The 72089-nt window shown below is 36.9% G+C and overlaps 3 protein-coding genes and 1 pseudogene across 3 annotated transcripts; 2 read left to right on the top strand and 2 right to left on the bottom strand.

Moving 5' to 3' along the window:
• Positions 14430–15416, top strand: LOC102189404 (olfactory receptor 4F3/4F16/4F29-like). The gene has a single exon (XM_005685591.3). The coding sequence runs from the start codon at positions 14430–14432 to the stop codon at positions 15414–15416; it is 987 nt and encodes a 328-aa protein (XP_005685648.3).
• On the top strand, positions 24850–25788 carry LOC102189761 (olfactory receptor 4F15-like). Its single transcript, XM_005685445.2, is given in 1 exon segment — positions 24850–25788. A coding segment is annotated over 1 exon segment (939 nt).
• On the bottom strand, positions 35182–36111 carry LOC102189129 (olfactory receptor 4F3/4F16/4F29-like). Its single transcript, XM_013967042.2, has one exon. It carries the CDS (start codon positions 36109–36111, stop codon positions 35182–35184), a length of 930 nt encoding a protein of 309 aa, XP_013822496.2.
• Positions 50358–51324, bottom strand: LOC102188863 (annotated as a pseudogene).

Below are 72089 nucleotides of genomic sequence, written 5' to 3' on the forward strand. Positions count from 1 at the left end.
GGCATTGCCTTTCTTTGGGATTGGAATGAAAACTGACCTTTTCTAGTCTTGTGGCCACTGCTGAGTTTTCCAAATTTGCTGGCATATTGAGTACGGCACTTTCACAGCATCATCTTTCAGAATTTGAAATAGCTCAACTGGAATTCCATCACCTCCACTAGCTTTGTTCATAGTGATGCTTTCTAAGGCCCACTTGACTTCATTCCAGGATGTCTGGCTCTAGGTAAGTGATCACATCATCGTGATTATCTGGGCGGTGAAGCTCTTGTTTGTACAGTTCTTCTGCGTATTCTTGCTACCTTCTGCTATATAATATATATATTATATATAATATATAATATTTATATAATATATAATATCTTCTGCTTCTGTTAGGTCCATACCATTTCTGTCCTTTATCGAGCCCTTCTTTGCATGAAATGGTCCCTTGGTATCTCTAATTTTCTTGAAGAAATCTCTAGTCTTTCCCATTCGGTTGTTTTCCTCTATTTCTTTGCATTGATCACTGAGGAAGGCTTTCTTCTCTCTCCTTGCTGTTCTTTGGAACTCTGCATTCAGATGCTTATATCTTTCCTTTTCTCCTTTGCTTTTCACTTCTCTTCTTTTCACAGCTTTTTGTAAGGCCTCCTCAGACAGCCAGTTTGCTTTTTTGCATTTCTTTTCCATGGGGATGGTCTTGATCCCTGATTCCTGTACAATGTCATGAACCCCTGTCCATAGTTCATCAGGCACTCTGTCTATCAGATCTAGTCCCTTAAATCTCTTTCTCACTTCCACTGTATAATCATAAGGAATTTGATTTAGGTCATACCTGAATGGTTTAGTGGTTTTCCCCACTTTCTATAACTTAAGTCTGAATTTGGCAATAAGGAGTTCATGATCTGAGCCACAGTCAGCTCCTGGTCTTGTTTTTGCTGACTGTATAGAGCTTCTCCATCTTGGGCTGCAAAGAATATAATCAATCTGATTTCGGTGTTGACCATCTGGTGATGTCCATGTGTAGAGTCTTCTCTTGTGTTGTTGGAAGAGGGTGTTTGCTATGGCCAGTGTGTTCCCTTGGCAAAACTCTATTAGCCTTTGCCCTGCTTCATTGCGTACCCCAAGGCCAAATTTGCCTGTTACTCCAGGTGTTTCTTGACTTCCTACTTTTGCATTCCAGTCCCCTATAATAAAAAGGACATCTTTTGTGGGTGTTCATTCTGAAAGGTCTTGAAGATCTTCATAAAACCATTCAACTTCAGCCTCTTCAGTGTTACTGGTTGGGGCATAGACTTGGATTACCGTGATACTGAATGATTTGCCTTGGAAATGGACAGAGATCATTCTGTCATTTTTGAGATTGCCTCCAAGTACTGCATTTTTGACTCTTTTGTTGACCATGATGGCTACTCCATTTCTTCTAAGGGATTCCTGCCTGCAGTAGTAGATATATAATGGTCATCTGAGTCAAATTCACCCATTCCAGTCCATTTTAGTTCGCTGATTCCTAGAATGTCGACGTTCACTCTTGCCATCTCCTGTTTGACCACTTCCAGTTTGCCTTGATTCATTGGGCTTCCCTGGTGGCTCAGAGATTAAAGCATCTGCCTGCAATGCAGGAGACCTGGTTTGATCCCTGGGTTGCGAAGATCCCCTGGAGAAGGAAATGGCAACCTACTCCAGTATTCTTGCCTGGAGAATCCCAAGGGCAGAGGAGCCTGGTGGGCTACAGTCCACGGGGTCGCAAAGAGTCGGACATGACTGAGTGACTTCACTTTCACTTTTCATGGACCTGACATTCCAGTTTCCTATACAATATTGCTCTTTACAGCATTGGACCTCGCTTCTATCACCAGTCACATCCACAACTGGGTATTGTTTTTGCTTTGGCTCCATCCCTTCATTCTTTCTGGAGTTATTTCTCCACTGATCTCCAGTAGCATATTGGGTACCTACTGACCCGCGGAGTTCCTCTTTCAGTATCCTATCATTTTGCCTTTTCTTACTATTCATGGGGTTCTCAAGGCAAGAATACTGAAGTGGTTTGCCATTCCCTTCTCCAGGGGACCACATTCTGTCAGACCTCTCCACCATGACCCTCCCATCTTGGGTGGCCCCACAGAGCATGGCTTAGTTTCACTGAGTTAGACAAGGCTGTGCTCCATGTGATCAGATTGGCTAGTTTTCTGTGATTATGGTTTCATTTTGTCTGCCCTCTGATGCCCTCTTGTAACACCTACTGTCTTACTTGGGTTTCTCATACCTTGGACGTGGGGTATCTTTTCACGGCTGCTCCAGCAAATTCTGCAAGCAGGCTTCAGCAGTACGTGAACCATGAACTTCCAGATGTTCAAGCTGGTTTTAGAAAAGGCAGAGGAACCAGAGATCAAATTGCCACATCCGCTGGATTATCGAAAAAGCAAGAGAGTTCCAGAAAAATATCTATTTCTGCTTTATTGACTATGCCAAAGCCTTTGACTGTGTGGATCACAATAAACTGTGGAAAATTCTGAAAGAGATGGAAATACCAGACCACCTGACCTGCCTCCTGAGAAAGCTATATGCAGGTCAGGAAGCAACGGTTAGAACTGGACATGGAACAACAGACTGGTTCCAAATAGGAAAAGGAGTACGTCAAGGGTGTATACTGTCACCCTGCATATTTAACTTCTATGCAGAGTACATCATGAGAAACGCTGGGCTGGGAGAAGCACAAGCTGGAATCAAGATTGCTAGGAGAAATACCAATAACCTCAGATATGCAGATGACACCACCCTTATGGCAGAAAGTGAAGAGGAACTAAAAAGCCTCTTGATGAAAGTGAAAGAGGAGAGTGACAAAGTTGGCTTAAAGCTCAACGTGTAGAAAACGAAGATCATGGCATCTGGTCCCATCACTTAATTGCAAATAGATGGGGAAACAATGGAAACAGTTACAGACTTTATTTTGGGGGGCTCCAAAATCACTTCAGATGGTGACTGCATCCATGAAATTGAAAGACATTTGCTCCTTGGAAGAAAATTTATGACCAACCTAGACAGCATATTAAAAAGCCTAGACATTCCTTTTCTGACTAAGGTCTGTCTAGTCAAAGCTATGGTTTTTCCAGGAGTCATGTATGGATGTGAGAGTTGGACTATGAAGAAGGTTAAAGCGTCTGCCTGCAATGCAGGAGACCTGGGTTCAATCCCTGGGTTGGGAAGATTCCCTGGAGAAGGCAATGGCAACCCACTCCAGTATTCTTGCCTGGAGAATCCCATGGATGGAGGAGCCTGGTAGGCTGCAGTCCATGGGGTCACAGAGTCGGACAAGACTGAGAGACTTCACTTCATATATACACAAAAGGTACCTTTTCTTTATTCGTTCATTTGTTGATGGACACAGAATAATAGTTCAACTCCATAGCATTGCCTTTTTTTGTTGTTGATTTGATTTATAGTTGGTGTGTAAGGTATGTATTGATATTTTCTATTGTGTTTGTAAGAATGTTGTATTTAATCAATTTTTGCTTGATATATTTTGAGACTATGATATTAGTTTTATACAAATTTATAATATTCTTGGTGAATTGCAGTTTTATGCAGTCGCCTTCTCTGCTCCTAATAAAGCCTTTTGAATTAACATATATTGTCTGATATTGATATAACCGTGCTAGTAGGGTTTTGTGATATTTAATTATTTCCTATTAAATTTATCTATCTGCATGTTAGATCTGCGTATTATAAATATCTCATAGAAGCATTTTTAAGATCTGTTTTGATATTCTCTAAAAATACATAAAGCTTACAGTATCTTTAGTTCACTGAATTCTTACAACAGCTGGTCATAGTAACGGTTATGTTTATGAGGCATGAACCATTTGGGTATATTGATTATTTATAAAAATTATTTTAAGTACATCAGAAAAACTAGTCAAGCATATTTTTAAAATGAATATTTGTTAAATATTGACTATATGTTTTGCATTGCATACTGCTGCTTGCCAGCATTTACTGATCAGGTGATGGGTATGGTGGAAGTATGGCAGTAATTGATTATAATTCTTTCTGAGAGTTAATATGGAGCAATAGTATCTAGGGGCTTCCTAGGTAGTGCTAGTGGTAAGAAACCCTCCTGCCAGTGCAGGTAGATTTAAGAGATACGGATTTGATCCCTGGATTAGGAAGATCCCCTGGAGGAGGGCATGGTAACCCACTCCAGTATTCCTGCCTGGAGAATCCTATGGACAAAGGATTAAAGTCCACGGGGTCACAAAGAGTCGGACATGACTAAAGAGACTTAGCATACACAATATTACCTGAAGAGGGATGGTGGGAATTGAAACAAAGGAAAATATTATAGAATAATAAGATAAAACTATATAAGAACCTCTTTTATAAGATGTGGTCAAGGAAGGGTACCTATTTGGAAAGGGTGTATCTATTTTCAAAACTTTCTGCATAACAATTCCTCTTATTCTTTAGTTATTAACAGTTTAGAACTTGACAACACTCTCATGAAAAAATGTATGTAGCCCAGGATCCTAGATTTTTAGTCTCATAGGACTGAAAGACATGTAGAGAGCCAAAATTGCTGAAGTAAGGTTATGTTCTCTGATTCCTCATTTGCTGTTACCTCCTAGTTTTCATTGAAGAGTGTTTTTGCCATAAAACATCTAGTTAGTACTAGAGTAGAGTAATACTCTTTCCATTTCCTGCTGAATCTCAAGCATTCTAAAGTGTTGGGTTTCTTTATACTTATTGTATTGTCTCCTTTTAAAGCAAAAATGTTTCTGCACATCGATCTAAGCCATCATTAAATTGGGTACTAAGAACCTACTTTCTTTTCTCTGTTCTTTTGTTCTTTTTATTCCCCAGGTGAAAATCAGGATGGACTCTGAGGCATAATTCCCAGGAAAATCCAATCAATGAAAGACTGGCTATTCCCAAGATTCCCACCAACACTTGGCCACCACATGCTAATTAGAATTTTTTTTTTTACTTGAGAAAAACAATATTAAGTTCTTTGTTTCGGAAAGTTTTACAGTCTCAGTCAGAGTAAAACTATCCTTTTCTGAACTTAGAAAAATGCTCCTATTTCAAGCACTATCATGCAAAGTATATGTAAAACAAATGTTTTACTATTTAGCAAGTCCAAAATTAATCCGACTTATCTTTGAATCTCTCTCCAGTGGTTTCTCTGTAATCTCCCTACTTCTTTTAACTTAATCTATGGTTTTATTGTTATTTGACATATTTGTTACATATGTATTCTGGGCAATGCATGAAAAGGAGCATCAAGATGAATAAAACTATGACTCTTGTTAAGGGTATTGGGGACGATTTTGGGGCATGGAAAAGAGTTTCAAAATGAATAACTCTTTGACTTTTGCTAAGGTCATGGGGGAGATGACACTAAACTGGGTGGTGAATGAAGGGTGGGATTTTGACTAGAAGAGGGTGTTCTTGGCAGGAGGAAAAGCATGATGCTTTTATCTTTTCTATGTCTTATTCCTTTTTATTCCCCAATTCTGTATTTCCTTGTAGTTTTTCATGGTAAATTCCTAAGTGATGTTTTCAGTTTCTGCGTTTTATAAAGTCTCAATTTCTGTCATTTGGTACCCAGAATCCATCACACTAATTCTTACTTTTCTCTCTTAGAAATTATGGCTAATATATAATGGAACTTTCTATCTTCTCACACAATTTGGAGGGACTTGATCTACCATTTGAGGAAAATCGGTTCTTTGGTCTAACTCAGGTAAGAGAGAGTTCTGGTTCTTTGCAAATAGGATTAGTTACATTTTCATCACCAGATATGAGTAATTTCCAGAATTCAGAGAAAATTCATTTGTGTTGTTCTTGATGTCTTAAACTAAAATTCTCATGTGAAAACCTCTCCATGGGAAACTAAGATTAGGTATAGACAATTTAGCATAAGTTGGGTGTCGTTAATGTCTCTTTCTGATGTGTAAGCAGGGCAAGTTAAAAGTGGGAGAGTTGTGGGATTTCTCCTATGGTCCAGTGTTTAAGACTCTGTGCCTCCACTGCAAGTGACTTGGGTTCGATTCCTGGTCAAGGAGCTAAGATCCCACATGCTGTGTAGTCCCTTGCCCCCTGAAAGTGGTAGAATTGTAGCAGCTTGGAATACTCAGGAAGCATGTCACGATTAGGGATGTACCTAACCGAAATAAAAATTTTATGAGAGTAATTAGAGTTGGGTTTTATATAAAACTAGGTGACTACATTGAAATGACTCAACATGTAAATGGTTTAATTGAAAAAGCTCTGGAAGGGATGCTTTGGAGGCCAGGAACTTGGGAGAGACTAGCTCTTGGTGAGGTTGTCATAGGTGGAGGTCTTGGACAGTCAGGGACTGCCTGAGAGAAGTGGATAATGAGCAGGAGCGGAAGGCAGTATGGCAGGAGATGGTAGAGGAGCTGAAGATGAGGTGGCAGACACCAAAGACCCGCTGCCTGTCAAGTCTTTGCAGGCAGCCCATTTGCCTGTCAAGTACCTTGGAAGTAAAAGCTACTTCCTCACACCCTCAAAGTTACTTTGTCTTTAGGTTGTCAGTGACTTATGGAATAGTATAATGAAAAACCCTGGGCTCTGGAGTCAACTTTGTTTTTTAAATAAATAATTTTCCTTTAAAGAGAAAAACGTGCAAAATAGAAAATTTATCACCCATAGTCCCTTCCGAGAAAACAGCTGTTAAAATTTTGACATTTCTTCAAGTTCTTTTTAATCCACTTGCATTTGTAAAACAATGGCAAGAGTTGGGTTTGAATTGGACACTTTGCTGTGCAAAATTAGGCCATTAATTTAATCTCTTTCAGTCCTTATTTTCTTATCTGTAAAACATGGGTCATATTCCTCCTTTCTATGCTCTATCCTGCTATTGTGCAACAGAAGATACGAAAGATTTTTTAGAGGTTGTAAACTTTTAGAAAGAGGAAATTAATGTCATAAATTTTGGTATTTGCCTTCTGTTGGAAATTATTAATAAAACATGATTAAAACACAACATTTATGGTAGGTCACAACTTGAGGAAATTTTCCTAGTTGAAAAGTAGGAACATTCTTAATTCCTAAGAGTTTATAACTTATATGGTTAACCATGAGGAATAATGATATTCTTACAATTGTATTTTAGTTTTAGAGTGTATAGCACAGCTATAAAGTATAATATACACAATATTAACGTTTTCTAAAGTCAATATGAGATCAGAATAAATAGAAGTATGTCATGCAAGTTTCAGGAAATAATTGTATTATTTATGATTAGATACACTCTTATTAACATTTTAAACCAAGATTCATTAGCATGTTAAGGAAATAAAAATGATGTCTAGATAGTTAAGAAGACCAGAGAACTATCAACGTGTTTAAAAGAGTTAAGAAAGGAGATGTCATTAGTAATAAAAAGTGTTTATTCTGGATATCATATGACCAAGGAGAGTCATAAGATTAAGGAGAAGTTAAAAAAATTATGTAGTCGAGTCACTGACCAAAGATTTAGTAGATGACTCCTTCAGCATTTTTCACATAGATCATTGTCTTGTTAGTCATAATAATTCTATCACTCCTGAGAAGTCAGCAGAAGTGAACAATCTTAAATAATCATCCGAAGTAAATTATGTCTGAAGGTTTGGAGAGGATTGAGAAAGCCATTCATGAAGCCCTCAAAAGGATGCCCCAAACAGGTTTTAGAATTTACACATTTGTATAAAATTACAGTTCTGTAATGCATTGTGCATGTAGCCTTGATCTTCCCTTCGGCCTCTAGGTTACAATGATTTAAATCCTCCCTGATGTTAATAACTCTAGTTGTAATTTTTTCAGGTATGCCCACATAAGAATGTTTGGGAATGGGGAAATTAGATAAGATGGTATTGCTAAGCTAATATCTGGAAGCGGATCAGAATAAAGTTATATTAGCATCAGAGACTAATGTCAAAGCCTTTGGATGACTTACTTTTCATTTATGAATATTTTCGTGTGTTCCATGAATGGAAATGTCCCTGGCTCATCTTATGGGAATAACCTTTGATGCTTTTCTTCAAATATAGACCAGGCAGACAAAAAAATTAGTTCATTTCTCCCCTCATGGAGTAAGAATTCAAACCTCCAATAATGTCTATACTACTCCTTCTTCACTACCTTCAGTTGTTTGTTCTTCCTCCAAATATTCCTACTTTGTCTAATATTTTTAACTTAAAAAAACCTGTAGTACAATCGAAATATCATATTATATTAGTTTCAGGTTCACAACACAATGGAACCTAAATCTGTAAGGATTAATTCCTTCCCTATGTTAATGACTCTAGTTAGAATTCTCATTTGAGAAGCTATAGCCTTCAGGTTCAGCCTGTAGCATAGACATTATCAATAGGGAGAGAGATGACAAAGTCTTTGCACAATCCACTAGTGACAATATTTTTCAAAAAGTAGGAGATGGTGAACAGTATAAGATGATGCATAGACATCTGAAGATTCAGCTATTCTGAGATATTTGGTGATCTTCATGAGACCAGTTTGAAGAAGGTGGTGGGGATAGTTGTCAGACTGCAAAGAGTTAAGGAGAAGGTAATTGATGGGCTTCCCTGGTGGTTCAGATGGTAAAGAGTCTGCCTGCAATGCTGGAGACCTGGGTTCAATCCTTGGGTCAGGAAGATCCCCTGGAAAAGGAAATTGCAACCCACTCCTGTATTCTTGCCTGGAAAATTCCATGGATGGAGGCTCCTGGTGGGCTACAGTGCATGGGGTCGCAAAGATTCAGACATGACTGAGCAACTAACTGTACTTTAGAACAAGAAGTATTAAAGAGGAATAAATATTTCTTGAAAGTAAGAGCAGAGAGGGAGATCATCCTGGAAAGATGGCATGGAGCCAAATCATAGGAGCACATTCTATGTTAGGAGTTTGTACTTCTAAAGGCAATGAGAATCACTGGACACTTTCTGGTGGTAGTAGTTATATCATCAAAGTGCTATTTAGGAAGAGTTAGCTGATGGCCATATGCAAGTTAGATGTGCAGACACTGGTTGTCCTGTATTGTAGAATTTCAGTAATAATTAGTGAAAAGCAATGAAGATTTGAGAAGAGTAGGATGGATGAGATGCCTGCAGTATTATAATAGATCTCGAGGAAAAACTGCATTGGGAAGTAGAGAGATGATTATTAATTATAAATTTATTAATACAATTAATAAAATTAACAAAATTATTATTTTTTTGTAGTCACGTGCAATTTCACTAATATATAAATGTGTAGGCGATAGTGTTTGTTAGAGTATGGAAAATACGACTATGCAGTTTAGAATAGAATTAGGAGATGAATGACTGACTCCTAGGATTCAACTAGCATTTACATGCTGGGGAAATACTAAACCTTTTCATATATATTGTCTTTCACACAGTGGTCAGGCTTTTGGGGAAGGTATAATTAGAATACATGAAAGCCCATTAGGTGAAGAGAAAAACAACAAAATCTTAAAAATGTTATTATTTATATAGCAAATAAGTGATGAAAAACTAGGGAAAGACAAAAGAAGGATTTTGAGAAATAGGACTACCAGGAGACTTTAGTGTCACTGAGGATATTTATAATAATATCATATGGCTAACAATTATTGGGTTCTTGGTATGAGTCAAATACTGTTCTAAATTCTTCTCCTATAACGATTTTTGAGGCCAACTATTTTCATTCCAATTTAATGATTAATAAATGTAGATATAATAAGATTAAATCATTTGTTCAAGGTCAGTGTAAGAGGTACAGCAGGTGGTCAAGTCAAGTTTAAATCCAGCAGTCTGGTATGTGATTTTTCATTTTTAACAAATATTTTACATCTTTCTCTCCAGAACATTAAAAATAAGAAGGAAAATGAATAACTAAATAAACTACACAATACTCAAATTTGTATATTTGGAGAGATTAACAGGGTTGGATTATCTTTTAAATTCTAGTTCATTGCTATTTTCTATAGAAAATTTTACTTATCTTTAAAATCAATTTTCATTGTGGAAGAAAATGTTTGAGATGAGATTACTTCTAAGTTTGGAGTCCTAAAAAGTCAAACTCTCAAAGCAATAAATCACAAAGCAATAAATAAGAATATAGCTATTGAGAGTTATAGTTTATTTCAAACTTTAACATCATGTTATTTATCTATTTCATAGATTTTTAAGCACTTTTCTATTGTCAAGTTATTATTCCAAAAACACTTAACAAGGACGTTACCTGTGCCTTAGGTGGCATTTACATCTCTGACTGACTGGAAGACACTGAATCTTGGAAATGAATGGTATCGATGATTTCTGAAGGTTCAATTCAAATATTATAATCTATGTGTATAAAGCCCATTTTAAATACATGTGATGTTAGGCTGTGTTGAGTATAGAGCTTCTGGAAGATTCAGATGCTGATTTCAATACAAAATAATAACATCAGGTAAAAGGATTCATGAAAGCGAAGTCACTGAGTCGTGTCTGACTCTTTGTGACCCCATGGACTGTAGCCTACCAGGCTCCTCTGTCCATGGGATTTTTCAGGCAATAGTACTGGAGTGGATTGCCATTTCCTTCTCCAGTGGATCTTCCCGACCCAGGGATTGAACCTGGGTCTCCCACATTGTAGACAGACGCTTAACCGTCTGGGCCACCAGGGAAGTCCTAGAGGACCCATAAGTAATATAAATAAGACCCTTGGAGTTGTCCAGTTCAGTTGGACTTAAACAGAGGGTGATTATTCTTGAAATCCAGATTTGAGGCTGGACGGTTAAAGGAATGGATATCTTAAAAAATGTTTATATATTTATTTACTTTTGGCTGTGCTGGGTTTTCTTTGCTGCACGGGCTGTTGTCTACTCGGCAGCGACTGGAAGCTTCTCTCCAGTTGTGGTGCATGAACTTCTCATTGCGGTGCCTTCTCTTGTTGCTGAGCACAGGCTCTAGGGCATGTGAGCTTCCAGGCTCCAGAGCACAGGCTCAGTAGTTGTGGCCCACAGGCTTAGCTGCCCCTGGCAATGTGGAATCTTCCTGGATCAGGTATCTAACCTGTGTCTCCTGCATTGGCAGGCTGATTCTTTACCACTGAGCCACCAAGAAAGCCCAGGAGCGGATATTTTAAAGTGCATAAGATAAATATAATGAAATGGAAATGATGATGGGAAATGAAACAGGGAGGATAGATTTAGGAGGCATAATATGTAAAACAAATAGAAGTTCCAGAGGATAAAAAGAAACTGATTGAATTTAAATGGGGAGAGGAATGAGAAGATGGGTGTGAAAAGTATTTAAAAGGTCTCAGCTTATTTGGTGTTGGGAAAAAGTAGAAGGAAAATATATTAGTTTTTAAAAGTTAATTTCTTTTTAAAAAAATGTCTGATGCAGGATACAGCATGCTTGGAGCTGGTGCATGGGGATGACCCAGAGAGATGTTATGGGGAGGGAGGAGGGAGGGGGGTTCATGTTTGGAAACGCATGTAAGAATTAAAGATTTTAAAATTTAAAAAAATAAATAAATAAAAAATAAAACATTAAAAAAATAAAAAAATTAATAGGAAAATTAATTTCCTAGTGGGAAATTAATTAAAAATAATTGGCATATCATTTTAAAACAAGAGTGCAGAAATGTATTGCTGGAAGAGACAATAAACATGAAAAGAACAGACAAGTATATAGGGCTTCTATATTAATAAGTGATAAAATGAATATACCATCTTAACCAAATCAACACAAATTAAATATGAAAAAGTTCTCTATTTGCTGAAGATATTATTGTAAAACAAGAAAATCCAAGACACTGCAGTAAAACACTATTACACAGACACCATAACACTATTATGTAGCTGCCTTACCACTGTTACACGTGGTAAGGTAGCTACATATAACAGAATGAAAGTTTCTTCATTCCAGCAAGAGGAATCTAGAAATGGATATGAGAAAAAATATTCTGTGCATAATGCCAAGAAAAAAGTTAAAAATACAAGGAATAAGTCTTACAAAGAAGGTATAGAATACATATGGAGGAAAAGGCAAAATCTTATTAAAGGACAAGGTTTGAACAGATGGGTAGATGCATAATGTTTTTTTTTTTTCTTATTTTTAAATCTTTTTTTTCTTTTTAAAATTAATTTATTTTGTATTGAAGGATAATTCCTTTATAGAATTTTGCTGTTTTCTGTCAAACTTCAACATGAATCAGCCGTAGGTATACATATTTCCCCTCCTTTTTTTTCCTTTAGATACATACTTTCTTTTTTTTTAATTTTTAAAAAAAAATTTTATTTTTACTTTATTTTACTTTACAATACTGTATTGGTTTTGCCATACCCGTGGTGGATACATAATGTTTTTAAATAGGAAGATACCATCATAATAACAATGCTACTTCATTCCAAGTTAATATATAAATTTAATGCTGTTAAAATCAAGAAGTGCAATGGAATTTTTTTTGAGGGGTTGGGTAAAATGATCTTAAAGTTTATATAGAATAATGTATATACTGAAGAATAACTGTACTTCCCTGGAAGTCCAGTGGTTAAGAATCTGCCTGTCAGTGCAGGAGACACAAATTTGATCCCTAGCTCTGGAAGACCCCATATGTCACAGGGCAACGAAGCCCCTGTGCCACAACTACTGAGCCTGAGATCCAGAACTATTAAGGCCATGTGCTGCAACTACTGGGCCTGCATGCCTAGAGCTGGCTCTCCACAAGAAAAGAAGCCACCACAGTGAGAAGCACGCACCCTGCAACTAGAGGAAGCTTGGCAACAGCAAACGAAAACGCAGCACAGCCAAAAATAATTAATTAATTAATTAAAACAAAGAATAGCCAACTAAGCATGAAAAATAATTACAGGAAAGGAGGGGCTTGCTCTATCAAGTGACATAAGAAAAAGCCACAGTTTTGAAATACTCTGATATTTCTACAGATGTAGGTAAATATATCAGTGGAAACAGAACAAAGAATTTAGAAACAGATTCCAAATTATCTGAAAATTTAGCAAAATGCAAAAATGGTATTTAAATTCATTGGGGAAAGAATGGGCCACTTAACACATAGTGCCATTACAATTCTATTATACCTGGAAGAAATTAAAAGTGGACTTATATTTTAAAACATATATAAAAGTAATAGAGCACAGTACTAAATAGAAAACAAAAAACAATGAAATGTAGAAAGAAAACCTAAGGGTGTAGTTGTATGATCCAGGAGTGAGGAAGATCTTAACAAGACTAAATTCAGTAGCTATAAGTCAAGTAACAGCTGTATTTAATCATATAACAACTAAAAACTTGGGAATAGACAAAGAAATTATAAACAAAATAATAGATAATTGATTTTAAAATATAATAAATGACAAAAACTTAACATCTACAATATAAAAAGAGCTCTTACGAATGACAAGAAAAAGCACAATGAGAAATAGGAAAATACATGGAATAGTAATTCACAAAAGACCAGATCTAAATTGCAAGAAAACATGTTCAAATTTATTGATTGTCAGGGAATGAATATTTAGGGTAACAAAGAGCTATCACTTTATACCCAGTATACTGGCAACAATTTAAAAAGTGTTAACATTTATTTTTGTGAAAATATGTCTTATTAGAGCCTTTTGGGAAGGCAATCAGGCAAACCTACACAAATTAAAAATATAAGTACTCAGGATGTGTCAGTAATCACATCCTGAGAATTCATGCCATGAAAGGAAAACAGCACAAAAGGATGACATGCATAAAGATACAGAGGATGCAAAGACATAAAGGACACAAACATGAAGATATTTGCAGCATTGTTTGTTGGGCCCCCAAAACGGCAAACTGGGTAAATGCTTATTAATAGGGAAATTAGTAAATAAATTGTGGTCTATCCACACTGAATCAGGCAGCATTGTAAAGAATAAATTAGAGCACCTCTCCAGACAATTTTCTGTACCTTCTTGTACATGTTTTCATTCTGTGGCATATTTCAGTAGAGAAACTCGGAAGTACAAATCTCCATTTCCTGAGTCAACTTTATCTAAAAATTATTATTATTATTTTGGCTGCACCGTGCAGCTTGCAGGATCTTCGTTTCCTGACTAAGGATTGAACCTGTACTCCCTGCAGTAGAAGCACAAGGTCTTAACCACTGGACCACCAGAGAAGTCCCATGACTCACTTCTTTTTAAATTCTTAGGTGCCTTTGTCTACACTCCCCCTTCTTGATTAGACTCTAAAGCCCAAACTAGATTTGAGATACATGATTAAACTACACTGAAGATTTATGCGGGGGACATTTCTGATTCTGGCTCTTTGTTATACTTGTACTGTGTAAGCTCTAAGTAACTCTGTGCAACGGCAAGGTGATCTTTAGTTTCTGACATTTTTGCAAGGACTTTCTTTCCATCTTACTAATTATGTCTGTCTCCCTCTTCTGCTCTTCAGTTAACCTCAGGGTCAGCCTTGTGCATGAAGCTGATGGATGGAGGAAATCACTCCGTGGTGTCTGAATTTTTGCTGCAGGGACTCACCAGTTCTTGGGAGATCCAGATTCTTCTTTTTCTATTTTTCACAGTATTTTATATAGCGAGTATGTTGGGAAACCTTCTCATTGTGCTCACTATTCTCTCAGACCACCATTTACATTCGCCCATGTACTTTTTGTTGGCCAATCTCTCCTTCATTGACACAGGTGTTTCCAGCATTGCAACCCCAAAGATGATTTCTGACCTTTTCAGAAGACACAAAGTCATCTCCTTGAGAGGCTGCGTCACTCAGATGTTCTTTATTCACACTGTCGGGGGTGCAGAGATGGTGCTGCTCATAGTCATGGCCTATGACCGGTACGCTGCTATCTGTAAGCCGCTCCACTACCTGACCATCATGAGCCTTAGAATGTGCTCTTCTCTTCTGGCTGTTGCTTGGACCATTGGACTCATCCACTCTGTGGCCCAGCTGGCTTTTGTTGTCAACTTACCCTTTTGTGGCCCCAATGAAATGGATAGCTTTTACTGTGATTTTCCTCGGTTCATCAAACTTGCGCGTACAGACGCGTATAGACTGGAGTTTCTGGTCACTGCCAACAGTGGCTTCATCTCCATGGGCACCTTCTGTATCCTGATGGTGTCTTACATCTTCATCCTGGTCACGGTTCGCAAACACTCTTCAGGTGGTTCATCCAAGGCCCTTTCTACCCTCTCAGCTCACATCACTGTGGTAGTTTTTTTCTTTGGCCCTTGCATTATCGTCTATGTGTGGCCATTCCCTACCTTACCCATAGATAAATTTTTAGCCATCTTTGATGTTCTAATTACTCCTTTTATGAATCCTATTATCTATACATTTAGAAACAAGGAGATGAAGATGGCAATGAGGAGACTGTTTGGTAAGGTTTTAAGTTTCAGGAAGAGTTCTCATGCACAATCCAAGAAATTCAGATTGATCTTGACTATTTTTGGAAATTAACCTATCTAATTACCCTTTACATATATATTTTCAGTGTACTTAATGATTTTCGATATTCACTGTGAAATCTCTCCTCAAGAATTCTGTTCCTAGCTGGTCATTTTTTCCATAGGGACCCTTGCTCTAAGGAAACTGAAAATACTAGGCAGGAGTGAATTCAGCACTGGAATATAATGTTATTAAAAACTTACAGATGTTGGTAAAGGCTGAAATCTCACATACTGGGCATGTTTCTCGTTAAAACAAAATGTTGGATACTCCTCTCTGATAGAAATTCTCAAAGATGTATCTCTTTTAATATACATATGTACCAATATTCAAGCCCTTTGTGTTTCTCAGTATCTATATACCTGAAGGAAAAAAAAATGAAACAAAGACTATTCGCCAGGTAGCTTTGAGATTTTGGGGCTTCTAATGTCTGAATTTAGCCATCCACACTCAAGATTTAATTAATTACAAGGTTTTTAAATTTAGTTACGATTGGAAGGTGATATTTGGCTAACTTAAAGAGTGACAACTCAGGATATATTAATATTTTTGATATTAATATTTTTAATTAATCAAATGTTTTGAGACCAGGTGTTGTAATGTCCTATATGCCTCAATGTGTATGATTGTTTCCTGTTATTTCCTAAACTTAGTCACTATTTTTATATGGCAAAGATAATTATGTGAAACTAAATGGTTTTAAATGAGTTGACTATTTTGTAGATAAAAGAGGTAATACAGAATGAAAATGCAAAAGATTTATGTATTATGAGAACCAGGGTACTAACTAAATAAAACAAAGTATCAGTTCAGTTCAGTTCAGTTGCTCAGTCATGTCTAACTCTTTGCGACCCCATGGACTGCAGCACACCAGGCTCCCCTGTCCATCACCAACTTCTGGAGCTTACTCTCATGTCCATTGAGTCAGTGATGCCATCCAACTATCTCATTCTCTGTTGTCCCGTTTTCCTCCCACCTTCAATCTTTCCCAGCATCAGGTTCTTTTCAAATGAGTCAGTTCTTTGCATCAGGTGGACAAGGTACTGAAGTTTCAGCTTCAGCATCAGTCTCCCAATGAATATACAGGACTGATTTCCTTTAGGATTGACTGGTTGGATCTCCTTGCAGTCCAAGGCACTCTCAAGAGTCTATTCCAACACCACAGTTCAAAAGCATCAATTCTTTGGCACTCAGCTTTCTTTATAGTTTTTATTATTTATTTATTTAATTGGAGTATAGTTGATTTATGATGTTGTATTAAGGTGTATAGCATAGTTATTTCTTTCAGGTTATATTCAGTATAAATTATTATAAGACATTAGGTATAATTCCCTGTGCTATACAGTAAATCCTTATTGCTTATCTATTTTGTGTATAGTAGTTTTTGTATCTCTTAATCCCATAATCTTAATTTGGTCTTCCCCTCCCCCTTGGTAACCATAAATCTGTTTTCCACATCTATGAGTCTGTTTCTGTTTACAGATTCATTTGTATTATTTTTGTATTACATGTATGATGTCATGTTGTATTCATCTTTCTCTGACATTTCAAAAGCATATATTCTCTAAGTCTATCCATGTTGCTTCAAATGGCAAGATTTCATTCTTTGTTATGGCTGAGTAATATTCCATGGCATATAAATATATCACATTTTCCTAAGTCAGTCGTCTGTTCTTGGGCATTTTGGGCTGCTTTCATGATTGCCTTTTGTAAATAAGGCTGCTATGAACATTGGGATATGTGTATCTTTAAAAAAAAACAGTTCCATTTATAATTATTTTTTAAGTAGATTAATTAAGATTTTAGTTGGAGTTCCAATAACAAACTCTCAAAAATTAATAGAATGAATATAGAGAGAAGTAGAAGGATATAGTAGACATGAAAACATCATGAACCAATTCAACAGAATTAAGATTTATACAATTTTCACACAACAGTAGGATACAAATTCTATTCAAGTTCCCATAGACTATAAACTAGGAGACTCTGAAACACATAAGGGACATAAACAAGGTGCAAAAATTTCATAGTCTAAAGGTATTGAAATCATACAAAGTCTGTTCTATGATTACTGTGGAATTATGTTAGAAATATCAAAAGATATTTGAAAATAACCCATATATTTTCAAATGCAATGTGACATTTACCAAGAGATCTTTGACTTAGCCATTGAAAGCCTCAGTAAAGTCAGAAGACTGAAAAAACAGAGTGTTTTCAGAGAGGAAAGCATTTAAATGAGAAATTAATATCAAAATGAGAAATTATTATCAAAGATGCTTTAACAAATCTCATGTATTTGGAAATTAAATGTCCTCTTTAAATGATGGGTGTATCTAAGAAAGCCATAACAAGGAAAATTAGAAAATATTTATAATAGAATAAAAATGAAAAGAGAATTTACCAGAATATGTTGCAAGCACCTGAAGCTGCACAATGCAATTAAGCACAATGTGGAGTCTTGAATAAAGTATGAAAACAAATATTGAACACTAGCATAAAATTTTGTTAAATTTAAATAAAATCTATACTTTAGTTAACAATTCTGCTTCCCTTGTGGTTTAGCTGGTAAAGAATCTGTCTGTAATGTGGGAGACCTGGGTTCGATCCCTGGGTTAGGAAGATCCGCTGGAGAAGGGAAAGGCTACCCTTCTGGCCTGGTGAACTCCATGGACTATACAGTCCATTGGGTCTCAGAGCTGGACACGACTGAGCAACTTTCGCTTCACTTCACTTCACTTCGTGGGATGCATGTATCTTTTTGAATTAAGAGTTTTCATTTTTTCTAGATATATACTCAGGAGTGGAATTGCTGGATCATCCAGGAGTTCCATTTTTTGTTTTTAAGGAACCTACAGACTCTTCTTGTGTCTATAGCAATTTACATTCCCACCAACAGTGTAGAAGCTTTCCCTTTTCTCCATACCCTCTCTATCATTTATTGTTTATAGATATTTTGATATGAGCCACTCTAACTGGTGTGAGATGATACCTCATTGTAGTTTTGATTTGCAATTCTCTAATAATCATTGACATAGAGTATATTTTCATATGCTTTTTAGCCACCTGCATGTCTTCTTGGGAGAAAAGTCTATTTAGATCTTCTGTCCATTATTTGATTGGGTTGTTTGCTTTTTGATACTGAGCTGCATGAGTTGTTTGTATATTTCAGAGGTTAATCCCTTGCTGCTTCTTTTGTAAATATTTTCTCCCATTCTGAAGGTGTCTTCTTTCATTTGGTTGTCTTTGTTTCCTTTGCTGTGTAAAAGCTTTTAAGTTTAATTAGGTCCTGTTTATTTTTGCTTTTATTTTCATTACCCAAGGAGATGCATCAAAAAACATCTTGCTGTGGTTTATGTAAAAGAGTGTTCTGCGTATGTTTTCCTCTAAGAGTTTTATACTATTTGTCATTATACTTAGGTCTTTAATCCATTTTGAGTTTATTTTTGTGTAGGGTGTTAGGGAGTGTTTTAATTTCATTTATTTACATGTAGCTGTCCAGTTTTCCTAGCACCACTTATTGAAGAGACTGTTTTTTCTCCATTCTATATTCTTGCCTTTGTTGTCATAGATTAGATGACCATAGGTACATGGGTTTATTTCTAGCCTTTCTATTCTACTCCATTGATCTATATTTCTGTTTCTATGCCAGTCAGTACTATACTGTTTTGATTACTATAACTTTATAGTATAATCTAAAGTCAGGGAGCCTGATTCCTTCAGCTCTATTTTTCTTTCTCAAAATTGCTTCAGCCCTAAATGGTTTTTTGTGTTTCCATACAAATTGTACAATTTTTTTGTTCTAATTCGGTGAACAATGCCATTAGTAATTTGATAGAGATTTTATTGAATAGTCATTTTCACATTATTGATTCTTCCAATCCAAGAACATGGTATATTTCTCCCTCTGTTTGTGCCATCTTTGATTTCTTTTATCAGTATCGTACAGTTTTCTGAGTATAGGTTTTTGCCTCCTTAGGTGGGCTTATTCCCAAGTATTTTATTCTTTTTGATGCAATGGTAAATGAGATTATTTCCTTGATTTCTTTTTCTGATATTTTGTTTTCAGTGCCTAGGAATGGAAAGGATTTCTGTGTATTAATTTTGTGTCCTATAACTTTACCAAATTCATTGATGAGTTCTAGCAGTTTTCTGGTAGTATCTTCAAGATTTTCTATGTATAGTATCATGTCATTTGCAAACAGTGACAGTTTTACTTCTTTTCTAGTTTGGATTCCTTTTATTTTCTTTTATTCTGTGATTGCTGGGCTAGAACTTTCAAAACTAAGTTGAATAATAATGGCAAGAGTGACATCTTTTTCTTATTTCTTGTATTGGAAGAAATGCTTTCAGTTTTTCACCATTGAGAATGATGTTTGCTGTGTATTTGTTATATGTGGCCTTTATTATGTTGAAGTGGTCCCCTCCATGCCTACCTTCTGGAGAGTGTTTTTAAATCATAAATGGGTGTTGAATATTGTCGAAAGCTTTTTCTGCTTCTCTTGAGATAATCATGCATTGATATTTTTCAATGTGTTGATGTGGTATAAGGATCAACAGGGAAGAAAAAGAAAATATGAACAGAACAATCACAGGTATGGAAATTGAAACTGTGATTAAAAATCTTCCAACAATCAAAGGTCCAGGATTAGACTGCTTCACAGGCAAATTCTATACAAATTTTAGAGTGTTAACATGCATGCTTCTGAAAGTTTTCCAAAACATTGCAGAGGAAGGGACACTCCCAAGTGCATTTTATGAGGCCGCCGTTACCCTGATACCAAAGCCAGACAAAGATAACACAAAGAAAGAAAATTACTGGCCAATATCACTGATGAACATAGATGTGACAATTTTGTCAAATCATTTTGAGCTTTTAAATCTCTATGTTCTCTGTGTGTGTGTGTGTGTGTGTGTGTGTGTAAAGATCAATCCTGTAAGTTTAAAAAATTCATGGTGAGATATTTGGTCCCAATTTTCATCTGCTCTGTGGAAATATTTTTTCTGTACTCTTTTTCCTGCCATTTGCTTCCATGTTTATTTTGTTCTTTCTAATTGTGTAGATTTTGTGTTTGCTCTTTTTATCTTTAAGGTTCTGAATTTAAATCAAACCTTTTTTCTTTTTCAAATTTCTTCACATTTATTTAGCATTTTACACTTTAGAAAGCATAGTTCCTTGTGTAATCTTATACTCTTTCTTATTACAAAATTATATTTTGCTCCAGTATCTTGCTTTATGTATCCTTTTACCCCCTCTCTCTCTCCTAATCCCCCCTTTCTCTTTTCTCTTTCTTAGGCATTTCTTTGGGATAAAAATTTAGTGTGAGAGTTCCAAATGAGTCATTTTTCTTGTTTCCCTAGCTTTGGGTTTGCTCTTCATTTTGGGTCCATCATTGTGGTTGACAGTTCTGTCTCTGAACCTGGGATGGAGATAGGTAAGGAGAAGACAGAATGATGTTCCATACACAGACGAATATTGCCCTGGCCACTACAGACTGACCCTCTCTCCATGCTCTTTCCCTCACGTTCCTAGCCTCCATGGGCAATATAGTGTTTCTCTGTTCTCCCCTCCTCTGTCCTTTCCTCTTCTCCCCTCTGCTTCCCTCCCTTCTCCTCTCCTCTCCTCCTTCCCTCCTCTCCTCCTTTGTTTCTCCCTCTCTACTTCCTTTCTTACCTCCTTCCTTTCTTTTTCTTTCTCTGTTTCCCTCTCTTTCTTTCTTCTGTGATGAGTACTTTAAAAATCTATTCTCATAGCTGCTGGCTCTTTAAAAAATGTGGTATACCTTTTCCTGCACCAACTCTTTGTAGCAACTTCATGTCAATAAATGAATGAAGTTGTGTTCTAGCTTAGCAGAATTTTTTTTTAAATCAGCTAATTTCTTTCTTTGTAAACTTTTCCACCTTTTACTTCTGTGAGCCATCAGAGTTGGTCAGGCCACTATAGGGCTGTACATAATGCAAAAAGGTTTTCTTTCCTCTCTACTCTTCACACTAAACAGATATACTATTACTTACAATTTCTATTTACTACAGTGATAATTAGTAAAAAAAATTGTCAAGATTGAATTTCATTTATCTGCTGAATTTTCTGTTTCTTATGTTTGCTAAGCCATATATTCAATAATTGGTCTTACATCTTATTCCTTTCCTCTCCCCATGAATCAATGAGAATATATAACTGGTCATAACATAGGAAGCTTAGGACTCGAAGATGCTGTAGAAATTATTTTCTATAACCTGCTCATTTTACAGATGAGGAAATATTACTATAGAGATATGAAGTGAAACATCTGAAGTTACAGAGTGAGTTACTGACCAAACATGAATAGAATTTAAGTTTTCTGATTCACAATCTACAATGAAGTCCAACATAGTAGTTATTTCTGAGTTAAAAGTATTCTTTTTGATGTGAAATTATAGGCCATATAATTGAATTAATAGTAAACAGTGTTCCACATAGATTATAAATATACCATTTTTGAATGCAAAACAGAATAATAGCCTTATAGATAATTCACACAAACACACACAATAGGGATTTCTATGAAGTTCCCTGTTTTCTGGTAAGTTTCTCGGGTGAAGTTGATTTGATATGACTATAACAAAAGTATATTTATGTGTTTCTTGGAGATTCTTTAACCTTACTCAGGAAATAAATATTTCAAATTAAGTAAACAAAGTGGTGCTTAAAATGTTTTCTGATCTCTTTTTTCTTCCTGTTTGTGGCTAAGCCATAACTTCCTCTGTTGGTGAGGCAGCATTCTGGGTGACAATTCCCTTGGATAAATGAAATCATATTGGCAATCCTAAGTCTCTGCAGTATCATTTGGTCAGTACTCTCCTGTGTACCAATTAGCCAGATCTTTCCCAAGAATAGCATTTTTACAGCTATTTGTATATGAAGCAATGATAGTTTAACCAAAAAAAGTTGAATATGGTTAACTCTTTGGTAACAGTCACATGTCAGGTCTTTATATGAGTAGGTTGGTGACAAATTCAGAAATAGCTTGAGGATATTGGTGTACAATGTTGAAGTCCCTAACGACCTAGACTCAATAGGCATTTCTGGTGACAGGGTCATTTTGTAAAGAAATCAGTTAATTGTTACCTTGTACAATAGAAGCAGCTTCAGCTGAGCTTAATAAGCAAGAATTAACACAAATGAGAAAGAGCCACATATAGTCAGAAACTGAAATTATTATTATTTCCCCCTGTTTATCCACTGTTCTCTAAGATTGAGATCCAAGACAGGGAATTACAAAAGGCAGAAGACAGTTTTGTAAGTGGGAACAGAATTTGAATTAGTGTAGCGCTGGGCTTCATTTTATTTCTTGATGTGGAGACCGAGCACTTTTGCTTCCTCTGTTAATGAGACAGCACCAGGAGCAGAGCCTCTTCTACGGGAAGCTAAAGGCCTTCATGTGGGTTAAAGCAACGGCAGTCTGGGAACTCAACCAAGAGCTCTGAGATGCAGGTATTACACAGATTTGCCCTTACTTCAGTAGCCAGGAAGAATTACGGCTGTGTTATGTTAAATAATCAGAAAGTCATGAGAAAAGTCTTCTCTATATACTGGTTAACAGGCAGATCGGGGAATCAGTATCAGTTTTACCACTTACTGTTCTAATCTATGGCTTTCCTTCTCATGGGCTTGATTTCCTCCACTGTGAAAAGGAGCTGATAACTTTTATGGTTTTTGTAAGTATCAAACAAGATAGTGTCGGTAAAGGTGTTATCGTAGTGTCTTGCCCATGGTGGTCACTGTTTTTGTTTTACTTTGGCTTGTTCTCATTATTTTCACTGATAGCTTATAAAACACTGCTTCAGACTGGAGCTATTCCCTCATTATGTGCCAACAACTCTTTCAGAGTCAGATATGAAGCTGTATATCCAAATAACATATACATATCTTAAACTGCATCATAGGTTTTGATTTCTTTCTGAAGACAGTCCTGATCACTCTGGCTCATGTGTGTCTTTTCTGCTTCAAAAATTCTATGCTCATACTACTTATTTGACATTCTCTATGTAAGAATTTTTTTTATTGTTTATACTTTAGTATGTGCTAAAATGTAAATGTCTTAATGGCAGTGAATGTTTTAATACTTCAGGAAGTCCATAATGTCCTGGAACAATGCATTGGGCTTAGTAAGTATCTAGAAAATGTTTGCTGATTGATTACAGACTGTTATGATAAAGGGAAAAATAAATGGTATAGAAAATTTACAATAATGTGCTAATAAATGTAAGTGGAACAAAAACAATTAGAGAAGAGGGAGACTAATAAAAGGAGAGGGACTTTTTGGGAAATGGGACTTATAATCAACTGCAGATGAGGGAAAAGGTAGTGAATACGGTAGCACTCCAATGCAGGGAATACCATCATTACAGTGAGGCTCATTACCTACTGGGCTGGCATTGTGTTATAAAGTCATAGAAATGTTAGATTTGAAAGGACTACTTAGCATCACCTACTCAGTCCCCTTTATCTTCCAGATGATGAAACTGAGTTCAAGAAGTGAGTTGAGTGTGGAAGGGATGGGAGAAAGAACTTACTCAAACTTCCCATGAACATAGGGTTTGTGCTTGATCACAACTTTCCCAATCACAAGTGCAGTGTTCTTTTTAATCTTCCCAACATTCCATGAACCATGACAAGTGAACATGGCATGGACAATGATTTCCTAATAGAACAGAATTTTGTTTGCTACATTGCATTAGCTCATCCATGTTTAGAGTCTGCAGCAGAGATTTCTTTTCTGGCTTGTCCTAACTCCATCATATGCTCTCACAGCTCAAGCTTTGTGATCACTCCCATTCCTTGAGCTGAGCTACAGAAGCTGGATACATTTTTAAGGTTTCTACATTATCGTCTCTCTTTATGGGGAAAAGATGACTATGATTTGATAAAACTGCAATATGTTTAGCTTTAAACATAAGAGAGTATCAATGAAATTGATAGCATTTCATATCGGAGGTAGTCAGAGGGTAAAGAAAATGAAGGTCATCAGAATTGTCTGAAGTTTGGGGAAATCCATGCATGGGAGTAACAAACTGTGAGAAAAATCAATAAGTTCATTTCTATTTCCTCTTTTCTCCCTTATAGTATTCCAGGGCACTCCTATCTGCTTCGCATAACCCTTTTGATTCAGCAGAATATTTCTTTCTTTTATCAAAACTTAGAGAATTCTAGAGAGACTGGGGAGTTGGAAGCAGTGCTTTGTGGCAAATAGTTACTGCGTATCTTCTGCAACTGTATTTTTTTTTTAAAAACTATTTTTAACTGAAGGATAATTGCTTTACAATATTCAGTTCAGTTCAGTTCAGTTGTGTTTTGGCTATATGGATTGTGGCAGTATTTTTATGTGGTCACTAACTCCTCACAAGGTTGATTTCATTTTTATTCTCTTTTTAAGGTAAAATTGAGTCACCTCTGTTTGCAGAGGAAATGGGTGGAGCCAACCACTCCGTGGTGTCTGAGTTTGTGTTCCTGGGACTCTCCAGTTCCTGGGAGATCCAGCTTCTTCTTTTCCTTTTTTTCTCTGTGTTCTACATGGCAAGCCTGATGGGAAACCTCCTCATTGTGTTCTCTGTGAGTGCTGACGCTAGCTTGCACTCCCCCATGTATTTCCTGCTGGCCAACCTCTCCTTTCTTGATGTGGGGGTTTGCTCTATTGCTGCTCCCAAAATGATTTATGACCTTTTCAGAAAATGCAAAGCCATCTCTTTTGGGGGTTGCCTAACTCAGATCTTCTTTATTCATGCCATTGGGGGCACAGAAATGGTGCTGCTCATTGCCATGGCCTTTGACAGATATGTGGCCATATGCAAGCCTCTCCACTACCTGACCATTATGAACCCATGAATGTGCGTTTTGATTTTGGCTGCTGCCTGGGTCCTTGGCCTCATTCACTCAGTGGCCCAACTGGCTTTTGTCATAGACTTGCCCTTCTGTGGTCCTAATGTACTGGATAGCTTTTATTGTGACCTCCCCCGACTCATTAAGCTTGCTTGCACAGAGACCCATAGACTAGAGTTCATGGTCACCGCCAACAGTGGACTCATCTCTGTGGGCTCCTTCTTCATATTGATTATTTCCTACATCTTCATTCTGGTCACTGTTTGGAAACACTCCTCAGGTAGTGTATCCAAGGCCCTCTCCACCTTGTCAGCTCACGTCACTGTGGTGGTCTTATTCTTTGGGCCATTAATCTTCTTCTACTCCTGGCCCTTCCCTTCATCACACTTGGACAAGTTCCTTGCTATCTTTGATGCAGTTCTCACTCCTTTTCTGAATCCAGTCATCTATACATTCAGGAACAAGGAGATGAAAGCAGCGATGAAGAAACTCTGCCATCAGCTTGTGAGCTACAGCAAGATGTCCTAAATACTCTAAGGATAAAAGATATTTAGCTCTATCCTTAATGACAACAGAAAAAATATCATTTCAGGCCTCTATTAATTTTATGTACCAGGTTACATTTAGGGATTTTCATGTTGCTGTCCACTTAATAAGGATAAAGAGAGCTTACATTATAGTTTTCTATGTTTTCAGCTTTTGCTGGATGTTTTATATGAATTATTTTATTTACTATTCATGATAACTCTGGGTGGTGAGTATTTCATCTTCTCTTTTTATTATTTAAGAAATGCTTAGCTCATTCTTTGTATAATTACTATGTAAAATACCTCAAATGAAAGCTGATTATTATCTTAATCCACCATGTCCAATTGTCTTATCTCTCAAAAGGTGCCAAACAGAGAAGGTATTCAATAATTCGGTGTTGGAAATTAGAATATTATTCATTTTCACTGTCATTCTTTCCCTGTTTGGAATTGGTTAATGTTCCTTCCTCAAACTATCTACCAAACTGCCATAATACTTGATTGGTTTTTTCCAATAGATAACTGTTTTTCCTGTAGATAACTGTTTTTTCCAATAGATAACCTAGATAACTGTTGACTTTATAATAGGACTGTTGAATATTATAACTGAAATTTGAAAGGTCATGTGTTCTAACCCCTTTATTTTATCAGTGGTAATACTCAGGCAGAGGTATGTGAAGTGAGAAATCTAGGATAACAATCAGATCTCAGCTCTCCATTCCTGCCCCAATTTACTGGGGGAAAATTGACAAATATAATTATATATGTTTAAAGTGTACAATGTGATGATTTGATATACATATACATTGTGGAGTGATTGCCAATATCTAGATAATTAATACATCCATCACCTGACACAGTTAATTCCTTTCTTCTCACTTTAGATTAAAAAATTGGAAAAAAATCTAAGCCAACTTGTTAGTTTGTATTCTAACTAACAAAGTATTCACTGGCTTTCTATCTCTGACCCCAGTGATAGCAGAACTGACACTGTAAGTTCATTACTCTTTTCACTGGTATCAATTTCACATGATTATTTTCTGTTTCGAAGTTCTTTTTTTGTAGCTCAAAAAGAAATTTCTTCAACAGGGTCCTGGGTATTTTATAACTGGATGATAATGTTATCACTCACACACGGCTTTTATTTATGTCACTTATTAGAAGCATACTATTAAATAGTATTATTCTATGTTGATTTTTTCCTTTAATCAATACTTTAAAGGGTATTCACCATAACTTTTCTTATTGCTACCAAGATTTCACAGTTATTTTAAATGAGCTTCAAGAATTTCATATATGAATATTACAGCATTTCTTGATCTGTTTTTATTAGTGGGTCACAGTTTTCATAACTAAACAGCCATGGCAATTTCAAGCTCTGGGGACCCAAAGATAGTATAGGCCAGAGACAAAAATCTTTCTAATCTATATAAATAAACTAAGCGATTGATATACAAAGTAATGATTATGATAAAATCATTCTAATGGCTACTTATTTTAAAGATTCTTAAAAAATGTAGGTTAGCAATTTTTGGTAGAATTTTGTAATGAATTCCTTTTCTTAAACTGCTGATGGGTGTCAGACATCTTTTAGGAAGTTGTTTTACTGTTTTACACTCATTTTTCTTATTTTGTTTTTGACTTTAAAATCATTAATTCATCAGACTTTAAGCAGCCTGTCTACTGATGGGTGGGTCTGTATTAATTAACACTCTGGCATAAATCACAAAAGATCCTTTTTGACCTACATCTTAGAATGATGAAAATAAAAACAAAAGCAAACAAATGAGACCTAATTAAAACTTGAGAGCTTTTACACAGCAAAGGAAACCCTAAGTAAAACAAAAAGACAACCTTTATAATGGTAGAAAATATTTGCAAATGAAGCAACTGACAAAGGATTAATCTCCAAAATATACAAGCAGCTAAAAAACAAAAAAACAAAAAAACCCCATCTGATCAAAAATGGGCAGAAGGCCTAAACAGATAATTCTCCAAAGAAGACATACAGAAAGTCAACAAACAAGAAAAGATGCTCGACATCTCTCATAATTAGAGAAATGCATGTCAAAACCATAATGAGATATCACCTCAGATGAGTCAGAATGGCCATTATTAAAAAAAATCTACAAACAGTAAGTGCTGGTGAGGGTGTGGAGAAAAGGGAATCTTCACGCACTGTTGGTGGGAATGTAAATTGATACAACCGCTATGGAAAACAGTGTAAGTGAAGTCGCTCAGTCTTGTCTGACTCTTTGCGAGCCCATGGAGGGTAGCCTACCAGGCTCTGGGTCCATGGGGTTTTCCAGGCAAGAATACTGGATTGGGCTGCCATTTCTTTCTCCAGGGGATCTTCCCAACCCAGGGATTGAACCCGGGTCTCCTGCATTTCAGACAGACGCTTTACCATCTGAGATGGAGGGTCCTTAGAAAACTAAAAATAGAACTACTATACGACCCAGCAATCCCACTATTGGGCATATACCCTGAGAAAACTGTAATTCAAAAAGATACATGGACCTCCAGTGTTCACTGCGGCAATATTATCAGTAGCTAGGACACAGAAGCAACCTAAATGTCCATCAGTAGATGAATGGGTAAAGAAGATGCGGTATACAATGCAATACTATGGAACACAATGGAATATCACTCATCCACAAAATGAATGGAATAATGCCATTTGCAGAAACATGGATGAACCTAGAAATTATATTAAGTTGAAATAAATTAAAGAAAGAGAAATATCATATGATATCACTTATATGTGGAATCTGAAATAATGATACAAATGAACTTATTTACAAAACAGAAACAGACTCACAGACATAGAAAACACACTTACAGTTACCAAAGGGGATAGCAGGGGGTGGGGAGGAGAAATAAACTAGGAGTTTGGGATTAACAAAGACATACTACTGTATATAAAATAGATAACAAAAACTTACCATATAGCACAGGGAGCTATACTTAACATATTGTAAAATGAAGAGAGATGTTATGGGGAGGGAGGTGGGAAGGGGGTTCATAAAAAAATTAATTAATTAATTAAAAAAAGAATATATATATAAAACTGAATCACTTTGCTGTGTACTTGAAACTAACACCTTTTAAACTAACTATATGTAACTCTATTAACTATATTTCGGTAAAAATACATATTTATGAACATTGATTAAGTATGAACATTGATTAGGTATGAACATTGATTAGCTGGAAAGGAAAAGAACTCAAGAGTAAAATTATTAAGGTGCAATTCAATAGCTCCGTGGAGCTGGTGTACAAAAAGTACTTTAAAGTTGTAGAATATGATAAGTAAAATTAAAAAGGAAACGAGAATTTGAGATGGACATTTTGAACATAAATATAATAGCTAATATCTTTAACATATATGTGACAAATCATATAAAAAATAAATCAATACAAAAAAAATATTCCACCTATGAGGAAGCAGGGAGAATACTACAATAAATAAGAGAGTGGAAAAGCTGGTTTAAAACTCAACATTTATTTATTTATTTATTTTTTTAAAAAAAATGAGATCAGAAACACTCTGGAGGCAACAAATAGTAGAATAACAGAGGCAGAAGATAGGATTAGTGAAATAGAAGATAGAATGGTAGAAATAAATGAATCAGAGAGGAAACAAGAAAAACGAATTAAAAGAAACGAGGACAATCTCAGAGATCTCCAGGACAATATGAAACGCTCCAACATTTGAATTATAGGAGTCCCAGAAGAAGAAGACAGAAAGAAAGATCATGAGAAAATCCTTGAGGAGATAATAGTTGAAAACTTCCCTAAAATGGGAAAGGAAATAATCACCCAAGTCCAAGAAACACAGAGAGTTCCAAATAGGATAAACCCAAGGCGAAACACCCCAAGACACATATTAATCAAATTAACAAAGATCAAACACAAAGAACAAATATTAAAAGCAGCAAGGGAAAAACAACAAATAACACACAAGGGGATTCCCATAAGGATAACAGCTGATCTTTCAATAGAAACTCTTCAGGCCAGGAGGGAATGGCAAGACATACTTAAAGTGATGAAAGACAATAACCTACAGCCCAGATTACTGTACCCAGTAAGGATCTCATTCAAATATGAAGGAGAAATCAAAAGCTTTACAGACAAGCAAAAGCTGAGAGAATTCAGCACCACCAAACCAGCTCTCCAACAAATTCTAAAGGATATTCTCTAGACAGGAAACACGAAAAGGGTGTATAAACCCGAACCCAAAACAATAAAGTAAATGGTAACGGGATCATACTTATCAATAATTACCTTAAACGTAAATGGGTTGAATGCCCCAACCAAAAGACAAAGACTGGCCGAATGGATACAAAAACAAGACCCCTCTATATGCTGCTTACAAGAGACCCACCTCAAAACAAGGGACACATACAGACTGAAAGTGAAGGGCTGGAAAAAGATATACCATGCAAATAGAGACCAAAAGAAAGCAGGAGTGGCAATACTCATATCCGATAAAATAGACTTTAAAACAAAGGCTGTGAAAAGAGACAAAGAAGGCCACTACATAATGATCAAAGGAACAATCCAAGAAGAAGATATAACAATTATAAATATATATGCACCCAATATAGGAGCACCGCAATATGTAAGACAAATGCTAACAAGTATGAAAGGGGAAATCAACAATAACACAATAATAGTGGGAGAATTTAATACCCCACTCACACCTATGGACAGATCAACTAAACAGAAAATTAACAAAGAAACGCAAACTTTAAATGATACATTAGATCAGTTAGACCTAATTGATATCTATAGGACATTTCACCCCAAAACAATGAATTTCACCTTTTTTTCAAGTGCTCATGGAACCTTCTCCAGGATAGATCACATCCTGGGCCATAAATCTAAACTTGATAAATTCAAAAAAATCGAAATCATTCCAGGCATCTTTTCTGACCATAATGCATTAAGATTAGATCTCAATTACAGGAGAAAAACTATTAAAAATTCCAACATATGGAGGTTGAACAACACACTTCTGAATAACCAGCAAATCACAGAAGAAATCAAAAAAGAAATCAAAATATGCATAGAAACTAATGAAAATGAAAACACAACAACCCAAAACCTGTGGGACACTATAAAAGCAGTGCTAAGAGGAAAGTTCATAGCAATACAGGCACACCTCAAGAAACAAGAAAAAAGTCAAATAAATAACCTAACTCTACAACTAAAGCAACTAGAAAAGGAAGAATTGGAGAACCCCAGAGTTAGTAGAAGGAAAGAAATCTTAAAAATTAGGGCAGAAATAAATGCAAAAGAAACAAAAGAGACCATAGCAAAAATCAACAAAGCCAAAAGCTGGTTCTTTGAAAGGATAAATAAAATAATCAACATTTAAAAAATGAAGATCATGGTATCTGGTCCCATTGCTTCATGGCAAATAGAAGGGTAAAAGTGGAAACAGTGACAGAATTTATTTTCCTGGGCTACAATATCGCTGTGGATAGTGACTGCTGCCATGAAATTAAAAGATGTATGCTCCTTGGAAGAAAAACTATGACAAACCTAGACAGCATATTAAAAAGCAGAGACATCACTTTGATGACAAAGGTCATATAGTCAGATCTGTGGTTTTGCCAGTAGTCATGTATAGATATAAGAGTTGAACCATAAAGAAGGATGAACACCCAAGAATTGGTGTTTTTGAATTGTGGTGCTGGAGAAGACTCTTGAGTCTCTTGGACAGCAAGGAGATCAAACCAGTCAATCCTAAAGGAAATCAACCCTGAATATTCATTGGAAGGACTGATGCTTAGGGCAAAGCTCCAATATTTTGGTCACTTGATGTGAAGAGCAGACTCACTGGAAAAGAACATTAGAAAGAGATATACTAAGATATTACTATTAATTATCTCCATATGGTGATTTTAAATTTTTAATCTCTAATTTCCAAATAAATCTTACATGATAAACATATTTTCTTTTTTATAAGAAGAAAAATAATATTTTCTTAAGGAAATAAAACTATGAAGGATTTCACATCAGGATTAACTGAATATACAGGGTTCTTAGAATCAGAGCTGTAATTGTCAATATCCCCTTTTAAAAAATAAAAACACTTTTGACTCTGTGGGGTTTTCATTGCAATGCATAGGGTTTCGCTACTTGCAGTGAGTGGGAACTACTGCCTAATTGTGGTGCACAGGCTTCTCATTGTGGTGGCTTCACTTGTTGAGGAACATGGGCTCTAGAGGATGTGGGCTTCAGCCGTTGTGGCCCACAAGCTTAGCTACTCTGTGGCATGTGGGATCTTATCGGACCAAGGATCAATCCCTGCATTGGCAGGTGGATTCTTAACCACTGGACCACCAGGGACATCGCTATCAATATCCTTTTACATGATAGAACCACAAATTAAACAAATATAGGGAAGGGGACAGATATATTGGGCATTTATTGGCTCAGCTAGTGATCAAGATGAATGCAGGCTGAGAATGAAGCTAAATGCCTTAGACACATGAAACCAAGAATTTGAATACTGGTAAACTCCTGTCTTTAAATCTTACATCTTCTTCTCTCAGATATCTTTAAAAAAGTATCCACGATTCAATTTCTGACAGCAGGAAATATGACTGACAGCAGCTTATGCACAACATACTCCAAAAGGTACTGGGGCTTGCGTTCTCTCTGTTCTTGTCTAACATCTCAAGGAAAAGCTCAGATTTGGCCCATCGTGGTCAGAGACCCATACCTGCACCATTCAACTGTGAATTGGAGATATGTCATTATGACTTAGGTCAGAAAGCTCAACCTTTGACCAGACAGTGGTGGTCAGAGAGGTGGGATCTACATGTTATCTTCTAATCATATCACACGGTTACTCCAAGAGAAAGATACGTTTACCAAAAGAAGGAGGTTGCTGATCTGGGCAAACAGCAGAGTGGACATCCACTAAAAGACAAGAAAGTGAAAGAGAAGAGTGAAAAAGTTGGCTTAAGTCTCAACATTCAGAAAACGAAGATCATGGAATCTGGTCCCATCACTTCATGGGAAATAGATGGGGGAACAGTGGAAACAGTGTCAGACTTTATTTTTTTGGGCTCCAAAATCACTGCAGATGGTGACTGCAGCCATGAAATTAAAAGATGCTTACTCCTTGGAAGGAAAGCTATGACCAACCTAGATAGCATATTCAAAAGCAGAGACATTACTTTGCCAACAAAGGTCCATCTAGTCGAGGCTATGGTTTTTCTAGTAGTCATGTATGGACGTGAGAGATGGACTGTGAAGAAAGCTGAGTGCTGAAGAATTGATGCTTTTGAACTGTGGTGTTGGAGAAGACTCTTGAGAGTCCCTTGGACTGCAAGGAGATCCAACCAGTCCATTCTACAGGATATCAGTCCTAGGTGTTCTTTGGAAGGACTGATGCTGAAGCTGAAACTCCAGTACTTTGGCCACCTGATGTGAAGAGTTGACTCATTGGAAAAAACTTTGATGCTGGGGGGATTGGGGGCATGAGGAGAAGGGGATGACAGAGGATGAGATGGCTGGATGGCATCACTGACTCGATGGACATGAGTTTGAGTGAACTCTGGGAGTTGGTGATGGACAAGGAGGCCTGGGTGTGCTGCGATTCATGGGGTTGCAAAGAGTTGGCCACGACTGAGAGACTGAACTGAACTGAACTGAAAAGACATACTTTCTTTAGAATAAAAAAAATGATATTAACAAAGTTTTACGTTAGATGATACAGAAACTATTCATTATGTAGGTGGGGAATCTATCTTTTCATAGATACACACCTGACACAAGGCCTAAAGAGATAGGATTGGCAGAAGCAGGCTTGTTTGTATACAACACACATAAGCAGTGAGGAATATGGGAATCCTTGCTGGATCTACTGAACATTATTTAATCAATGGAAGAGAAAACTTAGTGAAACTTCCATTTCTAAAATACCAATTCAAAACATTATAGGGAGACTGAAATTAGTGCTGGCTAGTAAACTGATAATAGGTATTGGTTTCCCAAGGGTCTAAAAATGAACTAAAAAATGAATAAATGATATAAAGGCAATGGACATAAAAAGAAAAGGCAAACAAATTATCAAGTAGGATAAGTTATGAATTAAATAAAGATTGGGCTTCCCAGGTGGCGCAGTGGTAAAGAATCTGCCTGACAGTGCAGGAGATGTCAGAGATGCGGCTTCAATCCCTGGGATAGAAAGATACCCTGGAGTAAGACATGGTAACCCACTATCATATTTTTGCCTGGAAAATTCCATGGACAGAGGAGCCTGGTGGGCTACATGGATTGGAAAGGGTCAGATACAACTGAGTGAGCAAATACATACAAATCAGGACCACATGTAAGATCAAAGAAGTACTGATAAATTGGTTAAGATGTATTGAGTAAGTATAAGAATGTATAAAAATCAGAGTTATTTCCAATACCTTCTTTTAAAAATTAGCTTTTGTTCTTTGTGAAAATGTGTATGAATAGAAAATTCTAAATCTGTTGATGGAAATCCTTCATTTCTATAGAAGAAAATATAGTCATATATAAAACACTTCCCAAACTAAAATTTAGCTTGCAACGAATGACTCAAGTCATTCAAATGCAAAAGAATTGTCATGCCAACAGAAAGGAAAGGAAGAACCTTGCTAATTACATATGGAAAGAACACTGCATCTGTAAATATATAGAGGCTAAACAGCCCGAAACAGTGTATGAACAAGAGTCAAAGATAAGTCTCATGATGACTAGCCAGCATCCAGAAAAAAAGCCTGGTGTAAGGATTCTGTTTTCCCAAATGTGATGATAGGCATATTTTAGCATGGAGATATAGGCATTATGTATCAAAATAATCAGTCAACAGTTGTTACTCTGATTCCCTGTTTATTAATGTTCCTATCAACATTCGACTTCCCCAAAATTTTCCTACCGTGTAAAAATGTGGAAACACCTAAGTGGAAATTCAGGCCATTTGACTAATTTTTTTTTTTTTTTTTTTTTTTTTTTTTGCGGCAAACTAATAAATGGGCATCTAGAGGTATATAGTTTCATTTTCTAAGTTTTACTTAGAGTCAGTCAGCATTCCCTTATGTAACCCACTCTGATACTGAAGAGACTCAATTTTGAAGTCTAAACCATAGTAAATTCATCGAGGTAATGTCTCCTCAGAGACAAGCATTTGGCCTTCTCCAGGAAACACTATTTACCATACCACATGTTTCCTCCAACCAGAGACAGCAACACAATTTCTCAGTTAACATTTTTAAAAGAATAATGCCATTTTAATCTGGGACACTTAAATATAAATAAAAAACTTGGAAACATCTGATATTAAAATGATAGAAATTTAATTTTACTTCAAGTCAGTAAAGAGACTTCATAATACTTTTGGCATTTAAGAAATTCTTCTGTAAATAATAAAGTGACTGCATAGTTTCCTCATTGCCACTTTCATTTCTTTGTTCCTGAATGTATAGATGATTGAATTGAAAAAAGGAGTGAGAACTGCATCAAAAACAGCAAGGAATTTGTCTAGGTGTGACGTGGGGTGAGGCCAGATGTAAACAAAGATGCAAGGACCGAAGAACAAAATCACCACCATGACATGAGTTGACAAAGTGGAGAGGGCCTTAGATGAGCTACCTGAAGAGTGTTTCCGAACAGTGATGAGGATAAAAACGTAGGAGACGATCAGTATGAAGAATGATCCCAGGGATATGAATCCACTGTTGGCTGCAACCATGAACTCCAGCCTGTAGGTATCTGTGCAGGCAAGTTTGATAAATCGAGGAAAGTCACAGTAAAAGCTGCCTATTATATTAGGACCACAGAATGGCAATTTTGCAACAAAAACCAGTTGAATGATAGAGTGAATCAAGCCGATTATCCATGCAGCAACCACGAGCAAAATACACTTTTTTCGACTCATAATAGTGAAATAGTGGAGAGGCTTACATATGGCAATATATCTGTCAAAGGCCATGGCTATGAGCAGCACCATCTCCACCCCACCAATGATATGGATGAAGAAGATCTGAGTGATGCAGCCACCAAAGGAGATGACTTTACGTTTTCTGAAAAGGTCATAAATCATCTTTGGAGAGATGACAGAAGAAACTCCCAGGTCAATGAAGGAGAGGTTGGCCAATAGAAAGTACATAGGGGAGTGTAAGTGAGGGTTCATTGTAACAGTGAGCAAAATGAGGGAGTTTCCCGACATGCTTGCCACATAAAAAACAGAAGAGAGCACAAAGAGGAGAAGTTGGATCTCCCAGGAGTTGGTGAGTCCCAGGAACACAAACTCTGACACCACAGAGTGATTCATTCCGTCAGCTCATTGACCAGCTGTAATGTTTCCAGACAAAGCAAAAGGAAACTAACATAAGAATATTAATAATTCTGCATATTATAATGATTAATTATTCAAGGATAGTCAAACTGTAAAGACTTTAGATCTTCTCATTTTCTTCTCAGGACCATATTATCATTAAATAAGTCCTTCCAAAGAACACCGAGGACTGATCTCCTTTAGAGTGGACTCGTTGGATCTCCTTGCAGTCCAAGTATTTTACCTGTGGCCACCTAAAGCAGTTGAGTCACTTCCACATGCAATATCCCTTTTACCATAGCCCCCAGGACTATTCATCTACAAACAAGAGAATGAAACAAACATGGTAACATAGTAGATGTGCACAGCAAAGATCGAGAGGGGAGGGGAAGGTGGTATAATGCACAACAAAGACAAAAAGAAAGAAGAGGGGGGGATGGATTTGCCAGAACACACTGGTTCTATTTTTACTGTTTATAACACAATTCTTCAGCTTTTCAAGTTGTGTCATTTCTTAACCTCACTTCATCTTAGGCACATAATATGTGTCTTGAATCATTTTATATTACTATCTACAATCATATTTGCAATTCACACAAAGCCCATGGAGTAGAGGTGAGCATGAGAGAAGCAGGCATGGGGCATAGGGCTGACTCTAGAGTATGATAGGTCCAAGGAAAGGGTAGAATGGATATTCATAGCACAGGGTATCTGCATGGGCACTTAGAAAAACAGGTGAAATACAAAGTAGTGTGGTTAGCAGCCAGGACATGGCCAAGATGTGCAAGGTGGGATTGGTGTGTGTGGTGGGGAGGTTTTGATAAGGGAAGTCAAGGAACTTAACGAAGTCAATTTGATTTACTGCTCCAGACTCTTCTCAATTTCTGAGCTTCATGATATAGCTTGGTTATAGCTATTGGAATCCTACTTTTAGAATCTGCTGGGGATGAAGAAATATACAGCCATGTTATAGTTGTCCTAGAATAACTAACCCTCTCCTGTCCCTGCCTCTCCTGTAGCCCCTTTTATAGTTCTCATCTCTTTGCTTCAAACCTCCTATGTCTGTGGCCTGGTGCTACAGCTAACTCTTTCCTGACAATAATGTGGGATATTACATAACCTCTCTGGCTTTCCTGGTGGCTCAGACAGTAAAGAATCTGCCTGCAATGTGGGAGAACTGGGTTCAACCCCTGGGTTGGGAAGATCCCCTGGAGAAGGACATGGCAACCCACTCTGGTATTCTTGCCTGAGAATCCCCATGGACAGAGAAGCCTGGTGGGCTATAGTCCCTGGGGTCACCGAGTCAGAATGAGCAACTAAGCACAGCACATAACCTCCCCAGGTCTTACCCATTTTTGCAGGGAATACACTGTTACCACATGGAACATATATTCTTCTTGACTGTGCATCTCTGTGTCAAGCTCTCCTGTTCCCATAATATGTACACATGCAGCTAAAATCTGGAGTGAGTTGAAAAGGGGGGAGGCAGGAGCATAAAATTGTAAAGGACTTGTAAAATAAAGGTGCATGAATGCACAAAAAGTCTCAGACCTGGAACTGAAGTGGCAATAGAAATCCAACAATAGAAAAAATGGATCTCAATGTTTTGCTTTTAATGTGGGCATTTATATATACACACACCTCTGTGTTCATAATTAGTGAAACTGTTCATAAAACTATTATCTCAAAGCATCAGTACTGATTTTTTAGCCCAAAGTATTGGTGTTGGAGAAGACTCTTGAGAGTCCCTTGGACTGCAAGGAGGTCCAACCAGTCCATCCTAAAGGAGATCAGTCCTGGGTGTTCATTGGAAGGACTGATGCTGAAGCTGACTCCAATACTCTGGCCACCTCATGCGAAGAGTTGACTCATTGGAAAATACCCTGATGCTGGGAGGGATTGGGGGCAGGAGGAGAAGGAGACGACAGAGGATGAGATGGCTGGATGGCGTCAGCGACTCGATGGACATAAGTTTGAGTGAACTCCGGGAGTTGGTGATGGACAGGGAGGCCTGGTGTGCTGTGATTCATGGAGTCGCAAAGAGTCGGACACGACTGAGCGACTGAACTGAACGGAATCGTTTACAATATCACTCAGTACCACAGTAATCCAAATCTATGCTCTGACCAGTAATGCTGAAGAAGCTGAAGTTGAATGGTTCTATGAAGACCCACAAGACCTTCTAGAACTAACACCAAAAAAGATGTCCTTTTCATCATAGGAGACTGGAGTGCAGAAGTAGGAAATAAAGAGACATTTGGAGTAACAGGCAAGTTTGGCCTTGGAGCACAAAATGAAGCACAGCAAAGGCTAACAGAGTTTTGCCAAGAGATTGCACTGGTCAGAGCAAACACCCTCTTCCAACAACACAAGAGATGACTCTACACGTGAACATCACCGGATGGTCAAGTCGAAATCAGATTGATTATATTCTTTGTAGGCAAAGATGGAAAAGTTCTATACAGTCAGCAAAAACAAGACTGGGAGCTGACTGTGGCTCAGATCATGAACTCCTTATTGAAAAATTCAGACTTAAGTTGAAGAAAGTAAGGAAAACCACTAAACCATTCAGTTCAGTTCAGTTCAGTTCAGTCGCTCAGTCATGTCCGACTCAGGTATGACCTAAATCAAATCCGATTATACAGTGGAAGTGATGAGTAGATTCAAGGGATTAGATCTGATAGACAAAGCACCTGAAGAACTATGGACGGAAGTTCATGACGCTGTACAGGAGGTGGTGATCAAAGGCATCCCCAAGAAGAAGAAATGTAAAAAGACAGAATGGTTGTCTGAGGAGGCCTTAAAAATAGCTGAGAATAGAAGAGAAGCTAAAGACAAAGGAGAAAAGGAAAGATGTATCCATATGAATACAGAGTTTCAAAGAATAGCAAGGAAAGACAAGAAAGCCTTCCTAAGTGAACAATGCAAAGATATAGAGGAAAACAACAGAATGGGAAAGCCTAGATATCCATTCAAGAAAATAAGAGATATCAAGTGAATATTTCATGCAAAGATGGACACAATAAAGGACAGAAATGGTATGGACCTAAGAGAAGCAGAGAAGATTAAGAAGAGGTGGCGAGAATGTACAGAAGAACTATACAAAAAAAGATCTTAATGACCTGTATTACCACGCTGGTGTGATCACTCACCTAGAGCCAGACATCTTGGAGTCCAAAGCCAAGTGGGCCTTAGGAAGAAGCATCACTCAGCCAAAGCTAGTGGAGGTGATGGAATTCCAGTTGAGCTATTTCAAATAAATGATGATATTGTGAAAGTGCTGCACTCAATATGCCAGCAAATTTGGAAAACACAGCAGTGGCCACAGGACTGGAAAAGGTCAATTTTCATTCCAATCCCAAAGAAAGGTAATGCCAAAGAATGTTCAAACTACTGCACGATTGCACTCATCTCACACGCTAGGAAAGCAATGCTCACAATTCTCCAAGCTAGGGTTCAACAGTATATGAACGGTGAACTTCCAAATGTTCAAGCTGTATCGAGAAAAGATACAGAGATCAAATTGTCAACATCCAGGGCTTCCCTGGTGGCTCAGAGGTTAAAGCGTCTGCCTGCAATGTGGGAGACCTGGGTTCGATCCTTGGGTTGGGAAGTTCCCCTGGAGAAGGAAATGGCAACCCACTCCAGTATTCTTGCCTGGAAAATCCCAAGGACGAAGGAGCCTGGTGGGCTACAGTTCACGGGGTCACAAAGAGTCGGACACGACTGAGCGACTTTACTTTCTTTCTTTCTTTCTTTCTATTGGATCATAGAAAAAGCAAGAAAATTTCAGAAAAACATCTACTTCTGCTTCATTGACTACACTAAAGCCTTTGACTGTGTGGATCACAACAAACTGTGGAAAATTCTGAAAGAGATGGGAACACCAGACCACCTTACCTGCTTCCTGAGAAATCTGTATGCAGGTCAGAAAGCAACAGTTAGAACTGGACATGGAACAACAGACTGGTTCCAAATTGGGAAAGGAGTACATCAAGGCTGTATATTGTCACCCTGCTTATTTAACTTATATGCAGAGTACATCATGTGAAATGCTAGGCTGGATGAAGCACAAGCTGGAATCAAGAGTGCCAGGAGAAGCATCAATAATCTCAGATATGCAGATGACACCACCCTTATGGCAGAAAGCGAAGAAGAACTAAAGAGCTTCTTGATGAAAGTGAAAGAGAAGAGTGAGAAAGCTGGCTTAAAACTCAGCATTGAAAACACGAAGATCATGGCATCTGGTCCCATCACTTCCTGGCAAATAGATGGGAAACAATGGAAATAGTGACAGATTTTATTTTCTTTGGCTCCCAGATCACTGGAGATGGTGACTGTGGCCGTGAAATTAAAAGAAGCTTGCTCCTTGGAAGAAAAGGTACGACCAACCTAGACAGCATATTAAAAAGCAGAGACATTACCCACAAAGGTCTGGAAAATCCAAATATCTGGCAAAACCCTAGTCAAAGCTTGGTTTTTCCATTAGTCATGTATGGATGTGAGAGCTGGACCATAAAGAAAGCTGAGCACTGAAGAATTGATGCTTTTGAACTGTGATGTTGGAGAAAATTCTTGAGAGTCCCTTCGACTGCAAGGAGATCCAACCAATCAATCCTAAAGGAAATCAGTCCTGAATATTCATTGGAAGAACTGATGCTGAAGCTCCAATACTTTGGCCACCTGATGTGAAGAACTGACTTACTGGAAAAGACCCTGATGCTGGGAAAGATTGAAGGCAGAAGGAGAAGGGGACGACAGAGGATGAGATGGTTGGATGGCATCACCGGCTCGATGGACATGAGTTTGAGCAAGCTCTGGGTGTCAGAGATGTTAGTGAAGGACAGGGAGGCCTGGTGTGCTGCAGTTGTGGGGCTCCAAAGAGTTAGACACAACTGAGCTACTGAACTGAACGGAATTGAATAGTTCCCCACACAAAAAATAAAGTGCAGTATATGGCATCATAGTAGAAGCGTCCAGGTGCTTGTTGGTAGCCTGGAAGGGCACAGAAGAGTCCATTGGGAAATTAACAAAGAGCTTTACAAAAGAGAAAAGACTTGGGAGTTTTGAAGAATCAGTAGGAGTTTAATAAGCTGGGAGGAGAGGGGAATATATTCTGAGAAAAGATAATATAATTACTTATTTAGAGCAAATCCTTGGCTATTTATCTTAGTTTTTCAGTGATGTTAATTTTTAATCTGTAGAGTCTCTCTCCTCAAATATATTGTAAGTTTGAGGAGGATAAAGATAATTTCTTCTGGCTCTTTTATTTTTTAAAATAACAAATGTAATAAGTGGAAAATATTTCTTGATTATTTAGTCAATAACAATTCTCTGAAAAGTAAAGCCATTTTTTTTTTCGGGTCCATAGTGTTCCATATTTCCTATTTTTCTGGTCCAACATCTTTACTCATTAACTCCAGCGGTTATAAAGGAAGTTTCCAAAATTAAAACTGAGCATTAACACATTTCCCAACCACTCCCAAGATAATGCCTGATATTCTTGCTAAAAATTTCCAACTGTCTAGTAGGGAAGCTTTATCTCAGGCTGATAGTGGTTCATGGCTAAACTTCTGAAGTTTCAGAAATCAGTAAGAAGCAAGTAAACAAAAAAGAGAGAGGCAGGAGGTAGGGGGAAAGAGAGGAATTGAAAGAGAAACAATAGTTCTAACAGCAGCCAGTACAACAGGGAACATATACAGTGTCTATCCAGGTTTTATGGTATAATTAGTAGTCATCCTCCATGCTATTCTTAGTCATAGAGTAAAACTGAGATAAATTGAATCCATATTTTAAAGTTTCTGAAATAGTTAATGCTGGAATTTTAGAGCTAGAAAAGCATACATTATCTGTGTGGCACATATTTACTAAGTATTTTCACATATTTGAGGCTTTTGATTACCTTTCGGGTGGCTATTTCCATAATAGAATTATTTTCATTTATAGACAAGATAGCTCAAGTTCAGAGAAGTTAGAAGTTGTCCAAAAACAAAGATTTACTGAGTTTGAAACCAAAAATAAAGTCATCTGATTTCAAGTCTATTGCTTTTTGAGTACATTATGCAAATATGTCTGTTTGTTCAGGATCTAAAACAGTTATTTTATTATGAATTTTAAACAAGAATTAAAAAATGTATACCTGAAACTTACACAGTGCTATATGTCAATTATATCTCCATAAAACTGGAAAAGAAGAATTCAATTTAACCCAGAAGAACATTCCATCCTACATATGTAAACATTTAACACATACATACTTAACTCCCAAGATTTCACAACTACTAGTGGCAGAGATGAGAGTTAAATTCACACATTATTGTTATAACTTAAGGGACATGGAGAAAGGTGTTTGCTGGTTTGGCTGGGAAAATAGTAAACTACACTAAGGTTTTCGTCCCAGTAAAAGATTCATCAAAGTCAGGGGGCAACTTATTAATAAAAAAACCATAATAACTTACAGGTCAGAAAGATCCCAGCTAGAGACAAAAATGTGGAAGTTATCTAAAATATGAAATCAAGAGAAAAAGGATTTGTTTGAAGGATAACATATAAAGAGATAAAAGAAAATTAATGGAGAAAATATACATGGCCCCAAATGGACACATACTTTGTGTTTGTCATGATCCTTATTATAATACTATCACTATTATTTTTATATAGTATCTGCCTTTATTATTTATTTTATTTTTGTACTGTGTGGCATATATAAGATCTTAGTTCCTCAACCAGGGATCAAGAGTCTAAGCCACGGGACCATCAGGGAAGTCCCAGTATCTGCCTTTAAAAAACCCTATTTCTGTGCACAACAACAAAACCAAGGCAGAAAGGAGTGTCAAAGAGATAAGTAATGGTTGTCATGTTCCCATGTTACAAAGAGATCAAAAAGACTAAGCAAGCATGGAATTAGGGCTGAGATTTCTTTGGTGCCATAAAAGAGATCAGATGAAATCAAACAGGAAAGTGAGAATTTAGATTGTAGGGAGGTAACAAATGGTGACAAAGTAGAGAAAGCAAAATCAGAAATGATGAATAGTTTTGAGAATATAGGACAAAAGGTTTTCTTGGAAATGTGGAAAATCAGGCCATATGCTATGTGCACAAAATTTGTAGAAGGCAGAAATCTATAAACAGTTAAAGATAAACAAATTTCCAAGCCGCTGTGACAATCTTGTTGAAGATGGGAATCATGAACTTGGACAACAAATATTACAGAAATATTTTTGTAACACCATTCAGAAACACTCAGGAACTCAATAATTAGCATTTTTGAGTAGCACATTTGTTGAGCATAACAAGCAGAATGGAGTATCAAAAGAGACAGAGATCTTTGGGAGCTAGAGGTCACGTTGAAATTATCTGACCAAATTATATTCTGGACGATACAGCAAGTGATGCCAAAGATGACCCGATATATGGAGAAAACAGAATCAGACAATTTAAAAGCAGGGGCAGCAGTTGTAAGCTTATGGTAACTTCTCTTTCTCTCCTATCTTGATTCTCAAGTCTGCATTCTCATTAAAAATTAACCACACTATAGTCATGTCTAACCCTGAGATTCCATGGACTGTAGCCCTCCAGTCTCCTCTGTCCATGGAATTCTCCAGGCAAGAATACTGGAGTGGGCAGCCATTTGGAGTATAACCTTTAAAAACTGTGAATCACTTTATTGTACACCTGTAACATGTAATATTACTGTACATCAACTATACTTTAATTAAAAAATAAACTAATAAAAAAATTAACAACACTACAATATGATGATTGTAGTTAACATTCCTACATGATATCTAGGAAAGCTGTTAAGGGAATAGATTCTAAGAGTTCTCATCAAAAATATATTTTTTTCTCTTTTCCTTTTTTTGTATCTATATGAAATGATGGATATAACCTATTGTGGTAATCATTTCACAATATATGTAAATAAAACCATCATGTTGCACACCTTAAACTTATATAGTGGTATATGTCAATTATTTCTCAATAAAACTAAGAAAAAGAAAACAACCTCATTTTCACTCCTGTGTCTTTCTCTATACAATTTCACTGGCTCTTTCTTCCTGTACAATTTCTGCTCCCGCTCATTCTGTTACAGCCTTCCTGTCTGGAAGCCTCAGAACCTGAGAAGGAGATTCTTCTTGTGGTGGACTACAGTCCACCAACCCCTCTATCCCACCTACCTAATCTATTAAAAGTTCTCAGATGGCAGCATGGTCACGGAGTTGGAGAAGCTGGAGAAACTAAATTATCTCTTGTGCATGAGCATACCCACATCCTTCCACCCACCCACCCCAGGATAAGAAGAGATGCTATTTTAAGGGTGGTGACCAAGTGATGCAGTAGAGTTTTGGGATGCCCAGACTGAGGTCATCAAGCCAAGAGCATTGTCCCATAGGATTGTGAGGGAGGGGTAATGGGGTGCATAATTTTCTTAAGTGGAAAATATTTATCATTTTGGTTTTTATACATTTTTAATCTTCATTTTATTATATGACTCCAGGGATCCTTAATGAAAGGGATATATTATTTTCTAATTTTTAAATGGAAAAAAATCCACCAGTTTCTTGAAAAACACATCTCTTGACACATTTAGTAAACTAAATCTCTTTTTGTGTTCGAAGATCCAACAATACTTAGGAGTAACAAGCATGAGTAAACACTAAAGACTAATGAAAAAGGATGAGAATGCCTGGAATAGAAACAGTAGAAAAGAGACAAGGTGGAAGCAGAGATGGTGATGGAGAGATGTGTGCACATGCCCTTTATTTCCTGGAGAAACAATAGAATTGAGAACAGCATTTTAAAAAAATATAGAATAATTAACCCACACATCTCAACGGAAAAGATCCTGCCTGCCACAACTAACACCTAACAGCCAAAAATATTCAAAAATTAACAGTCATCAAATAACAAATGAACCAAGCAAAAGAAGAAAGGAAAAAAAATAACTGCAAACACAACCTCAAAACAACAAAATGGCAACAGTATATATCTAGCAATAATTATTTTAAATGTAAATTAAGCTTGCTTCAGCCATAAAAAAGAACACATTTGAGTTAGTCCTAATGAGGTGGATGAACTTTGAACTTATTGTACAGAGTGAAGTAGGTCAGAAAGAGAAAGACAAATATTGCATATTAACACATGTGTATGGAATCTAGAAACATGGTACTGATGAACCAATTTGCAGGACAGCAATTGAGACACAGACAGAGAGAACAGACTTGTGGACACAGCATGGGAAGGAGAGGGTGGTAAGAATTGTGAGAGTAGCATGGAAACATATACGTTGCTGCTGCTGCTGCTGCTGCTAAGTCGCTTCAAGTCACTAAGTCGCTGCTAAGTCGTGTTCGACTCTGTGTGACCCCATAGACGGCAGCCCACCAGGCTCCGCTGTCCCTGGGATTCTCCAAGCAAGAACACTGGAGTGGATTGCCATTTCCTTCTCCAATGCATGAAACTGAAAAGTGAAAGTGAAGTCGCTCAGTCATGTCCGACTCTTAGGGACCCCATGGACTACAGCCTACCAGGCTCCTCCATCCATGGGATTTTCCAGGCAAGAGTACTGGAGTGGGGTGCCATTGCCTTCTCCGAACATATACGTTACCATAAGTAAAACAGATAGCCAATGGGAATTGCTATGCAACACAGAGAGCTCAACCTAGGGCTTTGTGACAATGTAGAGGGGTGGGATGGGGTGGGAGATGGGAGGGAGGTTCAAGAGGGAGGGGACACAGTATACCTGTGACTGATTCATGTTGATGTATGGCAGAAACCAGCAGCATATTGTAAAGCAATTATCCTCTAATAAAAAGTTTTGAAAATGTAAATAGACCAAATGCTCCAATTGAAAGACATAGAGTAGCTGAATGGATAAAACACAGAACCTATCTACAGGAGGCATACTACAGATCAAAGACATACATGGACTGAAAGTAAAATGATGGAAAAAGGTATCTTATGCAAATACAGATGACAAGAAAGCTGGGTACAATATCTATATCAGAAAAAAAAAGATTAAACAAAGACTGTAAAAAGAGAGACAAAGAAAGAAGGACATTATGTGATAATCAAGGGATCGGTCAAACAAGAACATATAACAATGGTAAATATGTAGACACGCAACATAGGAGCACTTTATTACATGAAGCAAGTACTAACAAACATCAAGGAAGAAATTGACAGTAACAAAATAATAGGGAACTTTAAAATCTAATTATATATATGGACAGATCACAGAGACAAAGAATCAATAAGGAAACACTGGCCTTAAATGACACATCATATCAAGTGGATGTATATGTTTGTCTGTCTCTCTCTCTATCTAAAACATTCCATTGAAAAGCAGCAGAATAAATATTCCTTTTAAGCGCACAGAACATTCTCCAGAATAGATTACGTTAGGCCACAAAACGAGTCTCAATATATTTAAAGAAAACTGAAATCATATCAAGCATCTTTTCTGACCACAACGTTATGAGGCTAGAAACTAACTATAAGAATAAAAAAGTGCATAAAACACAAACATGTGGAGGCAATATAATATGCTACCAAACATGGAACAGTGAAGAGACCAAAGAAAGATATCCTAAAATATTGGAGACACAAAAGAAAACACAATGTTCCAAAATCTATGGGACACAGCAAAAGCAATTCTAAGAGGGAAGTTTATAGCAAGATAAATTTACCTTGAGAAATAAGAAAAATCTCATACTTGGAGAAAGACAATGAAATTTTCAAGACAAAAATTACGATTATTAGAATTCTTTTAGAGGGCAATTTTGAAGGACAAATAAAAAAACACCAGTGATTATTATTTACATAGGCTAGCAAAATGTCTTTGTCAAGGTTCAACATAAAAAATCTGTGAAAAAGATCACAGTTTAAAAGCCTATTTCTGTATTTGATAATTTTAGTAGTTTCTTTCATTATTATATTATAATATGTGTTATAAAAATATTAAAGTTATAAAAAGATGACAAAGACCACCTCCAGTTCCACAGTCCTACCAGGATTGATTCCCAGCAATGTATTGATTATTCCATGTCTTTCTGGCACCTTTAGGATCTTCACTCAAAAGAACTTAGCAAGAAAGTGTGCATAAAAATAAAATCAATGAAAGATTTACCTAAAAAAGGAATGATTCCTTTGAATACGCTCTTTTCAAAAGGGAGTCTTCCAGTACATACAAAACAATGTTCAGCATAAATGTTGATATGAATTAGTGATGATATTTATTAAAATGCAGGAAACAATCTTCATAATTCACTTTGAAATGTATTAAAAATGTATTGATAAATGGCTAGATGCATGGCAAAACATCTGTTTACCTGTTTTATTGAGATGCGATTGACATATAACATTGTATATGTTTTTAATGTATATACACATCACATTTGTCTAAGGTATACAACATGGCAAATAAATGGGGAAACAACAGAAACAGTGACAGACTTTATTTTCTGGGGCTCCAAAATCACTGCAGATGGTGACTGCAGCCATGAAATTAAAAGACATTTGCTCCTTGGAAGAAAAGCTATGACTAACATAGACAGCATATTGAAAAGCAGAGACGTTACTTTGCCAACAAAGATCCATCTAGTCAAATCTATGGTTTTCCAGTAGTCATGTATGGATGTGAGAGCGGGACTATAAAGAAAGCTGAGCGCCAAAGAATTGATGATTTTGAACTGTGGTGTTGGAGAAGACGCTTGAGAGTCCCTTGGACTGCAAGGAGATCCAACCAGTCCATCCTAAAGGAAATCAGTCCTGAATATTCATCGGAAGGACTGATGCTAAAGCTGACCTCCAATCCTTTGGCCACCTGATGTGAAGAACTGACTCACTGAAAAAGCCCCTGATGCTGGGAAAGATTGAAGGCAGGAGGAGAAGGGGACAATAGAGGATGAGATGGTTAGATTGTATCACAGACTCAATAGACATGAGTTTGGGCAAGCTTCAGGAGTTGGTGATGGACAGGAAAGCCTGACATGCTGCATGGGGTCGCAAAGAGTTGGACACGACTGAGCAACTGAACTGAACTGATACAACATCATTTGACATATGTATATATTGCAAAAATGGTTATCACATAAATTTATTTAAATCCATCACTTTTACCATAAGCAAAAGTTCCCAACTAAAATAATATTTTGTCCCTTAAACTACTGTCTGGCTTTGTTTTTTACTTTCCTAAAGAGGGTTCTATTTTTGAAATAAATTTAGTTATTTTGGTCATTAAATGGGTGATTGAATCTGTATTAGAAGTATTATAGCCAAAAAGAAATTAACAGTGCAAGGTAATAAGATATATATTTGTTTTTATTTGTCAGTGGGAAAAAAGAATAAATTTGTCCTATGATAAAATGTATACTTATTCCAAAATCAGAAAGAGGACAAATTTGTCTGAAAAGACAAAACAGAATGGAGATCGAAAGTTGTAAAAAGTTCAAGAAATCAATTCCTTTTGCCTTGATTTTTAAAATATATATATGAATATAAATAAATTCATGCATCAGTTCAGTTCAGTCACTCAGTCATGTTCGACTCAGATCCCATGGACTGCAGCACCCCAGGCCTCCCCTGTCCATTACCAATGCCTGGAGTTTTTTCAAACTCATGTCCATTGAGTCAGTGATGCCATCCAACCATCTCATCCTCTGTCGTCCCCTCCTCCTCCCGCCTTCAATCTTTTCCAGCATCAGGGTCTTTTCAAAAGAGTCAGCTCTTCACATCAGGTGGCCAAAGGATTGGAGTTCAGCTTCAGCATCAGTCCTTCTAATGAATATTCAGGACCAAAATCCTTTAGGATGGACTGGTTGGATCTCTTTTCAGTCCAAGGGATTCTCAAGCATCTTCTCCAGCACCACAGTCCAAAAGCATCAATTCTTCAGCACTCAGCTTTCTTTACAGTCCAACTCTCACATCCATACATGACTACTGGGAAAACCATAGCTTTGACTAGATGGACCTTTGTTGGCAAAGTAATGTCTTTGCTTTTCAATATGCTGTCAGCTTGGTCATAACTTTTCTTCCAAGGAGCAAGTGTCTTTTAATTTCATGGCTGTAGTCACTATCTGCAGTCATTTTGGAGTCCAAAAAAAAAAGTCTGTCACTGTTTCCACTGTTTCCCCATTTATTTGCTATGAAGTGATGGGACCAGATGCCATGATCTTAGTTTTCTGAATGTCAAGTTTTAAGCCAACTATGAATAAATACAAATATATGAATATAAATACATATAAATGATAAAGTAAATATTTTGGCAAAGTTTACATAGCTCTGATTTGATGGGTTTATATTTTAAAATTTAGTAATGCTTTGCCACCACATACTGTATTGAAGCAAGACAAAAATTTGGTTTTCCCTGTTAGGATGACATAACAAACTTATTTCTGTGTATTTGTTTTGTTCTTGACTAAAAGCAGTAAATGTTGTCCTTTATGTAGGTGTAATATTCCTAGTTAGCATAGATGCTTTAGCTCATATGAATAACTTTTTGTGGCTTATGCTGACTCTATATGTTCCATGACTTAAAAATATAGTTAATTGCCTATGAAAGAGCTAAAGTTCCTTCTTTTATTTATTTTAAATCTGTTTTCACACTTATTAAGAGGTAACCTATAGTCATTCTTGTTTTCAGATACCTACACTACTTGCACTACTGATGTGGATTGAGTTTTGTCCACCAGACATCTTGAAATCCTAAGCCTCAATATCTGTGAATGTGATCATACTGGGAAACAGGTATTTTAGATGTAGTGAAGTTCTAGTTCAGTCATCTTGAACTAGGGGGACTGGGAAAAAACTCCCTATTCTGAAGGCCTTAAAGAAACCTTCCCTGGTAGGTATTTCTAACAATTACTTCATATTCTTATTCCTTAGGAATTTAGACTCAAGATTATTATAATCTTTGGCTTACAAATACCTTACCTGTAACTATCGAAAGTGAGTTTTCCTCCCTCCTAATCAAAAGAAGGGGACGACAGAGGATGAGATGGCTGGATGGCATCACCGACTCTATGGACATGAATTTGAGTGAACTCTGGGAGTTGGTGATGGACAGGGAGGCCTGGTGTGCTGTGATTCATGGGGTCGCAAAGAGTCGGGCATGACTGAGTGACTGAACTGAACTGAACTGAATCAAAAGACAAAGTGAATTCAATATAAGTGTATAATCAAGTCAAGGTAGGACAAACAAGAGCTTTTCTCTGAGTCTGACCATCAGCAATGAGCATCAGTAATCATTAAGGGCTCTTACAATACATGCATCTCTCAAGAGATTTCTTGTTATTTACTAGCTGTTTGTATACTCTCCTCATTGCCATCTTCATTTCTTGATTTCTGAATGTGTAAATAACAGGATTCAGGAAAGGAGTAAGAACTGCATCAAAGAATGCCAGAAACTTATCCAGATGTGTGGAGGGAAATGGCCATACATAGAAAAATATCAAAGGACCAAAGAACAAGACTACTACAGTGATGTGAGCTGAAAGTGTGGACAGAGCTTTGGATGAACCACCTGAAGAATGTTTCTGAACAGTGAGAATGATGATAATGTAGGAAATGATCAGAATGAAGAAGGAGCCAACAGAGATGAATCCACTGTTGGCTGTGACCATGAACAGTTGGCTGGTACGTGTCTATGCAGGCAAGTTTGATGAACCGAGGAAGGTCACAGTAAAAGCTGTCCAACACATTAGGGCCACAGAAGGGTAAGTTTACAACAAAAGCCAGTTGAACCATGGAGTGAATAAGGCCAATCATCCAGGCAGCCACTAAAAAGAAAACACACATTCTTGGGCTCATGATGGTCAGATAGTAGAGAGGCTTACATATGGCAATGTATCTGTCAAAAGCCATGGCAATGAGCAGCACCATCTCCACCCCACCGATGACATGGATGAAGAAGATTTGAGCAATGCAGCCACTAAAGGAGATGACTTTATGCTTTCTGAAAAGGTCATAAATCATCTTCGGGGAACTGACAGAAGAAACTCCCATGTCAATGAAGGAGAGGTTGGCCAATAGAAAGTACATGGGAGAGTGCAAGTGAGGGTCAGAAGTCACAGTGAGAATAATGAGGGAATTTCCCATTATGCTTGCCATGTAAAATACGGAGGAGAACACAAAGAGGAGAAGCTGTATTTCCCAGGAGTGCGTGATTCCCAGGAACACAAACTCTGACACCACAGAGTGATTTGCTCCATACATTTGCTTTGTACACTTTGCTACCTGAAGGAAGTTAATAGATGAAAATTTAAAATATAATAATTATTTTAATAAATTAGAAGAGAGGTTAAAGTTATGAATGGCTGTTTCTACTTTAGCATTAAAATGACCTCCCTGCCTTTACAATGTGATCACACAAAAAAATTGGTGGCTCTCATGTGCTGTTATTTTTCTACCACCTAGTTTTCTCTGCATTTAACATCCTCTACTTCCATTCAGGGTGGATGCCATGATATGCATGAGGTATAAAATGGTTAGCAAGAGGAACAGGAATTCAAGCCCAAGCTTTTTGATTTTGGTTTTAAAACCAATATGATCTGGCTCCAGTCACATAGAACTAATCAGTCTTGTGATCCCTTCCAAGCCTATGAACTTTCCTCTGGCCCCACCTGTGGGAATATATTCATCTTCAGTATTACTTAAATGTTTACCACATCTACAAAGTTTTGCTTTATTATTACTAGCATTTATTTTATTATAGTTTTATTATAGTGAGTTGATTGCTATTCTAAATCACTAAGTAGACTCTAAAGATTTTTGAAGGCAGAGATTTGGACTCATTCCTGTTTGGACTCCCTGAAGCAAATAAAAAGCAATCCATAGAGGGATGGTATGGGGAGGGAGGTGGGAGAGGGGTTCAGGATTGGGAACACATGTGCACCCGTGGCAGATTCATGTTGAAGTATGGCAAAACCAATACAATATTGTAAAGTAAAAAAAAAAATAATAATTTAAAAAAAGCAATCCACACAGAGAGGTGTAGATCCATGAACTGTCTGTTATCAGTTTGTATATTAAGTACAGAGTTTGTGAGTGAGTACTTAAAAACTTTTCTAGCAGTTTGATATACAGTGATCCCAAGTTGCTGATTCTGTTTTTCACAAAAGTAATAGCCCATGAAAGACTAGAAGTTAAAAGAAAAATCTTATCCTACAACACAGATACTTTGAGAAACACTGCTTTAGTTTACTTAGCACATGATCTGAAAATCTAAAAACTATGAAATGCATAATGCAGTGGAAATGATTGCATACAAATCTGCATATAAGGACTAATCATATTCTCCTGTAATTACTTTTATTTAGGGCCCCCCAGGTGGTGCTAAAGAACCCGCCTGCCAATGCAGGAGATGTAAAGAGATGCGGGTTCGATCCCTGGGTCAGAAGATCCCCTAGAGGAAGGCATGGCAACCCACTCCAGTGTTCTTGCCTGGAGAATCCCTTGGACAGAGGAGCCTGGCAGGCTACAGTCCATGGAGTCACAAAGAGTCAGACATGACTGAAGAGACTTAGCAAGTAGGCATGCATGTCTTAGCAAGAGGAATGTGAGTGTTGGATTTAGATTACAAGATTTATACTAATGTCCAAACACTGACAACTTGATGTTAGACAAGTTAAACTCTTTGAGCCTCAGTTTATTTATATATGAAATTGTAAATGGTAACATAACTGATACATCTTAATCATATGGCTATATTAAGTATTCAGTAAACATCATGTTTCCTTCTCTATATTTCACTTGCCCATCAGTCTAATTCTCTATTTCAGTTGCTCTTACAGCTGTCAACATGTGAGAAATACTAAATAAATAAGAAAATAAAACACTGTTGACCAGCAGGGAGTATCAGACTTTCATATCAGAAAATATATTTCAGTAAAGAACTATGATAAATACAATATTCACATTTTCTCAGTGGTAGATTTAAACTATCTTGTATACATTTAATTGATTTGCTCTCAAAGTGCAAGAAAGTGAAAGTGTTAGTTGCTCAGTGGTGTCTGACTTTTTGTGACCCCATGAACTATAGCCCCTCAGCATCCTCTGTCTATGGGATTTCCCAGGCAAGAATACTGGAGTGGGTTGCTATTTCCTTCTCCAAGAGATCTTCCTGACCCAGGGATCAAAATCCAAGTCTCTTGTATTGCAGGCAGATTCTTTACTATCCACAAGTATAATTTGTTATTTGTTCAATTTCTCCTTCCCAACGAGGTTGCAAGCTCTGTAGAGTTAAGGATCACATCTGTCTTCTTCAATCCAACGTAGCAAAAATTTAGATCACAAGTAAATACGTGCTGAAAGAGTGAATAAAATGTACTTGCTTGCATTAGAGACTGACCATGTGAAGAAAAAAGGAAATGTCAAGAGTGTGTGGAATTAAACAAACTGAAAATTTTTAAAGAAAACCAAAAATAGGAATAAGACTAAGAGGAATCTTCAGTATAGTCAGAAGTACTGAAATCAATGAGGTCAGCTTTGGGACCTAAAGATAAAATCAATATCCATAATTTAGAAATTTTGAAGTCATTATAAATTAAGAAATACATATCCAAATATGTTAAATAACCTGACTCAAACCATAAATTTACTTAGGGTTTTTATTAAAACCTCAATCAACTGACTCCAAGATCTTTTCTGTGTCCAATTTCCTATTTTCTTTTCATTGCTCATGACTACCTGAATAAAAACATGTGATGGGGTAATGGTAGAAACTATTGGGGAAAATAAGCCCCTCTCATGGCTGATGACTGCTATTTACTAACATACTGGTAGCTGCTACCTTGGTGATCGCGATTATTCATCCCTGACAATGATCTGTTACCTAATTTATGTACCTTAGGGTCTTGGAAACCTTGGCAGTTTGCTGAAACATTTGTTCTTACTGTATTTGTTCAAGCAAATACTTTATTTGGAACAGAAGTCCTTTTGGATGGATTGACAATATAAAATTCCAGTTTAATCAGTTCTACTCAATCTTTCTTTCTTCATGGGTTTGTAAAACCCCTGAACAGGGTCCAAGATGAGCTGACTACTGAAAAGACTCCATAAAGTTGCCTGTATCCCCGTTCTACCTCCTCCATGAAATCACTCTTGATTCCTCCAACCTGAGTAGTTTTCTGATTCCAGTCTTTCATTTAACTTCTCTGAATGGAGTATAAGACAATTCTACCTTTCATATTTCTTTATAAGCTTGGAAGAGTGCTAGAGAACATAACAGGTCTTCAGTAAAAAGCTTGAGTGCCCGATTCAAGTCAAAGTATATTGAGGTCAATCACCAACCTCAGTGTGGATGCAGGGAATCTAGATTCCTTCTAGGACTTATTAAAAATAGGCTGTGTGTATGACTACATCATTCAAAGCTGTCTCTATTTTAGCTTTTACAAAATCTTACAGCAGTTATTCCTATTACTGTTAAAAGCTTCATAGGATAATGAAATGAATATAGGCTTCAGTATCTGAAAAACCACATTTCACATTCTGTCACTTAATTACCTGTTGAATATGGTAACATATCTTTCACCTCTGGGCCCTTTTCACATCTGTAAAATGGAGAAAATGAATATTTTACTGAATGGAGAGTAAGAGATAATATTTGTCATCCAATCCAGTTAATTCTTCCTCTTTAATATTCTTAGTAATGGAAATAACATATACGTTCACAATGAAGTAAAATACAAGTAACTTGCTATGGATTAATACAATGTAATAAATTATTTAGAAAGGAAACAGAATGAACTAGATTTTTTGTCATAAAAAAATCTCAAAAATATATGTGGACTGAGAAATATCAAATTATTAAAGAATGTATGCAAAGTAACAATATTTATAAATTTCAAAAATACTTGGTGATTTAAATAATATTAAATATAAATATTTAAATAGGTAGCAAAAAATATTTAAGTTTGCACAAAGACTATCCAAACACTTCAGAAATGTTATTCAGTTTGGGGAAGGAAAGATAGGAATCTGATAGGTGAATGGTTTTAATTTTATTTGTAATGCATTTATTACCAAAAAGTCTGATAAAAATGACAAATGTTCATTATTAAATATTGACATTAAATATACAGTACCATTCATACAGTTTTGAGTACCTTCTAAATGGATAAAGTATGTCACAGTTATTTTCTAACTGAAAGCATCTGCCATATATCTGCTCCTTTCCCTTCTCAATGCCCCTACTTTCGTCAGTTCATACTACACCTACTGAGAAAGTTTATTAGGACCTTTTCCTTCCAGTGTTTTTGCTATTTCAACAAAAATCCAACAATTCTCAAAACATGACCAGTCACAGTTTAATAGTTTAATGTGTCCCTTTTTGTTTGTGTGTTTCCAGATGACTTTCAAAGTTCCATTAGAGCATTCAAAGCTTTTGGAATCTTGTTTTTATAATCTCATTTTCTATTTCTTTTTCTTACTTCCTTTCTTGCATCTCACAATCTGACATCACCTGTTTATTATCTGACAACGCTACATACTACATGCCTTTAAATATACTGGTTCTTCTTCCCCAGTGCCCCTTTCCATTCTACCATCTCCACCCACTGCTCTTCTCTCTGGAAGAGAAGGATAATTCATACCTCAGCATAAACACATGCTACAATGTTTAGACTTCCTTTCCTACCATCTCTTCACAGTCTGAGCAGATTTATACCTTCCTTGTCCATGTTCCTATTCACTTTATTCATGCCCGAAAGCATCATTTAGCATGTTACATTATAAGTAGTTATATACATAAGTGGATTGAGGGGAGGAGTTGTGTTTATCCTTTTTTGTAACCTCAAGTTCTAACAGATGCTTAGAATAAAAAAGGAAGAAGACACTAAAAACATTGCCCCATCAAATATAAGCTAAAGTTTTCAATAATACGGACATTAATACCTAAACATAAAGAAGGAAACACGGGAACATCGGATTGCAACTCATATAGTAACAGATATAGTAAATCATGTATTTGTAATATAACAATTCAATAAATAGAGGAATCAACAGGGTGGCTGAAAAACAGAAAAGGGGAACGAACAAGGTGATTGAAAAACAGAAAAGTATGGATGATTATGTAACTAAGAAGATGAATAAAAAGACTGAGAGGAGTTCTGAAGAAGCAAAAAACAAAACAAACAAACAAAAAACAAAAACAAAAACAAACTCAAAAAACCCTAGGAAAACCTATCCCAGAAAATAGAGATTATAAAAGTGAAGAAGAATTAAGGAAAAAGAAATAAACTATGTCAAAAATGAAGAGAAACTAAGAAAAGTATATGTGAAATGATAAGGAAGAGAAAGAAGGTTCACTTTAAGTAAGAGGTTGTTTATGGAATATTATTTTCATTACATTCTGGGTACACTCTTCAGAAACTTTATAATCATCAAGAACTTTGAGTATGCTCTAAAGCACTGTGTCTGGAAAGATTTTTTCCATAAGCTTTTATCAGTTATACGCTCCTAGATGTGAATTTATTTGCTTTTTTGCTCTCCAATATCCTTCAGCTACCTGAGAATGAAGAATTTGAAAAAATGAGTTCAAAGGGGAGGAGCTATAATATGAAACCTAATAGAATAATACTGATTGCTCTTAGTTACACTGAAGTGAGTACTGGAAAAAGAAAGTTAGAGATGTCAAAAATAAAATTTCCCTAGATATACTAACAAGAAAAGAAATATAAAATCAAATATTAGAAAATATAGAAACCCTCAGTCTGATGTGTGAAATTCACATATCAAAGTTAAATCCACCTGAGGCATAGTCAGGATTCTATTTATGCCACAAGAGGTAGTCATAGATAGGATTCTAGATGGAGATACCAGGGTAAGATGTTTATTTACCTGGAAGTCATTGAATATCTATAATCAAACTCCTGGTTGAATAGGTTCTGAAATCACCATTGTTTATTAATCAGTTGCACTCAGAAAAGAGGTTTAAAATTGTTTTTCTCAGATTCATTAATCATAATTATCTAATTAAATATACATGTTATAAAATAAAACATCCAGATGTTTTCCTTTTATTGTGATTAATCCTTTTTCTTCACCCATATAGAATTGATTATCTTCTAGAAACAGATTCCTAAACATTTTATCTTCTATAGATAAAGGAAATATTGGTATTTGGGATTCCAAATAATAGAATTATCAAACTGAAAGGGACCTACATACATCTCATAGTTTTGAAACTAAACCATCATTTATATGCATTTTTCTTCAATCTCAAAATATTGAGAGGCTAGAACCTGCCTCAGCTAAACTGGACTGCATCTTGTCCTTCAAATTGTCATAAATCCTTCTTCACATGTAAGTAAAAGTTTGCTTCCCCTATTTTAATACCTCCCCTCTTTTACTTTTTATAACTGTATAGAAGGCAATGGCACTCCACTCCAGTACTCTTGCCTGGAAAATCCCATGGATGAAGGAGCCTGGTAGGCTGCAGTCCATGGGGTTGCCAAGAGTCGGACACGACTGAGTGACTTCACTTTCACTTTTCACTTTCATGCATTGGAGAAGGAAATGGCAACCCACTCTGGTGTTCTTGCCTGGAGAATCTCAGGGATGGGGGAGCCTGGTGGGCTGCTGTCTATGGGGTCATACAGAGTCGGACACGACTGAAGTGACTTAGCAGCAGCAGTAATATAAATAATTTTCAGTGTCTGTTTTATTAACTTTTAATGTACATAAACTCAACAACCTAAGTCACCCTCTAGCTTTCTGTTTTCAAGACTCAAAAACTAAACCCCTTTTATATTAGGAGGAAATATACCTTTCACTTCTGAAAAAAAAATCACATTTGTCAACTTTATCTAAACTCTTCTGCATTCTACTTATTGTTTACAGGTAAATTAACAAAAAACACTGTAAAATTGTACAGCATGTAAGAATATGGGAGAATCAATTCATCTCCTGGTAGTTTTCATTTTTTTGGTAAGTTTTGCACATCATATTTTAAGTTAAAATTTACACTGGAAACAATTTACTCAGATTTGGGTTTTCAGGTGTGTCTTCTTTTCAAGTATCTATGAGACTGCCTTCTTGAAAATTTTATAAGTATCTAGTAAATTTCCTTCCATTACCACTGAGAATCAGTTTATACTTTATCTCTTTTTAGAAACTAATGAGATTATAAAAACTCATGTTTTCTAAGATTTATGTGTCACCAATTTTTCTTACCTGTTTATCAAATTGCAGAAGATGAGGATCTTTCATATAATCATCACTGGCAACAGAATGCTGACTCCCAAAATTATAAAGCCATTTGACTTTTCCTGACGTTTTTCACATTACTCTAACACTGTGTGAATCTAGTTAAACTAAAGGTCTATTTACCTTCTCCAAATGCCAATAAACTTTTCACAGTTATTCTCCACTACTAGTTGGTTGGTTACTCCAGATGTTACCTTGCTTTAGGATAACACTCATTCAGTCATCTCCATAGCACTTTCAACAATAGAATCATGTCTGACACTAGAGTCACTCTACTTATTGTTAAATTTATCCATATTCTTCTATTTCACCTGTATAAGAAAACAGCATTTTCATGAAGTCTTAGATTTTCCTATGTTTTCTAACAAAAAGTGCCATAAATCTTGCCATTGTGGAAATAAAGCTAATTAACAGCTCTAGAGGACGATGATCAAGTGATTGCCTAGATAGGAGTTTAGAAGGACTTCATGAATCAAGGGACTTTAACTCTAGGGACCTATTTGGTTTGACCAGAACAAAGGTCCAAAAGACTCATCATACTCATAATAAGATACTAGACAAGAAGAAACAGCATGTATTTGTGAACATTGTATTTGTGAATCATTGTACTCATGATCTTGTTACCTTGATGTATAACTTTTAAATATTTCGGTACATGGTTAATGGACTTCCATTTTCACACTTGAGCTTGTCTCTGCAATTGTCAGAGAAAAGAAGTTTTCTATTGGCTGGTTTGGTGACATGAAGAGCCTCAAACTATCAGAGGCCAGTTGTAGCTGTGTTCCCTTTGGAACATTATTTCCTGGGGGCACCAGGACCTCTGAATCTATTAAACCAAAGTTCACAAGAATAGAAAGCATAAATGTTCATAGTAAATTATTTGGCTCTATTGTTAAAGAGGCTTTTTCTCCCTTGGGTACATACATTCTGGTTAAAGGACAGATGGTAATATATGGTGGCCATTGGCTTTAAGATATATATTGCATCAGGTAGACAGCTTTCTAAACTTGCAAGGTGTTCATTCCCCAGATGATATAAAATTAAGCATGAGTGATTTTTTTTTCTGGGATATGAAACATAATAAGTGTAGTAAATTCTACAGGTGTGAGACTGTTATCACACTTCATTTTCTATAAAAATGTGTCCAGATCCCCAATTGCATGGGACACCATAGGAATAGATAAGGTAGAAAAAATACTGTATAAATCCATAAAGGGTAGTGTGCCAATAGAAGCACCATGGTTGGGAAAATAAGTACCCAGAAAAAAAAATTATATCACTATGAAGACAAGTCTTAAATCCTTCCAAAAATATAGACACTGAGTCTACTGACGGTTTAGTGAGCTGTGGCACCATGGAGTGTACTGAGGCTTTACTTTTGCAACTAGGGCAGTTGGCCATAACGATAGCCAGGTTACCCATCATGAGGGGAAATTAATGTTAAGTCTATGCAGATACTTCAGTTAGAAAGCAACATAATTATAGTAGGGGAATTAGATGCTCCAATCACATCAATGGATGTTTTGACATCTTGGTAAATCCGATTCTACTTTTGATCTATAGGTGAGGTTGTAATTCTGAATCTAAGAGCTTTATGTGTAGCCATGTTTCTCTATTTAAGACATGCTTTACTCTCACTGTGTGAATGTGAAATATTTTCCTACATCAATGAGATATTGACAACTTTTATACAGTTTTTAAAAGTAAAAAGGCTCTATAAGAATTGGTTTATAGAGATTACTAAATGCTGATATAATCTAATGAAACTCATGTTCCAAAAAGCCTTTTAACTGACTTCTACTGTTTTAAATGTGCTAGCTTTTTCAGAAAAAAAGTTCTCATAGTAACTAACCTCCAATTAAAATAAATTAACTTATATTAAAAAAGAAATTATTACCTCAAAAGCTTTTTACATGATCAAAATTCATATAATAAAAATAAATCATTAAATAATTTAAACTTATTTAATACTTTTTTTAAAGTAAAAATTGATGTTCTCCTTGATCTTACCAGTACAGAGCAAAAATAAGCATTTAAAATTAGAAAAAGTATAAAATTATGTGTTCAATCAATTTGAGTTATACTTCTAAGACTATAGTGTGTCCACTTAAACTTAACATTTAATGTCCTTAGGAATTTTAAGATCTTACCATTACTGTCAAATACAGTAAATAGTGGATAGTCTTCAAACAATTTAAAAATTATTTTGAATATCAAAACATTGGTCATTGTGTGTGTACATATGTGTGTATGTTTGGGTATATGACATTTATTTACAGAGCATCTATATCTTTTTTTATCAAGTTAGCAAATGTGTTCATTTTTGCTACTTTAAGAATAACATTTACTGCCTGTAAAAAGTGTGAGTGGAATGTATGTGGCTGTTGAGGGTTATAGGTTATATATAAACTTTGCTGGTTTACTAAAATGACTCAGTATGATAGACTGCTCTCAATTATTCACCTTCAGCAACTCTCAGTGGAAGAGAAACTAGTTATGTTGGTTAATATGGGTGGTTGTGACTATACTAGAATTTAACATGACCCCAAAATACTACTGACTAAGCAAGTAATAGAATGTGGACTTGCTTACCAAGGGGTTAAAGAAAGGACATTATTCTTAAAATATTACTCTTTAAAAAAATCACTGAAGTATAATTGATTTACAATGTTTCAGGTGTATAGCAAAGTGGTTCAGTTCTATCTATCTATCATCTATCTATCTATTCTTTTTCAGATTCTTTTCCACTATACAGGATATTGAATATGGTTCCAGTTCTACTCTGCAGGTTCTTGTCAGTTATCTATTTTATTTATAATAGTGTGTATCTGTTAGTCCCAAATTTCTCATTTATCCCCCAACCCCCAGTTCCGTACTTCTTTCTCAAGACTGTTTTGGCTATTCAGGGTCATTTTTGTTTCTATACAAATTTAAAATGTTTTGTTCCAGTTCTGTGAAAAATGTCATTTGTAATTTGATAAGATTACATTGACTCTGTAGATTGCCTTGGGTAGTATGGTCATTTTAACACTGCCAATTCCTCCAGTGTAAGAGCACTGTATATGTTTCCATCTGTTTGTGTCATCTTTGATTTCTTTCATCAGTGTCTTATAGTTTTTGGAGTACAGGTCTTTTGTCTTCTTGGGTAGGTTTATGCTAGGTATTTTATTCCCTTGGATGTGATAGTAAATGGAATTGTTTCCTTAATTTTGCTTTCTGGTAGTTCAGTTTTAGTGCATAGAAATGCAACAGATTTCTGTATATTAATTTTTTATCTTGAAACGTTACCAAATTCATTGATGAGCTCTCATAGTTTTCTGGTAATATCTTTGGGATTTTCTATGTATGGTATAATTTCATCTGCAAACAATGACTATTTTACTTCTTCTTTTCCAATTTTTATTCTTTTTATCTCTTTTTCTTCGATAGTTGTGGCTAGGACTTCCAAAACTATGTTGCATTACAGTGGCAAGAGTGGGCACCCTTGACTTGCTCCTGTTCTTTGAAAGAATGCTTTCAGTTTTCCACTGTTGAATATGATGTTAACTGTGGATTTGTTAATATAAGGCCTTTATTATATTGAGGCACACTTGCTGGAGAGGTCATCTTAAATGTTGACTTTGATCAAAATCTTTTCCTGAATCTATTGAGATGATTGTATGGTTTTTATTCATTAATTTGTTAATGTGGTATATCACACTGATTTTCAAATATTGAAAATACCCCTTGGATAAATTTCACCTGGTTATGGCATGTGATACTTATAATGTATTATTGGATTGGGTTTGCTAGTATTTTGTGAGGGCTTTTTGCATCTACATTCAGCAGTGACATTGGCTTTAATTTTCTTTTTTTGTGTGTGTTATTTTCATCTGGTTTTGGTGTCAGGGTGACCTTGGCCTCATCGATTGGATTTGTGAGCATTCCTTCTTTAGCAATATTTTGAAGTAGTTTGGAAAGAGTAAGCATTAACTCTTTGCTAAATGTTTGGTAGAATTCACCTGTGATCCCATTTGGCCCTGAACTTCTGTTTCAAAATACTGATTCAATTTCATATTTTATCTTCCTGATCCAGCCTTGGGAAACTGTACCACTCTAATCCCAAAGAAAGGCAATGCCAAAGAATGCTCAAACTACCGCACAATTGCACTCATCTCACACGCTAGTAAAGTAATGCTCAAAATTCTCCAAGCCAGGCTTCAACGATATGTGAGCCGTGAACTTCCTGATGTTCAAGCTGGTTTTAGAAAAAGCAGAGGAACCAGAGATCAAATTGCCAACATCCACTGGATCATGGAAAAAGCAAGAGAGTTCCAGAAAAACATCTACTTCTGCTTCATTGACTATGCCAAAACCTTTGACTGTGTGGATCACAAGAAACTGTGGAAAATTCTGAAAGAGATGGGAATACCAGACTACCTGACCTGCCTCTTGAGAAATCTGTATGCAGGTCAGGAAGCAACGGTTAGAACTGGACATGGAAACAACAGACTAGTTCCAAATAGGAAAAGGAGTACGTCAAGGCTTTATATTGTCACCCTGCTTATTTAACTTATATGCAGAGTACATTATGAGAAACTCTGGACTGGAAGAAACACAAGCTGGAATCAAGATTGCCGGGAGAAATATCAATAACCTCCGATATGCAGATGACACCACCCTTATGGCAGAAAGTGAAGAGGAACTAAAAAGCCTCTTGATGAAAGTGAAAGAGGAGAGTGAAAAAGTTGGCCTAAAGCTCAACATTCCGAAAACGAAGATCATGGCATCTGGTCCCATCACTTCATGGGAAATAGATGGGGAAACAGTGGAAACAGTGTCAAACTTAATTTTTGGGGGCCCCAAAATCACTGCAGATGGTGACTGCAGCCATGAAATTAAAAGACGCTACTCCTTGGAAGAAAAGTTATGACCAAACTAGACACATATTAGAAAGCAGAGACAATACTTTGCCGACTAAGTTCCGTCTAGTCAAGGCTATGGTTTTTCCTGTGGTCATGTATGGATGTGACAGTTGGACTGTGAAGAAGGCTGAGAGCCGAAGAATTGATGCTGTTGAACTGTGGTGTTGGAGAAGACTCTTGAGAGTCCCTTGGACTTCAAGAAGATCCAGCCAGTCCATTCTGAAGGAGATCAACCCTGGGATTTCTTTGGAAGGGATTATGCTAGAGCTGAAACTCCAGTACTTTGGCCACCTCATTCGAAGAGTTGACTCATTGGAAAAGACTCTGATGCTGGGAGGGATTGGAGGCAGGAGGAGAAGGGGACGACAGAGAATGAGATGGCTGGATGGCATCACTGACTCGATGGATGTGAGTCTGAGTGAACTCCGGGAGTTGGTGATGGACAGGGAGGCCTGGTGTGCTGCGATTCATGGGGTCGCAAAGAGTCGGACACGACTGAGCGACTGAACTGAACTGAACTGAAGAAATTTGTCCATTTCTTCTAGGTTGTCCATTTTATTGGCAAATAGTAATCTCTTATGATCCTTCATATTTTGGTGGTGTTAGTTATAACTTCTTGTTCATTTCTGATTTTACTGATTTTGGCCCTTTCCTTTTTTTTTTTTTTTATTGATGAGTCTGGCTAAATGTTTATCACCTGTTTATCATTTCAAAGAATGAACTTTTAGTTTCATTGATCTTTCTAGTATTTTTTTTTTAGTTTCCATTTCATCTATTTCTGATCTTTATGATTTCTATCTTTCTACTAACTTGGGTTTTGTTTGTTCCTCTAAGATTTAACTTATTTTTTTGAGGTAGGCCTGTATGGCTGTGAAATTTCCTTTGAGAACTACTTTCGCTCATCAACATTTGATGATAGCCACTCTGACAGGTGTTGTTAGGTGATATTTCATTGTGGTTTTAACTTGCATTTCTCTGGCGATTAAAGATGTTGAGCATCTTTTCATGTGCCCTTTGGCCATCTGTATGTCTTCTTTGCAAAAATGTCTGTTCAGGTTTTCTACCCATTTTTAAATCAGATTGTTTGTTTATATTGATGTCTTGTATGAGCTATTATATATATGTATATATGGTATTAACCTTTTATTGGTCATATCATTTGCAAATATTTTCTCCCCTACAATAGGCTGTCTTCTTGTTTTGTTGATGGTTTCCTTTTTTTTTTTTTTAAAGCTTTTAAGATTAATTAGGTCCCATTTGTTTATTTTTGATTTAATTTCCTTTTCCTTAGGGGTCAGATTCAAGACAGTATTGCTTTGACTTATGGCAAATAGTGTTGCACACTTTTTTCCAGCACTTTAAATATATCCCTCCATTCCTGGTCCTGTAAAACTTCTGCTGAGCTTATATTCTTATGGGGCTTCTTTTTTATGTGATTAGCTATTCCTCTCTTGCTCCCTTTAAGATTCTCTTTATTTTTAATTTTGTCATTTTAATTATAATACATCATGATGTGGTTCTCTTTGGGTTTATCTTGTTTGGGAACTTCTGTGCTTCCCGTATCTTGATGTCTGTTTTATTCTCAGAGTAGGAAAGTTTTTATTCATTATCTTTTCAGAGAATTTCTCTGTCTCCTCTCTCTTCTCCTTCTCAGACCCTTATAATATGAATATTACACACTTGATGTTGTCCCAGAGTTCCTTTAAACTCTTATCATTAAAAAATCGTTCTGATTAGGTGCCTTTCACTATTCCATCTTACAGATTGCTTATCTGTTCTGGCTATCTAGTGCCCTGTTGATTCTCTCCCATTACGTTTTGTTTCAGTTATTGAACGCCTCAGTTGTGATTAGTTTTCTTATGAAAATTAATGATGACATTCTAATGATGACATTCTAATGATGGCATTTAACTAATGATGAGAATGATGACATTCTCACTGAGTTCTTTTTTTTTTTGAGATTGATAAACATGCTTACAACTATTTAAAAAAAACTCTTTTATCAGGTGAATTACTTACCTCCATTTCATTAGGGGTTTCTATATTCTTTCATTTCATTCTTTTGTTTGGAACATATCCCCCTTGTCTTCTCATTTGGTTTCACCGACGATTCTTGCTTCTGTGATAGGTGAAATAGCTGCCTCTCCCTGGTGGCTGAGATAGTAAAGAATTTGCCTGCAGTGCAGGAGACACGGGTTTGATTCCTGGGTTGGGAAGATCCCCTGGAGAAGGAAACGCAACCCACTCTGATATTCTTGCCTGGAGAATCACATGGGCAGAGAGGCCTGGTGGGATATAGTATATGGGGTTGCAAAAAGTCAGATATGACTGAGTAACTAACACTAACACTAAGCCTGGTCTTGAAAGAGTGACCTTTTGTAGGAGCATACTTTGAGTTGACAGCGTGTGTCTTGGGGCTTTGACCATTAGGCTGGAGTGTGAGCCTTATACCGGGAATAGTATCTGGGGAATGCTGTGCCTGAAGCCACTTTGGAAGGAAGACTGGGGATAGAAAAGGTGCAGACGAGGGAGATCCCCAAGGCTCAGTAGCAACTTTGATATCCAAGAGGGTTCCAGAAGTTCCCTGCTCATTTGACAAATGATCTAAAGTTATTAAATGAATTTTTTCCCATATAGTCCAGGTGCCCGTTAAACTATTTTTTTCACTGGGCTTCCCTGGTGGCTCAGATGGTAAAGCATCTGCCTGCAATGCAGGAGACCTGAGTTCAATTCCTGGGTCGGGAAGATCCCCTGGAGAAGGAAATGGCAATCCACTCCAGCACTCTCGCCTGGAAAATCCCATGGACGGATGAGCCTGATAGGCTACAGTCCATGGGGTCGCAAAGAGTTGGACACGACTGAGCGACTTCACTTTCATGCAGATGACACCACCCTTATGGCAGAAAGTGAAGAGGAACTAAAAAGCCTCTTGATGAAAGTGAAAGAGAAGAGTGAAAAAGTTGGCTTAAAGCTCAATATTCAGAAAACGAAGATCATGGCATCCGGTCCCATCACTTCATGGGAAATAGATGGGGAAACAGTGGAAACAGTGTCAGACTTTATTTTTTTGGGCTCCAAAATCACTGCAGATGGTGACTGCAGCCATGAAATTAAAAAAAGATGCTTACTCCTTGGAAGAAAAGTTATGACTAACCTAGACTGCAGAGACAATACTTTGCCGACTAAGGTCCATCTAGTCAAGGCTATGGTTTTTCCAGTGGTCATGTATGGATGTGAGAGTTGGACTGTGAAGAAGGCAGAGCGCCAAAGAATTGATGCTTCTGAACTGTGGTGTTGGAGAAGACTCTTGAGAGTCCCTTGGACTGCAAGGAGATCCAACCAGTCCATTCTTAAGATCAACCCTGGGATTTCTTTGGAAGGAATGATGCTAAAGCTGAAACTCCAGTACTTTGGCCACCTCATGCGAAGAGTTGACTCATTGGAAAAGACTCTGATGCTGGGAGGGATTGGGGGCAGGAGGAGTAGGGAATGACAGAGGATGAGATGGCTGAATGGCATCACCGACTCGATGGACGTGAGTCTGAGTGAACTCTGGGAGTTGGTGATGGACAAGGAGGCCTGGCGTGCTGCAATTCATGGGGTCACAAAGAGCTGGACACGACTGAGCGACTCAACTGAACTGAACTAAACAGTGAGTTTGTATTCTGCCCTTTAGCTACGTCTCTCCCTGCCACAATTTGCCATGATTATTGTAGGTTTCCCATGGGTATCGTGTTCCATCATTCCTACCTGTTTTTGTGTAGACTACTTCTGTGCCATAGCTGTTCAATCAGCTGTTTGATCTTCAGCAATACTTGCTCCATATGTAGGTACAGATTCAGTGTGCTTATAGAAGGAGATGAGTTCAGGGTCTTTCTAAGCTGTCATTTTGCCCTTCCCCCAGTCAGGGAATACCCTGGTTGTACAGTTCCTTGGAAGGAAAGATGACCTATGGTACAGATCTTACTAATCTGTGGACAGTGCTAATTGCTGATTTGTTTGTTTAAGACCTAAGAAAGAACAAGAGTATAAGTTTCTTGAGAAGCAATCTAGGCTAAATTATGTGGATGGACTTTTCAGAGAGGGTAGAGAATGCCCATGTAGAAGTCCATTAGAGATTATTCACTATACAGGAACAAGGTAACTTGCCTCTGTGATGTAAATCAGCCGCCTTTCCTTAGGATAGTACTGCTTCACTGATACCTTATACTGTTCATTCTTAATGGATTCTAAAGTGTGGCCATAGAAACATAGTTGAAGTCTCTACATAGACACAGCAACATGAGTTTCCCCTTACTACGGGTGATCTGACTACCATCCTGACTGACTGTGCAAGTTCGTAATGCAGAAGTAAAGCCTGAGCACAATGGATGGTGCCACCCTTCACCATGCTCTCAGTATACTCACCATCCACCTGTTCTGGAAGGATTACGGACTTGTCTTCATAGGGATATAAATTTGTTCTGGGTACTGATTTTTCTTCCCCAACCATAGTGCATCTGCTAGTACTACCATTATGGACTAACAGAACATTTTTGGCCTTATCTATTCCTATGCAACTTTGGCTCTGGAGACATTTTTTAAAAAAGCGAAGTGTCACAACAGGCTTATGCCCCTAGAATTCACTAGACTTACTCGCACTCAATAACCGAGAAACATTTCATGGATATAGTGGAGGAATGACATGATGAATGGTCAGATTTTTTGTCAAATGGTAGGTGAACAGCTTAGAAGTTTATGAGGCTGCCTATTTGATGCAGAAAATAACTTAAACCAGTGGCTGCTCTATTGTCCTCTGCCTGATAGCTAGCATATATGAATCCCAGGGGTAAAAAGTCATTTTAACAATAGGACTGAACTATTTATTATGGAAATTTATGTTTTTTATTCGAGAAGGAAATGGCAACTCACTCTAGTATTCTTGCCTGGGAAATCCCATGGACAGAGGAGCCTGGTGGACAAATTCCATGAGGTCGCACAGAGTCGGACACGACTGAGCAACTGAAGATGAAGATGCTTTTTATTATTGTGAACTTTGGTTTAGTAGGTTCAGAGGTCCTAACACTCCAGGGAAGAATATTCCAAAGGGAACATAGCTAAGACTGGCCTCTGAAAACTTTGAGCTCTTCGTATCGCTGAATCAGTAAATGGAAAAGGGCTTGCCTCTGACAATTGTGGGAACTAGGGAAACACTGAAAATGAAAGCTCATAAGCCATTTATTGTAACATTTGAAGATTATAAATCAAAGAAACAAAATCTTGAGCGCAGTGTGTTCTATCCTTCAGCGTTGATAAATGTAAATGTGCTGTTTCCTCTTTGTCTCTAGTGTCTTTTTTTGGCTGCACTGCACGGCTTGTGGGATCTTAGTTCCCTGACCAGGGATTGAACCTGGGGCCACAGCAATGAAAATGCCAAGTCCTAATGCCAATTTCCTGGACCACCAGGGAATTTCCTCTAGTGTCTTATTATGAGTCTTTAGGACCTTTGTTCTGGTCCACCCAAATAGGTCCCTTTGGGGTAAAGTCCCTTGACCCATGAACTCCTTCTAAATTCTGATCTTTGCAGTATCACTTGGTTATTGTCCCCTAGAGCTGTTAATAACCTTCGTTTACCACATGTGGCAAGATATTATGGAATTTTTTGTTAGCACAAGAAAATCTAAGACTCTATGAGGACTCTTTTCTTTGTACAGGTAAAATATAAGACTTAGAATAAATTTAACATTAAGGCAAGTAGCTATAATGTTATACATGATACTGTTTTGGAACTGCTATGGACATGAGCCACAACTTTAGGTTCATGAGTGGTATCATAAAGCAGGAGAGCTAGTGTCTGGGGGTAACAAATTGACCATTCAGCTCAGTTGAGTGGCTCCATCGTGTCCAACTCTCTGCGACCCCATGAACTGCAGCACACCAGGCTTTCCTGTCCATCACCAACCCCCGGAGCTGGCTCAAACTCTTATCCATCAAGTCGGTGATGTCATCCAACCATCTCATCCTCAGTCATCCCCTTCTCCTTCTGCCTTCAATCTTTCCCAGCTGCTGCTGCTGCTGCTAAGTTGCTTAGTCATGTCCGACTCAGTGACCCCACGGACTGCAGCCTACCAGACTCCTCCATCCATGGGATTTTCCAGGCAAGAGTACTGGAGTGGGGTGCCATTGCCTTCTCTGAGCCTTTCCCAGCATCAGGGTCTTTCCCAGTGAGTCAGTTCTTTGCATCAGGTGGCCAAAGTATTGTAGCTTCAGCTTTAGCATCAGTCCTAATTGACCATTAGTGAAGCATAATTGTGAAAAGGGTATTGGCATATTGAATAAGGTAAACTGACCTTGAATTTAACTAGAATCACACAGTGCCAGAGTACAGTGAAAGACATTAGGAAAAGTGAAATGACTTTATAATGTTGGGGGTAAGCATTCTGTTGTTAGTGATAATTACATGAGTGATTCTCAACCTCTGCAATTTGATAAACAGGTAAGGAAAATTGGTGACACATGAAACTAAGAAACCAAGGGTTCTTATTATCTCCATTCATTTTTCAAAAGAGATAAAGTATAAACTGATTCTCTTCTGTGAAAAGAGAAACAAATTCATTTAGTACATGCAAAATTTTCAAGCTGGAAAAGAGTGTAACTGATACATGAATATAAGAGAAACCCAAAGCCCCAAAGCTGAATAAATTATTTCCAACTATGTCACTTTAAGTTATGATGTGGGAAATATACAAGTGATATGAAAACTACCAAGAGAGCAAATTGGTTCTCCTGCTCTCATATGTGCTTTAATATTTTATAATTTTTTAATGTTGTCCCTAGACTATAGATAGAAAGTAGAAAATTTTAGAGAAAGCTGACAAAAGTGAATTTTTTGGGGGAAGTGAAAGATAGGGGGTAAAGTAATCCTAAGAGGAAATATAAAAGGGATTGAGTTTTTGAGTCTTAGAAATATAAGTGGTGATATAGTTTGCTGGGTTTATGTATCTAGAAAGTTAATTCAAAAAGGCACAAAAATTATTTATATTGCATGTAGTCATAAAAAGTAAAAGAAGCGGTCTTAAATTAGAGAAGGTAGATTTTTATTTGGATGTGGAGAAGAATTTATGGCAGTTTGAAAGATAAATTGCTGGACATTTTAGCTGATGGAAGTTACAATGTCTCAATATTTTTAGATTGAGAAGGAAATTTATACAGATGACAGTTTAGATGTTCAAAACCAAGATATGTCTATAGGCCTCATTCAGATTGATAATTCTATTACTTGGAACACTGGCTACCAATATTTTTCTCATCTATAAAGTTAAATGTCTGGGAATCTGTTTCTGGAAGATTGATCAGTTCTATATGGGCCAAGACAATGAATTAATCACCATAAAAGACAAAGAACTAGACCTCTTCTTTCACATCATGAACACTTAATTAACTAAAAGAAATGGTTATAATTAAGTGTTGAGAAAAATAGCCTAACAGCTTATTCTTTTGAGCAAAACCAACTTGTAAGAGAATGTGATTTCAGAATCAATCAGGAGATTGATTGTAGGTATTTGATGACTTCTAGGTGAACAGACATCATATTCTGGTGTCTCCATCTAGAATCCCTGAGCTCAAGGCAATAGTCAAAAGATACCCACTTCAAACTATGAGGTTTTTTTTTTAAGGCTTAAATGTTTTAATAGAGATCAAATTGCCATAACTTGATGTTGTATGTGTATAATGCTTTGCTGTTAATATTGTACAATGTGCTTAACTATTTACCATAGGCAAAAAAAAGCATCAAATAATCAGTAGCATAATAGCATTCCAAAAAAGCTCTTGAGAAACTGATAACTCTGAAGCTAGAACTTCATGTAGACATGAAACAACAACAACAAAAAAACCAAATTTCTGTCTAAAGTAGTCAAGCTCACAGAGACAACATAGGATTGTGGTTTCCAGGGAGGAAGAAATGGGAAGTTGTTTAATAGATACAGAGGTTCAGTTTTGCAAGGTGAAAAAGCTCTAGAGAAAAAAAAAGAAAAGAAAGAAAGATCTATGACATGACACATGAGTTTTTGAAAAGAATACCACTTCACAGATGACTATTAATACCAGATACCAAAAACTACCAGTTTAATTGGTAGGTAGAGGAGAAGTGGGGCTTCCCTGGGGACTCTGTGTAAAGAATCTGCCTGCAACGCAGGTGACACAGAATAGGCAGGTTAGACCCTTGGGTCGGGAAGCACCTCTCCCCCGCAGAAGGAACTGGCAACTCACTGCAGAATTCTCGTTTTTAGAATCCCATGGACAGAGGAGCATGGAGGGCCACAGTCCATTGGATCACAAATCAAACTATGAATCTTTATATTCTCTGATATTTGGTTGGATATTTCTCTCTCGCTTGCTTTTTATTATATATAGGTAAAATTTACTTTTGACTACTTCTATATAGCATATTCAAAAGCAAAGACATTACTTTGCCAACAAAGGTCTGTCTAGTCAAGGCTATGGTTTTTCCAGTAGTCATGTATGGATGTGAGAGTTGGCGTCTAAAGAAAGCTGAGTGCCGAAGAATTGATGCTTCTGAACTGTGGTGTTGGAGAAGACTCTTGAGAGTCCCTTGGACTGCAAGGAGATCCAACCAGTCCTTTCTGAAGGAGATCAGCCCTGAAGTTGATCTTTTAAAAAACTTGGGGGTAGGGCCACCAACATCCTGGACAGTGGAAAATATAGGTATAATTTTTGTCCCCCCCGAACTTAAGTACTAATAGCCCATTATTCACTGGAAGGCTTACCAAAAATATAAACAATGGATGAACACATAGTTTGTACTTATGTGTAATATATGCTATATTCTTACAATATAGTAAGCTCTAAGAAAGAAAATATTTTTAAGAA

The sequence above is a fragment of the Capra hircus genome, chromosome 10, assembly GCF_001704415.2.
Source record: "Capra hircus breed San Clemente chromosome 10, ASM170441v1, whole genome shotgun sequence".
Lineage (NCBI taxonomy): Eukaryota > Metazoa > Chordata > Mammalia > Artiodactyla > Bovidae > Capra > Capra hircus.

Coding starts and splice junctions, on each gene's coding strand:
- LOC102189404 (XM_005685591.3), top strand. CDS start 14,430: ATGGATGGAGGAAATCACTCCGTGGTGTCTGAATTTTTGCTGCAGGGA.
- LOC102189129 (XM_013967042.2), bottom strand. CDS start 36,111: ATGAATCACTCTGTGGTGTCAGAGTTTGTGTTCCTGGGACTCACCAAC.